Below are 72,089 nucleotides of genomic sequence, written 5' to 3'. Positions count from 1 at the left end.
TTGATCTGATCTTCTCGGCAATTGGTTCGATTCCATCCTTGTTTTCATCGGTCATTGTGGTTGATTTCTCGCCTGTTTTGGTCGAGAATTGTGTATAGTGGTTAGGGCCTGTTTTGATCGAGAATTGTGTATGGTGGCTAGGGCTATGATGATATTTTTCTGAGCCAAACCTGCTCGGATGCCATGTAGAAATCGATAATTTTATTGCTTACTTTCACTAATGTATTACACATCATATATAGACTAGGACCCTCACTATACATGGTAAGATATTCCCTCAATCAAATCTTTATAATTACATGGTAAAGATACTACGTAATCTCCTTATTTACTTCGTGATCTCCTCGTTGATCTTGCAGGATATTCCGGGCCGTTCTAACAACTTTAACGGCGCGACGGCAGCCATTTGGTTCTACAAAGGCTACGATTTATAATTAATGAATTCTCCTCCTACTATTGTTGTTTCATTCACAATTTATAGGGAATGTTTAATAGTCTGAAAATGTAGGCAACAATATAGAAGGGAGTTGATATTTGATGCATAATATAGTATACAATTCAATTAATAACGTGTGCAATTAATATTTTTTGCCTTCAACTATAAAATGGAAATAAATTAATATTATTAGGCCATCCACTACGCTGTCTCTATACCGTCCCTTAACCGTCTCTTAAACTACTATTTGAGGGTCCCACTGTACTTTTTTACTCCATCCCTTAACTAAGGGACGGAACCTGCAATCCTCCGTCCCTTAACCGTCCCTTAAACCGTCCTTAAATTACTATCCATTCAATTTCATTTTTTACTTTTATTTCCAACCCAATTCAATTAAAACAAACACACTTCATTAAAAAATACACAACATAAAAAAAATTACAACTTAAAATTTAAAAAAATAAAAAACACACACAATTAAAATCTTAAAAAATTAAATGTTGCATAATTTAAAATACAAATTTAAAGAAGCGGTGGAGGTGTAATAGGAGGCGGAAGGCCAAGTTGTGCTGCCATATACACAATTCCGTTCCACCAGGCTTGGTATTGAGAGGGCGAGAAGCGAGAAGTGTCCGCCATTGTGGCGGTCATGTACACCGCCATAAGGGAGTTCGAGCCTCCCCCGAGCCAGATCCTGAGGCCGCCTAGCTTGATTCGCTTCGGCCCTTCCTCGCTCTAGCCGCTTTCGCTGCCTTCGTCCTTGTGGCCGACGGCGCCCACAGCTGGATCCCCGTCATCGCCGGCCGTACCCGCAAACTCATGCGAGGCAACCTCTTATGCGTCGCTGCCATCACCGGTGTCACCAGACGAGTATTGGCCACTCGTCGTGTGCTTCGAGGTTGAGCCCGAGATGGAGCGGACACCGCCGTCCCACCGTTCCTCGTCCTTGACGACCTGCCAAACATCAACAAATTTGAATTGTTTGCCGGTGTCCTGGTTGTAGACGCGCAAAGCCGCCCTCAAAATGTCGGCTCCCGTGGCGCCGCTTCGGTCGAGTAGATGCCGCAGCATTTTTTGACCAGTCTGTCATCTCGGTCAAAGTGAGAGCGGAGCATTTTATATGTGCGCTTGTGGGACCCTTTCAGCTTGATCTGATGGTAGGTCTCGACGACCTTTTCCCAGAAGTTCCGGGGTTTTTGATTCCCGACGATGGGATCGTACGAGATGGAAATCCAGGCGTTGTAAACCGCCATCGTTTCGTTGTTGCTGTACGGATGCCGGCCTAGATCCCCATCCTCTTCCTCTTCCTCTTCCTCTTCCTCCTCCTCCTCCTCGCCCGCCTGGGCTTCCTCCACGTCAAAATTGGGTGGTTGGTACCCCCCGGCGTCGCCGAACCCTGGGTGCCAGGCGTCGACGAACCGGAACCACCCAGTGTGTTGTACATGGTCTCCCAATCACCAAACGCGTTGAGATCCCACCCGTCGGAGCCTCCACCGCCGGAGTTGCCATTGCCGGACATTTTGTGATGAGATGTTAGATGAAAATTGGAGAGGAAATTGAGATGATTTAGGAATAATAGATGTGTAGTTTTGTGTGAAATGAGGATGAATTATGAGTATTTATAGAGTAAAAAAAATAATTAAAAATAACGGATATAAACGGTAATATTACCGTTTACAATTTTTTTTTAAATTCGATTTTTTTTAAAAAAATTATTGCATCAGCGCGTGACGACGCCCACTCGCGGGTCGGCGAGTGGGCGTCGCGCATGGCGCAGGGGCGCGCCACGTCGCCATGGAGCGTGGCGAGACAGCCCGTCTCTTGTCTCGCAGGGACGAGTCGCGGGACGTGATCGTGACTGGCGCGGGACGGGCCGGTGTGCCGCAACGCGTCACGCGAGCGTTCTGTCCCTCCGCGACGGAACGCGGGACGGTGGCGCGCCGCGTAGGGGATGGCCTTAGTATTCGATGCCATTTCTACCTCAAATGCCAAATTGGGGAATCAATTACTAAGGCGTGATATTAGATGTCTCCATTTATTTATTTTGAAGATAATTAGAGAATGTACAATCGTATTATTTTATTTTGAAGATAACAAGTGAATGTATAATCATGTTATTGGTGGATGAGAGAATGTACAATCGTATTATTTTATTTTGAAGATAACAAGTGAATGTATAATCATGTTATTGGTGGATGAGAGCATGTTCTTTACTGTTTATGAGCTCAGACCCACTTTTATTTATATTTTATTCTTAGCTAAAACCCACTTTTATTTATAGTTTATTCTTAGCTTTTAGCTAAGGTACAACACTCGCAACTAGAGCATACTCTTCTCTATTCATGAATTCCACTATTTTATTATTCAATTGAAAAGTATAACTACTAGAAACATTTCATTAATAATAACATTAAAAAAATTTAAAATACCATTACAAATTTCTAAAGTAACATTTAGTTAAGAATATCATTATAAAAATTTGAAATACCATTACAAATTTCAAAAATATTAAAAATTATGTAAAATTCTAAAAATAAAGAAAACACAATTTAAATCCTAAAATTTAAACTAACATTAAAAATTATGTAATTTAAAATTATAGTTAAAAAATAAAAATTATTTTTCCGGCAACGACGACATATTCAAACGAGACATGGGGAGTGCAATTATTTGTTGATGTGTCGCTCGTTCTAATAGTGACATGCGGAAAATGTCAGTCGTTCTAGCTCTGAAAAACAATCCCATTAAAAGAATTGTGGAGGTTTGGGGTGTCACTTGATTTGGTCCGTCTCGTCCACTTCATTTTGCTTGGTTTGGTCTGTCTCGTCCACTTCCTTTAGACATACTTGAATTCAGAAAATTGAGTGAGAGATAGTTTGATTTGATGTATAAAATTGGGTGATAAATGAGGATATTTATAGACGATTTGGATGAATTGAAGATAAAAAAATAAAAAAAGATAAAAAGAATATGAAAAAACGGTCGTAATACAGCCATATTTTCGGAAGTAGATTTTTATTATTTTTTTTCAATTTTATAGTAATATTTTTTTCAAAATTATAAAATGGAGATAAAAACGATGTCCACTCATGAGGGGGCGAGTGGTGTGACGCCCAGCCCAGGGACGGATCCAGGAATATAAATGAACGGGGGCAAAATTATATGTATTGGAAATTTGAGAATTTGAGAAGGGGCAAATATAAAGAAATTTCAAAAAAAAAATTACAAAATTGACAAAATAGCATATAGTAAAAATATTTGAGGAGGGGCATTTGCCCCACCTTATATTAAGGTGGATCCGTCCCTGGCCCAGCCCACGGCACGCCACATGGGCTGGGCATGTGTCCTTTTAGCTATGGCAGTGTTGTGCATGTTCTAATACTCCCTCCATCCCAAAAGATAGGCTAAATTTCTTTTTCATCCGTATAATAAAAATAGTCTACATTCACTTATGAAAACTTTTTCTCCTTCTCTTTTACTTTATCATGTATGAGTCTCACCATCCATTATAGTATTTGGATGATTTTTTTCTCTTTCTATTTTACTTTATTATTTACGGATCCCATCATTCACTGCATTATTTCATTTATGCATTAAAATTTGTATCCTCCCTAATTAGCTTATTTCTAAGGGGCAAATGGAGTATAAGGAAAGTACTTCGTCCAATGGTAAATAGGAGCAGTTGTTTTGTTTATATTTTTTTCGTTCACTAAAACTAGGCTATCTAGTTTTAATAAAAAAAATCTAATGTTATAATTCTTATTTTTACTAGCAATATTTCAATTTTTTCCCCTCTCTTTTGGATTATAATTTGTAAAATCAACCATCAATATTATTTTCAGTGGACTACGGTGTACTAGTTTTTTTTCCTTTTTGTACCAAATACTGCGCGACGACGACAGATTCCATCATTTATTTAAATAAGTACAGATTACTTTTAAGATTTTAAATTCTTCCATAAAACTATCTCTTATCCATCGCTTAATCATTTTATCCCTACATTATTTATGGGTTCCATAACACTTTTTACTTCATCTCTTAATTAAAAAACTACATCTGCAACCCTACATCCCTTATCAATTTACTACACATGAATCTCGCTATTTCATTTTATTTTTTTAATACTTTTAACTAATTTAATTTAATTTAGATGAAACATTATTTAAATACTAAACTTCATAATTTTATTGAAAAACACAAATTGAAAATTTTGATTTAATTATATTAATTTAGCTATTATAAAACTTAATTAAATAAATTTCGATTATAAGATTCATTAAAAATAAAAAAGTAACTTACAAATTAAGTAAGAATCAAAGTCGCACTATTTAATTTGTATTAATTTTCAACTTCAATATATTTATTATGAACATAATTAAATTCACATTAAATCATAAACACAACATTATTCAAATTAATTAATCCATATTATTATAAAAACATAAACATGTTATTAGAAAAAAAAATGCATAAACAAAAAAGGAATCCAATAAAATGAGAAAAGTGTAATAAAAGTCAAAATTTTAAAACCGAAATGTTAAGTTTGGGGTTTGAACCACAACCTTTGTGATATTTCATGACACATTTATCACTAGACTAAGCCAAATTTGTACATAAAGCAATATAAACTGTCATTTAAGCGTGACACTAATTGTCCATATCGAAATCACAAAGAAACTTCGAGTTGAAAATCTATCTATAAAACAACCATCCCACATCGAAGACACAATGAAAGTTGGAGTTGAAAACTTATCTATAAAAGGTTTATAGTCAAGCAATGAAAAACTTACTCCTCTAGTGTGAATGATTATATTCTACTCTTACAAAATATAATCTTTTGCTAATTCACGTGGCGCGCCCCTCCCCAGTGAGCTGCACCGCAAGTAGGGATGTCAATGTAACCCGAACCCGCAGGCCGGCCCGAATAACCCGATAAAAATACAGGGTTAGGGTTGTAATTTCACGGCCCGAATTTAAAATCGGGCCATTCGGGCTGACCCGTTCGGGTTGTCGGGTTAGGCGGGCTGACCCGTTCGGGTTACGGGTCGGCCCGTCGGGTTGAAGGCTTCTGCACAACGAGCAGTTTTTGTAACGGTCATAACTTTCTCTACAAAGCTCCGATTGAGGCGTGCAATATATCCACGCGAAGCTCTTTCGAAGACGAAGAGAATGATATGTATTAGAGGTTTATCAGACTTCAAAATCGCGAGAAACATTGACTCAAACAAGGCTGCTGCACATCCACATATTTTGTGTACATTTTCTAATCAATTTTCTATCATTTCTCAACAAACATGTAAACATACCAAAAATATAGAAATATAATCAAAATCATCCAAGACAACCCTCTAAAACCATGCAAAATCCAAATACGTCAACCGCCTATATAAGATCACGAAAAAAATCACCATGTGGTTCATGGATTCATAAATACTCGTATATAAAAGCTTTCTTTTAATATATTTCCAATATAATAGTGCAAAGTGTTTTGACGCCGCTTCGTCATTGAATTATGCGTACTTTGATGATTCTTAAAACAAAGATAAATTATTATTTGACTTATTTCCAGCTGGAATAAATTAAATTTGACCAATCATAATTCAAGAAAACTTAGAGTTACTCCAATTAGCTAGCATCTTGATAATTCACTCTTTAACAATTCAAAATATTTTTGTTACATCTATGATGCACCTCTCACGTTATGAAAATTTTATTTAATTTTCCACGAATTGATTTATGTTTGAATTTTGAAACAAAGTGTTGATTTATGTTTTAAATACATAAACATAAACATACTATTGATAGATATTTTGTAAATAATTTAAATAACTTAATCTTTTTTAAAAATATTAAAGAAAATTAAAAATATGTATTTCATTGTTGAATGATTAATTAAAAATATGTATATAATTAAAGAAAATTTAAAATACGTATTATTTTTTGAAAATATTAAAAGAATTAAAAATACGCATTGGCCCGAATAACCCGGTGGGTTAGCCCGAAACCCGAAGGGTTAGGGTTAGGGTCGAACTTTTATAACCCGAAAAAATCATAACCCGAATAGCCCGTACCCGAATGGCCCGACAACCCGAACGGGTTGGCCCGAACCCGAACGGGTTGGCCCGATTGACATCCCTAACCGCAAGACAGGATGCTTGCAACGCTAGCTCGTCCCGGCGGGACGAGTTCGAGCCAATAAGGAGATGCGTTGTGGATACTCTAATAACGATATCATGGTTTACTAAATTGATTTTTGAAAATTTGTTGTGATTTATCATATTCTTAATCACACTTCGAAATTGATGTTTTAATTCAAACGCACTCACATGATTCGAAATTTATTGGTATATTATAACCCCGAAATTGAGCTAAAGCATATAGAACGAATCTATGTTTACCCAAAAATTTCTCTTTAACAATATTATTTTCTTTAAAGCCACTACAACATATTTACCCAAAAATTCTCTCTTTAACGATATTATTTTCTTTAAAGCCACTACAACATATTTACCCAAAAATTCCAATAAAAGCAATGTGTCGAAGCTGTGATGCGAAGTGGCAATGAAGAGCCAGAAATGGTGGAAGGAAGCCACGTGTATCAAGGGCTCTGCCATTTGGAATTAGGGTCTACGGGGTAAACCTTTAATTTATCTCTCAAAATAAATAAATCAAAACTTTAGGGAATAATATTCATCCATAGGTTGCCATTAATTAAAAAATGTTAGTCAAAAGTATCGAACTGTGTAAGCCTCGTGGGTGATTAATTTATGTGAGAATAAAGAGAAATATAATTTAAAATGTACATGTCCATGTCCATGTCCATGCATCGTGGTGGTTAATTTCTGTAAGAATAAAGAGAGATATAATTTAAAATGTACATGTACATAGCCTCGTGGGTAGTTAAAAAATAAAAGAGCCTCATGGGTGGTTAATTTCTGTGAGAATAAAGATAAATATAATTAAAATTGAGTTGGATTGAATTTTTATATTAATTTTATTATCAGTTACATTATTTATAGTAATAAAAATGAAATTATATAGAAATTATACGAAAAATTTTCCACCTAATTTTGAGCTTAATTTTAAATAAATATAGAATATCTTATAAAAAATTAATTTTTCTTAAAATATATAGATATTTAATTTAAAATTTTATTAAATTATTAAAAATAATTAGCATGTAGTTTATATTAAATTAATTAAACAAAACATTTAAAAGAACCTAAAGAAACAAAATATATATGTACAAAGACCTAATGAACGAAAAATTTATAGAAAGGCATAATGAAACAAAAATAAATCTAGAATATTCAATAAAAATTACTTTTTCTTAAAATATATAGATATTTAATTTAAAAGTTAAAATTGTAATATTTTAATAAATTATTTCAAAATAATTAATACGTAATATACATTAAATTAATTACGTTTATAAATTTATTTTCATGGTAAAATATCAAAAAAGTTCAATTTTGTTGGAAGAAGATCTTTAATATATTCAAAGTCATACTCATTCTTTAATGACAAAACACATCTCTAAGGTCCTTAACTCATTTGTTGTATTAGGTTATTCCACAAATATTTGGTTTTTGAAGTCCTTGTACCAATGTGTTTTGTTTTATTAGGTTTTTTACAATTTTTAGTTTTATTGGGTTCTTATACTAATACATTTTTCATTTAATACTAGAATTTTGTATTTTTTTAAAATATGGTTGTATCTTTATTTTACGGACTTTACAATATAATTAACTTTTCTTGAGTTAGTTAATTTTTATATTTTTTTATATTTTCTGATTTATTTTTAAATTAATTCAGTTGCAATAATATTGCTTAAGAATTATTGACAAATAGAAAATTTATTGATATGGCATATTATCAACTTTTTAGTTTTTTTCAATAATTTTTCAACTAATATTACGACTAAAATAATTTTAAAATAATATGTAATGCATATGAAGGAAAATGATATATTACATGTCTGTGAGCTCTCTACGTGAGCACATAAGAAGTTAAATGTGCATGTGCATCAAAGAAGAGGATGCTCACTTAAGATATGTAGCATGTGTCATTTAATGTAAGGTCGATTATAGTTTTATTAAGTAAAACGGCGTGTATTTAGCATGATAGTTTCCTCCTCCATTTATTCCTTAAATAAATTCACTTGGAAAGTTATGAATAGATTCATATTTCTAATTGATCGTTGTTAGTATGATAAATATCATATGTTAATTCATATTTCTAATTGATCGTTGTTAGTATGATAAATATCATATGTTAATGTAATTTTTTGACTAATTGATAGTATTTGGTTATTGTGAATTTTTATAATTTTTTTTATTTATTAAATTAACTACTATATAAGGGAGGAAATTACAATTGATGCCAAGAGGGCTCGAACTCGGCACGTCATGCAATAATGTCTAAGCTCTTTGCCGCTATGACAAAGGCTCTGGACTTGTGAATTTTTATAATATGGTTATATTATTATTTCGGTTTATATTCAATCATAATTTATAATTTAAATATCAATCAGCCGATTAACAAAATAACAGGGAATATCCCTTTTTGATCAGGTGTAATCGATCCCAAAATTAATTTTCTCCCATCAACCAACTTTTATGTAGTGCAGTTGGCAATGGAGGGCAGATCTTGCTGCAACAAATCACTACTTGAATGCGTTCATTCGCACTACCACTATATTTCCCTGGTATATCTTTCATCGTTATTTCGCATTTGTTTATAGAGTGAACTATCTCAAAAGTCCCTAACGTTTCCAGTTGTGATACTGCAGGCCCCTAACAAAAAAAATATCGCTAGACAACCCTAACCTTAAACATAATCGCATATCGTGTTTTTTGTGACTATATTGCCATTTATCCCTAAAAGGGCATTTAGGTTAGTTCAGTTAAATGTCTGACATGGGCCAGGCCTGCATGCTGTCACGTTTACTGTGACTGACACAAGTGATGGTTGGGTTGGCCGGCGATTTGACATAATTTGCGGCCATTACGTATTGTTCACATAAAAACTTGAGGCGGGTATTTTGAAACCATTTCAAAATATTCACAAGTTAACTCTAAACTTTCCTCTACACCACTTAACTCCCACATCCCTACTCAGTAACCTCCCTTTGTCATTGTTGGCTCTTGCATGAATGATGCCAAAACGGAAGCGGGCTGGGTCCTCTGGTGCTTCCTCCTCGCGAAATGGGTCTCGGCGTAAAACACATCCCGCACCACCGCCATCGCCACCACGACCACATAGACGTGTACCAGAGGTCATTGACTCAACTTTATTTTACCCAATTAATACCCGCAAGTGTACGGGGTTATGGTAGCATTTAGCAAGAAAGAGTATATCGTATCCCACAGAGACAATTAAGTGTAAACCTAAGTACCACGGAAAAATTTCAACTACTATCCATATAATCAGGAAATTTTGGGTTTTGAAACTAACAACTACTAAAAGCATATAAATTCAGAGATTAAATTGAAACGCTTAAACAAGAAAGCAATTAAGCAAGTTGTATAAGATGATGGAGGAATATACAGAATTCCGGGATCCGATGCGCAACTCATAGTCTAACCCAATTGAAATAGATTTACCATTTAAAGTCTCCAGAATTGTTGAATCAATCACGATCGTAGATTAAACCCCCTCACGAGGTGAGAAATCCATAGATTAGGTGTAATAATTGAAGTCCTCTTCTAATTCTTAGACCTAACTCCTAACAGTTTGATTAGATTAATGATCTCACTCAAAATCTCAACTCTCCCGAGTTCTATTGAATTAAGGTGTGAATTATTCCTCTTTCAAGATTAAATATTTCATCTCCCGATTACTCTAAGAAACTCTAACACTCCCAATTGGTGATCAAGCAATTGATAGGAAAAAGCACAAGAATAATTCAAACAATTGCAAGAGGAAGATAAACCGAAATCAATTGGATTAAAACTATGAATCAATGCATCTTCACCAAGAATTCTACATGAAAGGTGCTTAGCTACTCATGTTCATGGTAGAAAACAAATCAAAACTGAGAAAAATAATGGAATTCATGATACGAATTACAGTTGGCGGAGGAATTGAAGCTTGAATCTTCAATCGTCTTCCAAGAGTTCTTCGGAGAGAGAGAATGTGTGTTTGGCGGTAAGTGTAGAATAGAATGAACCCTAGGCTTTTTTTCTCCTTTTAATCCCCATCAAAAATCGCGTTTTTGGCATAAAAATACGTCAAAACAACGTACCTGGCCGGGTGGAATTATTCAACATGAAATCCACCCGGTCGGGTAGAAGTCTCTGGAGTCCTCCTGTTATAAAAGTGTCACCCGGCCGTGTGGAATTATAAAGGGTAAAAATTCACCCGGCCGCGTGAGATTTTCTAGACAGCGCAGTGCTTGTAAAACGGCCATAACTTCTTCTACAGAGCTCCGATTGAAGTGTTTAAGATACCCACGCGAATCTCTTTTGAAGACGAAGATAATGATATGCATTGGGGGTTGATTAAAATTCAAAATCTCCAGTAAAATTGTCTCAAACCAAGGCTGCTGCACATCCACCTATTTTGCACTTTTTTCTACATACCAACATAATAGAGAAGTCGATATAAACACGCCTAATGATAGACGATATATGATCAAATTCATACAAAACCACCCTCTAAAACCATGTAAAATCCAAGTATGTCAACTCCCCCAAACTTACCTAATTGCTAGTCCTCGAGCAATGAAGAAAAAGAACTAAAAGAAGACTTGGATTTAAAGGGGTTTTAGACATCATCATCATCTCAAAGAATACGGAATAAAAAAACATATCACAATACAAATCCCATCAAGTTAAGCTGTCGAATGCACTTTTACTACTAACTCGTATATCACCTTGTATTCATGCTTCACTCAGGATGTATATATGTGTGTATATTCACCTCACTAAATAGTGTATAAGATATCAAGTAGTCACTCAAATCAAGCAAAAATGCATGGTTTACCATAAGCTTGATCAATGTCTAACCTCTCCTCTATCTCGTGTGACAATAAATCAAGAGTCTGAAAGGTCTTTTATTTAGGTTATATGTAGGCTCTTTGGTAAGGTGATGAAATATTTGGCTAAAGTGACTGAAATTCCCAAAACGTAAAATCCCAAGAAATCACAACAATCAACTTTTAACTTCAATCATTCTCAAAACACTTCTCGATAATAACTAGACTTTGTCTAATTTCTTTCCAACTTCCAAAGACCTCAAATTATTCTCTATATACAATTTTTTTCTTTCTTTTTTTTTTTTTTTTTCTTTTTCTTTTTCTTTTTTTTCCGTTCACGCTTTTTTTTTAGTACAAACTCAACCAACTTTTTTTTTCAATTATACTCTCCCAACTCTTCTTTTCATATCTCAATAAATTTAGAGTCTAGGATTCCCAACCCATTTGACTTTCTTTGACGACTGCGACATTAACCACTTCGCGTTGATAGACTTGTCTAGTATGTTACTTAAGTTGAGGTATGACATGAAGACAATATACGAGGCCAAAGTAATAGGAGGCCCTTTGATGCCCATTGATGCCCACTTATTACTGTCATCCAAAGTATAGTCCTGGCTGTGAGGCCAAAGTAATAGGAGGCCCTTTGATGCCCATTGTGGAGGATGCACACCTAATTGAATTCCTCAAGTTTGCTGCTACTAGCACAAAGCTAGTTCACATATACGTGTTGGAGATTACCCGGGCGACCGCTATACTAAAAAAGATGAAAGATGAAGCGCAAGGGGTTCTCAAATTCTGGCCGGCGAAATCCGCAGGAGTGATTATTGAAGAGATTGAAGAAGCTCAACCAACTGTCCCAAAGCGTCCACCGAGAAGGAAGAGAATGCAGGAGCATGTGGTGGTGCAAAAGAAGCAGCCTTTGATGATTGTGTGGTATGTTAAAGATGTAAAGTTCGATGAATTTCTTATAAAAAGTCTAGAAGCTGACCGTGCTAAGAGGAAAAGGGACGACGAGGTTGCACGTCAAAATTTGGAGAAAGCCTTTGAAGAGGTATCATCCGAAGCAGTACCGGTCGAGTCCCCAGTCTTTGCGTCAGAAGCTATGGAAAAAGTATCAGATGATATACCATCATTGTATGAGGTCGAAGTTATGCCACAAGTTGAAGCAGTCCCAGAAGTTGTTGAAGCTATACCACAAGCAATACCAGACGTTGTTGAAGCTATGGCAGATGTTGGAAAAGTTGGAAGAGAAGGCTTCCATGCACACGTGCAAGAGGTAATTAATTGTGATTTGCAATAAATGAGTATGATATATTACCCCCACGTTTGTGAGTTGCGATTTACACGAATGATTTAGTACCCCATTTGTGATTTAGTTCTGTTCTGTTTATGTTCATTTGTGTTTACTTTTGTCAGTGTGTTGATTGAGTTTTGTTGTGCGTAGGATGTACTTGGTACGTCAAAATTTGGAGATGCAACTGTCGGTGTCAATGAACTAGAAGATGTGTACCAACAAATCATGGACGGTGGGTGTCAACCTTAAGCGGACATACGAGTTGACAGTTCATTCTTCCCGATTGTTGAGGACATTACCCATGAACAGTTCATGGCCGAAGTTGAGACCCTTGTGCAAGAGTCAGCTCCAACTACTGTAGTTACAGATGAAGCCAGACCAACTGCAGGAGAAGTACCCCAACAAGTTGCCCAAGATGATCCTGATTGCCCTAATTTCGAGTATGTTCCGGACGGATGCCATCTTCATAATGAGGGATCTCCGAGTGATGATGATGAGGATGTGGTCGGCAATTTTATCTCTTTGGCAAACATGTGTCGAGATGAGCAGCTATTTACATCCTATTATGAATCTCTATGTCAGCAACAACCGGAACAACAACGGAATGTGGATGCGGAGACCGAACAACAGGGGTCTGGACAACAGAATGGTGAGGACAGTGGAGGGTCCAAGAAACGGCAAAATTATTCCCATGTTGTAGAACAAAGGAACTCGATGGATGCAAACCCACTACGCGAGCAAGATACAGTGGATGAGCTACAAGATCTGCAAGATCTTGAATATTTGGAGGGGTTAAAGAAGAAGGGTATAAAGTACACCCCATTCAAGCTGACCAATGAGCTTCCAGTTTGGAAGCCTGGTGATATTTTTAAGGATCGAGATTTCTTCTACCAGGTCATTCGCCAGTACGCGATAATGACCAGACGAAATGTCCATGTATGCAAAAATGATGGAAACAGACTCTGTGCCATTTGTAGAGGCAAGGCATGTCAATGGTATGTGTATGCAAGGAAGATCGAAACCCACAACAATACCGATTATGTGGTAGTGAATATGCAGAGAGATCATGCTCACACGTGCTCGCAAGTGTTGGCTCGGAGATGGCTCACGGCCAAGTGGCTAGCTGAGCGTTACATGGAGAAAATCAAAGCGAATCCCCACATTCCATTGGCAGCTATACGGCAGTGTGTGGATGAGGAGTTCGGCCTGAAAGTTGGTAGGATGAAGGCATACCGCGCAAGAGACAGTGCCTTAGAAGGTATCTTTGGCAAGACGGGACTCCAATACCGGAGACTGTTCGACTACAAATCTGAATTGGAACGGACACATCCTGGTTCGAGTGTGCATATACACTAAGAAAACTTCAGGGATCCTGAAGCTGACGGCCCGAGATTCTTGACGTTTTGTTGTTGCCTCGGGCAGTTGAAAAATGGCTAGATGCGTTTTTGCCGTCCAATTATTTTCTTGGATTCCTGTTTCCTGAGAGGTATGTACCGAGGGCAACTTATGACAGCTATGGGAATTGATCCAAAAAACGGTTGGTGGCCTATTGCGTGGGCGGTGACTGAGGCTGAGAGCTATGATCAGTGGAAATGGTTCCTCGGCTACCTAGCAGAGGACCTTCACATACATGAGAATGCCCCAAGATTTGTCTTCAAGTCTGATCAGCAATGCCCCAAGATTTGTCTTCATGTCTGATCAGCAAAAGGTACGAGTAATGTGATTTCAGTTAAAAGTGTATACTACAATTGTGATTTCAGTTAAAAGTGTATACTTTAGCTGTGATTTAACCCTATAGATTAATAGTGCGCTTGTGATTATAGATTTTGTGTTGTGGCTTATACATGTCCTAATGGGTGTTGTGTTACATGAATTTGGTAGGGTCTTGCAAAAGCTATCGTTGAGGATTTCCCACAGAGCGAGCATCGCTTATGTGTTCAGCACATCTACAACAACTTCAAGAAGAGATTCATCGGGGAGAATTTTAAGGAAATACTATGGGAGCTTGCATCGAGTACAACCCACGAACAGTACGTGGAGATGATGGATGCGTTGCGGATTATATATCCCCAAGCACATCAATACCTACTCGGTGTTGCTCCAAAAGAAAAATGGGTGAAGGTATATTTCTCTTCACATGTTTGCTGTGATGTTATCCTCAACAATATCTGCGAGACCTTTAATTTGAAGATAGCAATTGCTCGTGAGTTGGCCATTATCACCATGTTAGAGGAGATCCGGACGAGTCAAATGGAGAGGATTCAGATCAGAGGCCAGTGGATCAAGACATACGATCACGCACTGCCGCCCGTTATCAAAGAGATCGTGGATAAGTTGTACGTGAGAGCTTCTTCCTGGAGATCAACACGAAACGGAGAGGATTCGTACCAAGTGTCGGGACCATCAGGCCAGTATGTAGTGAAAATGCGTGAATTTACTTGCTCGTGCAGATCATGGAAGCTGACTGGGATCCCGTGCACTCATGCCATCGCTACAATTAACAAGAATGTGAAGGATGTATCAGACTATGTCTCCCGCTATTATTTGCGGTCCATAATGTCGATTCTGTACGAGAATGTCCTGTACCCAATCAATGGGATGTATAATTGGCCCAAGACTTTTGACGTTGGATTTGAACTAGCACCCCCGAGAACAAAGCGACAGCGTGGACGGCCAAAGAAACTGAGGCCTGAAGAGCCTCAGGTTCGTCATCATGAGAATGGATCTGAGTCACTACGATGAACCTTTGTACTCAGATGTCGTCGGTGCGGACAAGCTGGTCATAACAGGAGGACATGCACCAATGATCCCCGTGTAGATACTCGAACCGAAGTTGGACAGAGTTCACAGCCCAGTGAGCTTAGTGAGCCACCCACGACGGATGGCGGTGACAGGGCTGAGTCGTCTACCATGTTTCAAAATCAAGAGGTACTCTTTCAGCACGATTATATGAATTCCCTACCCGTTGGCCTGTATTTTAATGGTTTGTTTGTTACAGACCAACCTATCTCGTTGGGGATGACCTAGCACACGTCGGTCTACGCGGCCAAACCAAGATGTAGTATTCGGTATCAATTTTTCACTTTTCATTTCCTAACCATTGGTAGTCAATTTGACCGGTTTGTTGTTTGTTGTAGACCAATCCCACTGGTACAAGGGCTAGCACACGTCGCACCAGGGCTCAACCGCAATGTTGTGGCCGTCGCGGGGATCAGGATTGAATAATCACGGTGATCAAGCTTGGGAACCTGAAAAGTCTAAAATGATATTGGTTTTTTGTTAGTGCTATTGTATGCGGTTAACTGCCTTTTGACAAACAATATTTCTTTTGACAAACATTATGCTTTATGGGAAGGCTCTTGTATGTATTTGTAGTTAACTGTATTTTTTGTCTGTATTTTTGTACTGTACTTTTGTGTATCCTTTATGGGAGAAGGCCCTTCTTTTGTGTTGATAACTACCTATACATATGTTATTAATTGAGTACTGCATATTTTAACTTTGTACGTAGGATGTTATTTCAAAAAAAGTCTTGTACGTCGGTTGTTATTAATTGAGTATTGCCTATTTTAACTTTGTACGTACGGTGGTATTTCACCAAAAGCTGGGTACTTAAGTCGTTATTATAAAACTTCATTTGTGACTGTAAGTGCAGTGAAACTTCAAACTTCATTCGGGAACTTCATGCGTGACTGTAAAACTTCATTCGTGTACTACAATTAAAGTGTCTCTTATTTACCTACCCCTTATAAATGCAGTGAAACTTTAAACGTTTAGTACTAAAAAAGCTCCTCTTATTGATTGGAGAAGAAAAGTGTTACCATTACATTAGGAAAATAATTACAACACATAACAACAATATTACAATCTTCATATTTCGACACATTTTGGTGGTTTTAACAATTTCTACATTAAGACGTACACACTCCTCGCTCTTCATGCTCAGTTTTAACTTCATCTCTTCACATTCGTCATTTTTCAAGCGCAATTTATCTTCAAGAACACACACCTCAGTATTCTTGCATCAGAGTTGTTCTTCAAACCTGTCTCGTTCGAGCTAGATTCTTTGAAAGTAAGTGTCTTGGCTTGGCGATAGACCCGCATCAAACCAACGAAAAAATCTGCAATCATCTTCCTTCCATATTGGACAACGATAGTAACGTCGACTAGAATTAGCAGTCGTCCTAGATATCACTAGCTCAGCCTCAAGATCATGCTTACAACTCACAATCTGTGGACGAGGCCAATCCCAATTGAAACTTGACCCAAAAGATTGAGAACTAGAAGAAGACATTGCAACAGGGACCTGAATTGAAAATTAAAACCAAAAATGTTTTCATAACTCATACGCTATTATTTGTCAAACGAATCCCCAAGAACTGGAATGACACAGCCTAAAATTGGAACGACAGACATAAACCCTAAACTGAACACAACCAAAGCAACCGCATGAACTCACAAAAAGCATCCTACAGTTAACCGGTCACAAAAAAACATCCTAAATTACCTAAATTGCGATGTGAAACTCATCGATAGGGATGAAATCACCCTAAATTGAACACAACCAAAATCAGCCGCAGGAACTCACAAAAAACATCCTACATTTTACCGGTCACAGTGGAAGAACTTACCTAAATTGCGATGTGAAACTCAGCGATAGGGATGAAAACACCCTAAATTGAACACAACCAAAATCAGCCGCGGGAACTCACAAAAACCATCCTACATTTTACCGGTCACGGTGGAAGAACTTACCTAAATTGCGATGTGAAACTCAACGATAGGGATGAATAAACCCTAAATTGCGAGTGTAGGAATGAGTGCAGGAATGAAAATGGGGAAATGAAAATTTGAGAATTTGTGACTTAAAATTTGTATATATTGTCGGGAAAGTTGAAGTGTGAGAAATGAAATGAGTTATGAACTGTGCGATGACAGAGGGTAGGGCTGCAACGTCAGTTGAGGTCTGCAGTGTAGGTCCCCAGGTTAAAGGTAAGTTGACTAAAATGCCCCTGAAGGCATTTGGGCATTTTGGTCCGAAAAATGGCTACAAATATACGATATGTGATTATGTTGTCTGACGATATTTTTTTTTGTTAGGGACCTTCAGTGTCACAACCGGAAATGTTAGGAACTTTTGAGGTAGTTCAGTCTTGTTTATATTAATAAACATGTACTAATAATATACAAGTGGTGGTTGAGTGGTTCCTATCATTCAAATTTCAAAAGGCCATGAATATCACCGGTAACAAAGTAGTCCAAATATTGAAACTAACACGATGGTTGTAGAGCACGTGTCAGTACTAATCTTTAATTTAGATAAATATGTATGTGACAAAACACAAAATATTATTATAATGTGAAAATATATGAACGTTGAAAGTTTTTTATCTAATACTACTGGTATTAAGATTTAAGAATATAAACTTATATGTCATGGACTAGTAAATTACTAGACTTTCTTTAAATGGAAAAATGATGATATTATATATTTAAAGTTTGCATGGAAATATACCTTTATTATAAAAACGAAATGCAAAGGATTGGTGAATTACTAGACTTTCTTTAAATAAAAAGGTGTGGATATTATATATATTAAAAGTTTGTACCAAAATATACCTTTATTATAATAACGAAATGCAAAGAATGATGTGATAATAATTAATAATTTGAATGTAACGATGACTAGACAAAAGCTCATATAAATTGATTTAAAAATCCTGCCTGCTTACATCGAACTTTATAGCTCTATTGACTCCAAAAGATGAACTTGAAATAAATCCTAATTCTTAGCTAGTTGATAAACTCAAAATAACAAATTATCTAAAGATTTGGATTCCCAAAAAAAATCGGTTGAAAACAAATTTGAAAGATGAGAACAAATATTAAAAAATCTTAAGATATCTATCTGTAGGGATCGGATCATTCGGGATTCACTAATTAACGGGACCTCATTTATTGATATTGATCTGAGATGGCTAATCTAGTCTTAAGTATACCACATAGCTTGAGACTCTATTTCTTCAAATGTCCTGCACACTAAGTAAAAGAGTTAGTAAGAGAGACGATCCCGAAGGATCTAAAACCAATCAGAACAAAATATATCAGAGAAACGGGCCACGGATGGCTCATGTCATAGTAGTGACTGCACTAGGCCTCATACCTTCCTAATCCTCACTGCAAGTTGCAAGTCACAAAGGAGAGCACCGTTGAACAAACCACACAACCAAAGATCTGTGAAACCCTAGATCTCACTGGTTTTCGCACACCACGGCCATCTCAACACACGGATCCACACAACACCTCTCAGAACACAGGCTTACACCAAAGAAACCCTCGCACACCACCTTCAAGCACAAAAGATCGGTCACAGAAGAAGACCGAACTCTAGATACCGAAGAAGTTGCCTAACACTCAAACTACACCGATAGATCTCTTAGAAACTGATAATCATCGGTAGAACCAAAAGCTTGAACGAAATCGCTGGCTAAAACCGCCGGAAACTTAGAGAGAAGGTAGAGAGAAGACAGACAAGTTCAGAGAGAGAGAGAGAGTTAGTAGAATCAACATAATAGGTGAAGTGAGGAGTCGGCTCCTCGCTTAACAAACACACCCTATATCCAACGGCTGAGGACCGGGATCCGCGTGGAGGTGCCTGGTGGAAACCATCCAGCGAGTCTTGTAAGTAACCGGGCCAACCTATGTTTGGGCCAAAATATAATTACATGGGCTCAATAAATTACTAACCCAATCAATTAATATTAGAAGCCCAAAGCAAGGAGTCAAATATTCAACATTCTCCACCTTTGGACTACTTAAGGAGAAACTGGGAGAGCTTTGGTCTACTGCTGCTTCATCATAGCCTACAAGGCATTCCCTATCACCAAAGAACACAAAGTTCATTAGATAAAGAATATCAGGTTGCCTAACAAAACATCAGATGGTAAACCAATTAGTTTTGTAGGACTTTAGGTGCCTTGTGACTTCAAAGAGCCTAGACTCCAAGAATCATCAAGGTCTTAATTTCCCCGGGACATGCACATGCTTAACCAAAATCAAAATGCAACTTTTTGATGCATGAGAGCAATTTATCCACAGAAAGACACATAGTACCCATATCAGCTGGGTTATTATCAGTATGCACCTTTTGTAAAAAAACTTCACCTTTTTCCACAACATCTCTAATGAAATGGAACCTAACATCTATATGCTTAGTTCTATCATGGAAAATAGGATTTTTATACAGTTGTATGGCAGACTGACTATCAGAATATAACACAGGAGCAGTTTTAATAAACTTGAGTTAAGAAAGAACTCTCTTTAACCAGATTGCCTCCTTCATAGCTTCAGTGATAGCTATATATTCTGACTCTGTTGTAGACAGGGCTACAATATGCTGGAGTTGGGATTTCCAACTAACACATGACCTGCAAACTGAAAACACATAGGAAATAGGAAGTGGTTGACTTCCTCTTATCCTTGTCTAGCATAGTTAGAATCCATAAAACCACACAACTCAACTCCTTGATCATGCTTAGAAAAACAAAGACCATACTTAGAAGTATTTTTCGAATATCTAAGCAACCATTTAAGAGCTTCCCAATGCACTGGACCTGGGTTAGACATGTATCTTCTCAAGCAAGAAACAGCATAGGCAATATCAGGCCTAGTACTAACCATAAAATACATCACATAACCAATAGCATTAGAATAAGAAATCTTGTTCATAGCTTTAATTTCAGACTCAGTCTTAGGACAAATGTCCTTACTCAGCATTAAATGGGCAGCTAAAGGAACAAAAGCAATTTTAGCACCAAGCATATTAAACTTTTCAAGAATTTTGCACAAAAGGTTCCTGGTGAAGAACCAGAGTAGAGGAATTCCTATCCCTATGGATATTGATCCCCAAAATCTTTTTAGCATCACCAAGATCTTTCATGTCAAAATTATCACATAAAGCAGATTGCACATGCTTAATAAACTTGATGCAAGGACACATGATGAGCATGTCATCAACATAAAGCAGCAAGAACACATGCACATTATCAAGATTTTTCACATACAAACAAGCATCAAAGGTACTTCTAACAAAGCCTAACTTCTGCATGCATGTATTAAACTTGATATTCCACTGCCTAGGGGACTGTTTTAAACCATATAAAGCCTTTTTTAGCAAACAAACATGATTGGGAAAATTTGGATCCACAAAACCCTCAGGCTGTTTCATATAGATAGGTTTATCCAAATCACCATGAAGGAAAGCAGTTGTGACATCCATTTGTTTCAATTTCCAATTAAAATGAGCACATAAGGCAAGCATCACTCTGACAGTAGTAAACTTAACCACAAGAGCAAAAATTTCAGTATAGTCTATTCCATCTTGTTGAGTAAAACCTTTTGCAACCAACCTTACCTTGTACCTAAGCCCCTCAATCTCATCTTTCAATTTAAACAACCATATGCAATCAACCACAGAGGCACCAGGAGGCAAAGGCACAAGGATCCAGGTTTTATTAACAAACAGAGAATGGATTTCCTCTTTCATAGCTTTGAACCACATATCCCAGAACTTGAACTTTTGAGCCTACTTATAAGACTGAGACTCATTTCCGTCAGATTCATACACATTAAAAGCTACAGCAATTAAATTCACAAATTGACCATATCTGTCAGGGGGATTGACCACCCTTCTACCTCTATCCCTAGTCAATTGATAGTTGTGTAAATCTGGATTATTATTGGATTGTGCCTCATTGTCAAAAATATTTTCAGGATCAGGGTCTTGGTTTTCCTGAGGCTCGGGGGGGGGATAGGATCTGGGTTTATAGGGGAGGAATTCCACACATGCTTCACCTCAGTGGGAGCATCACTGCCCTGGGACTCCACCTCACTTGAGGACCTCTCCTCAGATTGCTCCACCTAAGTAAGAGGTTCACCATCTAAGGATGGAGAAGCAGGGGACCTAGCAGGAATCAAACAAGGGAAATCTTCTTCATTGAAGATGATATCTCTACTGACAACAACCTTGAAACCAAGTTCATCCCTAACCCAGACCCTATAACCCTTAATACCTTCAGGATACCCAACAAAAACACCCTTCCTAGACCTTGGGTCTAACTTATTAGTTTTTGAATAAATAAAAGCACTACTCCCAAACACCTTACGGTGTGACATATTGGGTTTTCTTCCAGTAAAAACATGCCCACGGTACTTGCCCTTAAGAGGGACAGAAGTGGATCTAGTTATCAAATAACATCATGCAGCGTAAAGAGCTTCACCCCAAAACTTTTTAGACAAACCACTTTTGGACAGAAGACATCTAACATTTTCAAGTAAAGTCCTATTCATCCTCTCAGCTACTCCATTTTGCTGAGGGGTGTAAGGAGTAGTTTTATGTCTCCTAATCCCTTATTTTTGACACAAAGAGTTCATTTGAGCATTGCAAAATTCAAGGCCATTATCTGTCCTAATGGTCTTGATACTTTTCCCAATTTGATTTTCAATTAAAACCCTCCAATTTGAAAAGGTTTGAAAAACATCAAACTTGTGTTTTAAAAGAAAACACCAAACTTTTCTTGAGAAATCATCCACAATGGACAAGAAATAAAGTTTCCAGAGTGGGTAGTGACAGAGGAAGGGATCCAAACATCCATATAAAGGTACTCTAAGACAGGGTGACTGATATTTTCAGTCACTGGGGTAGGGAAAGAAACCCTATGTTGCTTTCCCATCACACAAGTTTCACAAAAGGGTAGCTCATTTTTGAAATCCAACTCACTCAAAATTTCAGAATCTTTCAAAAGTTTTAACCCCTTTTGACTCATATACCCAAATCTATTATGCCACAATAGAGTCTTATCCATTTTAACCAAATTTACACTGTGATCATAACAGGTCAGAGGCTTAGCAGTACACACATACAGATTACACTTTTTCACAGCTTTAAACAAGCACAACACACCTTTACAAATCTTCATAACACCATGCCCCCACTTACCCCCAAAACCCTCAGATTCAAGACAAGAGCAAGAAAGCAGGTTGTAACTAAGATCATGCACATATCTCACATTGTTCAAAGTCAGCAAGTAAACATTCTCAAACTTTAAAAGCACAGTACCAATGCCAAGAATTTTACACTTCTTGTCATTGGCCATAGATACAAAAGTATTTTCAACAGGTTTGAGTCTTGTAAAAGCATCTTTGAAATGACATATGTGAAAGGTGCATCCTGAATCAATTAGCCAATCATTTTTTGTAAAGAAACACTCAGAGGCAAAGTTTACAAAAAAAATATCATGGTTCATGAAGCACACACCATCTGAACCATCACCTTTGGCCAGATTAGCTACAGGTTCCAACTGGTTGTTATTATTGTAGTTCTTACCTTTCTTAGGTCTGGTACATTCAGCTTTGTAATGACCCACCTCACCACAATTAAAACATTTTCTTTTAAACTTAGGGTCTTTTATTTTAGACCTACACCTGCCTCTGCCTTGTTTTTTACCATTTCCAGAAGAATTGTTGTTGTCCCCTGTAGATTTAGACCTCCCTCTCACATTCAAAGCCTTAGTTTGAGAAGATTTAGGGTTATAGTTTTCTTTAATTTCCAATTCATTTGATTTTAAAGAACTTATTATGAGGTCTATAGGGGCACTGTCCCTGCCATACTTGATAGCTACCTTAACATCACTATAAGTATCAGGGATTGAATTCAAGAGGGCTATGCTGGTATACTCATCAATGGTTTTGTCACTAGACCTTTTAATGTCTTGGACAAGTTTTTGAAATCTATCAATATTATCATCTATGTCCTTTGAAAGATCCAGTTTGAATTTAAAAAGATTTTCAAGAAGATACACCCTGGATGACATAGAAGTTTCAGTAAATAGAGTATCCAGCTTAGTCCACATCTCAGATGCAGATTCGATGGAACCAACCTTTCTGATCACAGAATCAGAAAGGTTGAGAATTATAGTTGATCTAGCTAATTCATTCATTTCAGCCACTTTCTTAGCAGACTCAGTATCATGGATAGTCCCCTCTACAGCTTTGAAAACTTTTTGCTGAATTAAAATACATTTTACCTTTTGTTTCCAAATCACAAAATCATTTTTCCCAATGAAAGGGACAATACCAACAGGTTGAGTCATTTTTAAAAGAAGTTTTACACACACTAAAGAACCCAACACACAGAAGGCACAACAAACAACTCTACTTTCACAGATAGTGGACTTACACAAGAAACAATCAAAGAGTCCACCAGGAACAGATATGCTGAGATTTGTCCAGAGCCTTAGTCCTAGCGGCAAAGAGCTTAGACATTATTGCATGAGGTGCCGAGTTCGAGCCCTCTTTAGATCAGTTTTAATTTCCTCCTATCTATTGTATATGAGTTTATTTGTAATTTCCTCCCTTATATAGGAGTTAATTTTAAAATGTAAAAAAAGCAGATATGCTGAGATATTTCATGCACAAAACACACATAAGCAATTACAGCAGGCGCACACATAGAAGGACAACTCAAAGTGATCCCAGACACACTTTATCAAGTCTAGTAGAGTTCCTCCCTATCTGTCACGTGTACCTCGACAACAGGATTTCCCAGTTCACAATCACCCAATGAATGGGGGTGCAGGGGGTCACTCAAGGCGGTTAAGGCACAGAGTGGATAGGTAATTCACTCAAGACACATAGCAAGAGCTCTGAGATGCACACTTTGAGTATAAGAAAGAGATCAAAGCACACAACGGAAGCAGGAAAACTGTAAAAGCACCAAGAACATGAAAGCAATCAAAAAACACAGAACCTAGACCGCGGCCAGCGGTTACTACAAGCAGCAAAACCCAAACCTAGGATCTAAGAAAGCAGTAAAGGAGAGATTTCAGCCAAGTTAAGGAGAACCCGACTATACCTCAGAGCATATACCGGAGGCTTGAGCTTTACTCTGAAGAGCCCACCTCCTTAATTTTAGCGACCCGACGTGCCCGAATGATCCCCCTGTGGCTCTGATACCACTGTAGGGATCAGACCATTCTGGATTCACTAATTACCGGACCTCTTTTATTGATATTGATCTGAGATGGCTAATCTCAGAGGTACAAGCCAAGTACAATCGTGGTATCACTAATACGCACTAACTCAGTACAAGATTTACAATCAATAACCCTAGACTAGTCTCAAGTATACCACATAGCTTGAGACTCCATTTCTTCAGATGTCCTGCACACTAAGTAAAAGAGTAAGTAAGAGAGACACGATCCTGAAGGATCTAAAACCAATCAGAACAAAATATATCCGAGAAATGGGTCACGGATGGCTCAAGTCATAGCAGTGACTGCACTAGATCTTAGACCTCCCCAATCGTCACTGCAAGTCACAAAGGAGAGCACCGTTGAACGAACCACACAACCAAAGATCTGTGAAACCCTAGATCTCACTGGTTTTCGCACACCACAGTCATCTTAACACACATATCCACACAACACCTCTCAGAACACAGTCTTACACCAAAGAAACCCTCGCACAACACCTTCAAGCACAAAAGATAGGTCACAGAAGAAGACCGAACTCTAGGGTTTGAGAAGGAAATCGAAGAAGTTGCCTAACACTTAAACTACACCGATAGATCTCTTAGAAACTAAGAATCATCAGTAGAACCAAAATCAGTACGAGACTAATGCTAATCTCAGTTTTGAAATACGAATCATAACCTTGACAACCCGAACCAAATATGGAGTAGTTCCCCCATCTTTTTTGTTAATCTTGTTACTTGCTATTTTATTATTCAGCTTAAGTCAATTTCTTCAAACTACAAATGTAATGCGTTCTTATAGTTTTAAGGGCATGTTCATTTTCATTGGTATGGAAAACTAAGAAATAAAACTGAACAGTAATTCTGATTATTGGGCCCACATATTTCAATTCCATATCCTCCGTTCACATTGTACGATATAGACTTTGTTTTCTTCCAAGATTCTATTAACTTTTACGTCTCATGACGAAAATAGCCCCAAAAATTGAAGGTGTTGCGTAAGCCAGGAGAGAGAGAGCTTGAAGAAATGGAGGAACCTCGTCGTTGCCTAGAATCCTAGCCACTTGCGCCAGCGGAAGAAGAAACTATGGTGATTCAAATTCACCTGAATTTGATTTTTGGATTGTATAAAACCACCCTTCTTTTGGTGACTGGAATTGAAAGGTGGGTCTGAAATTGGGGGAAACGAAAATTGAAGGGAGTCCACCACATGCCGATGTTCCTACCACAACACATTTTTAAATAGTTAGTTATGTAATCAAGCTATTGCTAAATGGGGTCCTGCAAAGCACCTCAAATTCCCAAAGTGTAAACTACACATTTTCCGATTTGAAACTCGGAGATAATCGGAATCACAGTTTCTAAACGCCGCACCTCAAACCCACCAAAAAGTCATCGGTTCTCTGTTGCCCGACCTCTACGATCGTGTATTAATTTAAATATCGTTCTCCTTTTCGCACTCTACTGCCCTGTAGTTTCAGAGAAATCCGTCGCGGCGGCAACCAGTATGCATTGCCAGTCACCGGATATTATGTCCCCGCCGCTGCCGCTGTGAGAAACTACGCGAGGAGGATTTGAGGGATGAGGAGAGGAGGAAATGGAGGGGTAAATGAGTAACTAGGCTTCTATTTCTTGATGGTCTAGAATTAAAAACCACCTATTTCGAAAGATTTGTTTTTGAGTTTTTTTGAACAGAATAGTGCGGGCCTTGTTTATTTTTTAGGGCTTGACAGAAATTAATGTTGGATCATGAACACCCACTTACTCCCAGAATTGAACCTATTTCTAGCCATATGAAGGAACATGAACGAGCCCTAATAGCTTTTACAATTATTTTCCCTCATGTGGGATTGATACCTATTATACTACATTGCATATCTATTTTCTCGCCGATAGTAGCATTTTTAATGTCTTATTACTTGATTTTGTGAAACTAAATTCCAATATTTGCTACCTAAAAATCACAACACGTATTTATTGAAATGATAATACTCTAAAGTTAGGAACAAAACAAATATTATCATAATGGCATATAGTGTAAATAATACTCCCCAAGAATATGCACTCTTTCCTTTTTAGTCCGTCCCACAAGATTATGCATTCTTCCTTTTTAGTCCGTCCCACAAGAATATGCACTTTCTAATTTTAGAAAAAAATTTCTCTCTAATGAGGTGGGACCCATTCTCCACTAACAATACTTTAAGGTCATGTTTGGTTGCCAGGATTCTGCCTAGGAAAGTAATCTGATTCCTTAAATTTTAAATTCATGTGTTTGTTTCGATTTTTAATTAAACTGGGAAAGCAATCAGAATCCCAAGAACAAGGAAAGTTAGTACAACTTTTCAGGATTCTGAATCCTAACTTTTCTTAGGTATTCCTTTTCCCAGTTTTAGGATTCTTACATATTTAATTATTATTATTATTATTATTATTATTATTATTATTATTATTTATTAACTACAATGTTTTAAAAATAATTTTAAATTACAAATCATACTTAATTTCATAATAATAAATAACTATAATTAAAATTATCATAATTATAACTGTGTATTATAATATTTATATATAATTGTTATTATCATAATAATAATTAATAACTTATTAAATAATTAAAATACAATTATATAATATAAATTATATTGTAATAAATACTAATTTTTATTTTATAAATTAATAATTAATTAATAAAATCATAGTGAAATTCTAAATTATAAAATTTATTTAATTATAATATCCTTAAATATTATAATAGTAATAATAATAATAATTATTATTATTATTATAATCATTTATGATTATAATACTCCATGTAACTATAATTATACTTGTATTATTATATATTGTGATGGATGATTCATATTTAAACTATCCATCATAATAATAAATATATAATAATATAATTGTTAAAATAATATAATTGTTATCATATGTAATTAATAATTTATTAAAAATTTTATTATTATTCTTTTTTATAAATAAAATAATAATAAGTCTATTTTTAGTTTGGTGTTTAAATGAAATACAAAATTTAAAATCTTGATATTCTCCAAACACAGGAAAATAAAGTTATTAGGAATCATATTCTAGGGATTCATTTTCCTAAGAATCATATTCCTTGCCAACTTTACTTTCCCGCCAACCAAACATGGCCTAATTACTTTTTCTTTCTACCTCTTTCTTACTTTATCAATTTTACATTAAAATCCGTGCCGAACCCAAAGTGCATATTCTTTGAGAACGGATGGAGTAAGTTGTATTAGGATATGTGTGTGTTTGTCTAATAATAGAATGATTAATATCCAAGTCAAAAGGTTTTGGATTCGAATCAGCCTTAAGGTGTGTTGGCAATTGAAACATAAAATGAATGTAACAATATTCCACATCGGTGTACACAAAGAGCTTAATCCACTATATAAGTCTCATGGCCCCTCCTCCTATCACCAATTGGTTTTAGGATGGAACCCATGGATTTCTATCATGGTATCAGAGCGGGTCACCGATTGTGGGTCAAATTTTACTGACCCAGCAGTATATCTAGGCTTAAAATTTGGCCTAGTGGTCCAACCGATCGGAAAAAAATTGGGCCAGTTGTCCAACCGATTATAAAAACAAGTCCAACCCCTCCAAGGTTCACCTTGAAGGGTTTGAGGGAGGGTGTTGGCAATTAAAACATAAAATGAATGTAACAATATCCCACATCGGTGTACACAAAGAGCTTAATCCACTATATAAGTCTCACGGCCCCCTCCTCCTATCACTAATTGATTTTACGATGGAACTCATAGATTTCTATCAAGGTGGCCTTTAAACTTTGTTTATTTATTCATAAAACTTGTATTAAAATATTAGTTATATATTGATTTTCTATTTTAGATATTGGCCTATTGGAATAGAACGACTAAATAGTCTATGAAATCAGAGAAATGTAGTATATCATATAACATTATTATTCTCACATTAAAAAATGAATTGATTTAACAAAATTAGTTAGACATTTTATTGTACTAGTAACAAAATAGATTTAACCATCCAATAGTCAAATTACTTATCTAAACGAAGGTCAGCTAAATATTTGATTGACAATTGCCAAACACTATGTATTCTTTCTTGGGATTCCTAATTAACTATACATTTATTAGTTTAGGCATGCTTATTAGGTTGATAATCCTAGGATTCAGACTTATTAGGCTAAAAGTTCTTATATGAAATATGAAATAGAACATTATTACACTATATTTTTCAAGTGATCTTTCATTGTGAGTGATTAGGGTATCAATCATGACCATCACTACCAAAAACAATTTGGTGAGCGTTAAAAAATAAAATTAGCTAGATTGCTTGAATTTTTGTTAAAATAAAACTATATGAATGAATTAGTTTTTATAATTTTAATCATGGAAGAAGATAAATGTTGAAATTACCTAGAGATTGGCGTGGCCATAGCCACCATGTTTGTATGTTAACAACAAATGAGCTAATTATTTGATATGCAAAATTTTTTTATTGGTGCTTTTGTCGAAACTTTGACTACAAAATTGAATTTTTCCTAATATCAATGTTTTAAAAACCGGACCGGTAAACGAACTGGTGAAGCTATTGGTTCATGGTTCAACCGGTCGGACCGGTTTAATCACTGGTCGAACCGTTTTACTGTTACAAATATGTATAATTCAATTTATAATGTAAAATATAGTGTCCAATATAATAAATAATAAAATATGATCAATAATGTATCACAAAAACATTCAATCTTACAAATAATTAGTATATATACAAATATAAAACATTAAAATTTAGTGAATATAATAAAATATACAAATTGTTAGTTAGTGTGAATAAAAATTAAATATTTTATATATAAAAATAAACCAAATTTATATTAATTCAAAAAAAATGTATGTGGTGGAATAATCGAATACAAATGATTAGTTAGTTTAAACAAAATTATAGATAAAATTTAGAGGATGATAATTATATGTATCATAATAAATAATTACATAAAAAAATATAAAATAAATGAATTATTAATTGGTTTAAATAAAAATATTATTATTATATGTATAACATTGTTTAATGTTCTTATTTTTCCATGTGGGGCTTGAGGTGGAGTGGTTAAGCTCTTGTTAATTGGAATGGAGGTCATGAGTTCAAGCTCTTCCAACAACAAGTTTTTAAAATTTTGAACACAAAAAGTAAAAACCGATTTCCGGCCACACCTATCCAACCGGCCGGTTCAAACGGTTCTAAGTGGCTCAACCTCACACTGGTCTAAATAGGTAAACCGGACCGGACTACCTACTGGTTCGCGGTCGAACCGGCCGGTCTGGTCTGGTTTTTAAAACACTGCCTAATATCCTATGACTATGTGAAAGCTCATATTTAAGTACTGAATCTCAGAGTTCATATGCAAGTTAAAAACACGTAGAGTTGCGCAACTTGATCAAGTTAGACAATAGATGGTTCAAGTTGGCTAAGAACTACTGGTCGTTGGGTATGCGAACGAAGAGACTCAGGGCTTTCAAGACTATAACCCAGAATATTATAGACTAGTAAAGGGAAGTAAGGGTCGAATTCTTCAGGGACAGATGCGAGTGGAGTTGGGTTTGAGACATTTGGGAGGTTGGTTGCGGCCACGCTTTTTAGTGGGTTAAGTTTAAACTAAAAAAACAGGAACTGATCAACTAACTAAACTAAACTGATCAATCTAGGCTAGACGACTCATAACTTGGGGACATGTAACTTGATCAACTAAACTAAGAACGGAAAGGTAAAAGTAACTTGGGACCACTGACACAAAATAAGCGCATTACTAAAAAGATGTAAACAACGGAAAGGTGACAGAGACTCCTATTCTAACAAACTACGGCTTTCTTCTTTGCTAAGCAGCTAAATAAAAACATCTACAACAGATTTAAACAGAGCAACAAACATAAAAACGGAAATCACTCAAATCGAACATAGATCCATATGAAATCGACGTAAAGAAAACATATCTAAAGTATCTAACCTATTCTCATGCAAGTTGACGAACTGAAATGTAAATCTACCTACGAGAAAACATAAACAAGGCGGAACTAAAGCAATGAAAATAGAAAACATCAGATCCAACACAACTTGCATCAAAAACTCCATTTCATAAAGATATTCAATAAACGTAACTAAAACAGAATTCCGAACAAGGATTTAAAGATCAATCAACGACGGAAAGGTAACTAGAGTAGCAACTAGAAGAAAAACACTAAAAAACAACTAAGCTACGGAAAAGACGAACTGAAAACAGAATGGAAATTGTTTTGACCCCTCAGGGTGTAAGAAAAACGCAAACTACAAAGATTCCTAGGCAGATCTAGGTGCCTCCTTCCTTGACGAGGAAGAAGAGATGAAAGTAGAGGTGGAAACGGCGACTCCGACTGCTAACTTCTTACTCCATGCTATGAAAATGAGGTGAAAATAAGGTGACTGAAGGTGATGATGGTGTCGAACTCTTTCTTGTGTGCACTCTCTCTATATTTATAGGATGATGTTGAGTCCGAATCCCTAGGGTAAGCCCATCCTGTCTTGACATTTATGCCCTTGAGATGACATCTTTTCTTCTCTCTCCTATGACTCATCACTTAATGTGGTGAACTCCACTTGATCAACTTGTCGGCTAGGCGGGCTTCACTGCTTGTACGCAACTGATCAACTTAGCTTCACTTTTGGCCATTTTCCCCTTCTTTTTCCGAGTTGATCAAGTTGTTCCTGCACTTGCCACTTTTATACTTTATAGCTCCTGCACACTCAAATTTATCACTTCTTCGCACATTATCAACCATATTAGTGTAATAAACTCCTATAAAACCATGCTTGTAACGAGCCCTATCACTATGATCCTTTATAAGCAAAATGATGGTAGCAATTAGAGGCATACATCATAGAGAATAAATCGGGATACGAATATTATGATTGTGCTTATGGTTAATAATTATATAGTCCTTAATATAAAACACAATTATTAGACATAATGGCCGCGGATAAATTTGTGACATTGGGCCGCACGCGTGAGGTTGATTTCTTGGTTATTTCTTTCACAGAGCACTAAAATTCTAAAACCAACTTGCTCTAAAGTCTAAATTATGCAATTTGCTATATAACCTTTTGAATTAAATAATCATATTCCCCAAAACAGTAAATAAATAATCATCATAGTACAGTTAATAATTCGGCTATATGAAGTATGGACTAGACAGTCAATTTTTAACTAATTATAGATTTAAAAAAATGATAACTATTACATATACTACTTAGTATTAGAGTATTTCTTCACTCTTTTCATCAAAACTATTTAGAGGTAAACAGTAAACTAATTTTCATCTATATTCATAATTTATTACTAATAGTTTAAAATCATAACCTTTTTAAATTTTGTTTTACAAAATTAGAATAAAAAATAAAATTGGATGACAATTAAAAAACTTAAACTGAAAATGATAAATTATAGTGTGGTTTGAGATATGAGATCGTTGGGATTGCGGTCTAATAATATTTTAGGATTTGAGAGAATTGATCATGGAAGTAATTCTGGTGTATTAGGTTTGTAAAACTCCATTAAATTCAGTCTTTATAATTATTCGGACTTCAGATTGTCATAGTTCGACAGGATTAAGATTAATTTTTGTTATTCATCTATCATCCATGGCTAATGGTGATGACTACATCATCTCTATCTTCTGATGGTCACTGACTTTTTTCACATTGTTGAATCCATTACATTCTAGTTTTAGATCCGTCATTGTACTTGTCAGTATACATGATGTTACGTACTACTAATTAATGGCGGATCTAGAAATTAAATATTGTGGGGTCGAACGACATTATAAATATTTAAATAATATTTATATAATTATTTTATAACAATATATTTTAATATCAATAATTTATGTGAGTATGGATATTCTTAAAACAACATACTCCATTTGTCGCATCTTTTGAGTACCGAATTTAAGAAAATGATGATTAGAAAATTAAGTGAACGAAAAAATAAAATAGAAGATGAGATAAAGAAAGAAGCAAAAAGACAAAGTAAACGAATAATTATGTTATATTTTACCAAAGAAAAAATGACTTACGTTAGTTGGGACGTCAAAAAAAAAATACGAGTCGCTTATAGTGGGATGAAATGAGTATACTTTTTCTGTAACATTCTAAATTTTTAAAATTTAAAAATAATTTGAATATGAATAATAAGGTTGAAATTTTAAATTATAAAACTGAATTAGAAGACAATAAGAAATATTTACTTAACATAAGTAGGTGTTTATTTTAGATAAGTTTATTTAGTGATATAGAAAAAATTATATGTAATATTAATTAAAATTATTACAAATTAAGAAAGAAAATTTCAAAGGCCATTTTACAATTAGAGTACATAATTCAAGATCTCTAATCTTTAAAAATTAGTAAATTATGGGTGCATTTTTGTTGATGCAATTTAAGTCTTAGGTAAGTATTGGGAAGAAAAAACAATAATGACAACTCACTTCTCACTCCTCACCCACATCGCCAAACCCATTTTCTTTTCTCTCTCTTCAGCGAAGAGAATTGAAAGCCTCTTCTCGACATCTGCCGCCTCCGCCATGATGCCGCCGTCAGATTCCAGACTTCGTCCCGCCTCACTTCCTTTCTTTCTCTTTGCTCGGTCTCATCTCACACTGCGTGAAGTTGGGGCGAAGACGCGAACGCCGTAGGGTCTCATCTCACACTGCTTTCCGGCGGCAGGGTGGTGGGGTCGGCCGACCCCACTCGACCCCACCTGGATCCGCCGCTGCTACTAATATAGTATTAACCAAATAAAATAGAATAATGGAGAGAAGCCCTATAATATTGTATAGATTCATATTTCAAACCAATTTGCATTGCATCTCTCACTAATTTACGAAAGGTTAAAAGCTCTCCCCCTATGTAAAAGAAAAATAGATGGGAGAGGGTCGTTAATGCTTTCATTATGAGGTATATGTGATGTAATTAATACTAGTACTACTAGTAGTTACCCAAAAAGTGAGTATTTGTATTTATACAGAGACCACTCCAATCCATTAGTGATCACTATCCTTACCTAAGAGTAATATTTAGGTATTAATCTAATTTATCTGTCCAGATAACGTCTGCGTCATATAATATATACTTTAATACAATTATTTTGGTTCTAGTGGATAAAAAGCAAAGTGCAATGTCTAAAATGGCTGCAGAGTCATTTCTTTTTCTTAAGAAAATACAATTTGGACAAACACATGTCCCGACGAACCCTTCATTCCTTTTGCACATATATATATACTCGTGTTGAACAAATATTTAAATTACTAAATAAAATAAAATAAAATCCGCATTACTGGCCTCTTAAAACTAATCTATAAATAGAAACACCAAGCCCGAAATTGCGAAACATAGTACTAGTACCCAACCAATTTAACTCAAACCTTCTACAAAATCTTAATTTTATGAGAAATAGATAAACGAATAAAAAGATTTTTTATTTTTTCGACCCGTTTAATGTAATTATTCCATACTACAAATCTGATCTGTTTCGTGAATTAGTTACTTTTCGTTCTTTCAATTTACATTTGTAAAGTGTATATGTTCCATAATCATGAATAGTATTTGTAACCTTTAACGAAGAAATCAGGAAAAGGGAAATGAGAAAATGGAGTCGCAATGTTTTTGCTAAAAATCATAAGATGAAAAAAAGGCGCCAAACATGAAAAAGCAAAAAAGGGAGAAACAAAATAAAGGGGAAAAAGGAAAAGTAGAGAAAGCGATTTGAGAATGCAAACGCTTTCATGGTGGCGTGCTTTTGCTTTTCCTTTCAGACAGGAATCTCTGAAAATCGAAATATGCCCACGAACACAATCAAAACTGTTTTGCTGTTTTATTTTTGAACATGCAAAGAATAAAATTTAAATTATAGGAGTATGCAATTGATTATTTCAAGTAATTTAAATGGTAAAACGCTCATAATTTTTAATATTTCAGATTTTTCAGTGTACAGATCAAGAAGTGTAATGTGTAGCAAAGAAAAAAGAGCAAAATAAAAAGTAAAGTAGAAAGAAAATTGACTACTACTCCATCTAGCTTTCTCTCTCCTCTTTCTTTTAATTCCAATCTCCCTCTTCACAGGTCACACAATCACAGTGAATTATCACACACATTGTGCAAATGCCGGCGTAGGTTACTAACATGAGCGGAGGGTGCACAGCATTAATCACTCACTCCATATGAATACCACCACTTCTGCAGACCCAACTGCGCCCCCACCTCCGCAACCGCCGCGGTCATCTTTCAGCTGCGATCGCCACCCCATCGAGCAATTCACCGGATTCTGCCCCTCCTGCCTCTGCGAGCGCCTCACCAACCTCGACAACTCCTCCTCCAACACCCCTTCCTCCTCTCGCCGCCCCTCTTCCGTCGCCGCTGCCGCAATCAAATCCCTCTTCTCATCCACTTCCAAGCCCAAACCCTTGAAATCCACCACCTTAATCCCCGAACTCCGCCGCTCAAAATCATTCTCCGCATCCAAGAATGAAGCTTTATTAGTGCTATCCTTCGAGCCCCAGAGGAAATCCTGTGACGTTAGAGCCAGAAACTCTCTTTGCACGCTCTTCTCGCTTGACGAAGCCACTAAAAGCGGCATTACTCACCACAACCCATCCTCTGCTTCCACCCTTCCTTCTTTTTCATCCAATCAAGGCCATCAAATTAGCAAAAAAATTGAATCTTGCGTAGTCGGAGAAGTCGAAAATGGGGAAAGTTTCAGAGATTCTCAAAATGTAGAGGAGGGAAGAAGTATTGCATTTGTGGACGACGAAGGAGATGAAATTAGGCCTGTTCAAGATTCCCATTTGGAGGGTTTGAGAAAATCGGTGGAGTTGAGCTTAACTAGCGGCGAAATTGTAGAGGAAGTGTTTAGTTTGAGTAATCTAAAGGCCATGAAGGATCACATAGATCTCAATTCTCAGGAAAAGAAGAGCTCAGGAGGGAAAATCTGGGCTGCTGCATCTGTTTTCAGTAAGAAATGGAATAACTGGAGAAGGAAACACAAGGTGAAAAAACAGAGCAATGGCGAAAACCTTGCTACATTGCCTGTCGAAAGGCCGATTTCGAGGCAGTTTAGGGAGACTCAGTCTGAGATTGCTGATTATGGATTTGGGAGGAGATCTTGCGACACCGATCCTAGGTTTTCTCTTGATGCCGGGAGGATGAGCTTTGACGATGCACGATACTCGTTTGAGGAGCCTCGTGCATCTTGGGATGGCCATCTCATTGGGAGGAGTTTCCCGAGAATGGCGCCTATGGTCTCTGTGATGGAGGATGCACGCCCTGATATGCAGATTCCGGTGGAGGAGCTGACTAAGAAGTGTGGTGATGATGATGAAGGTGTGCCCGGGGGATCATCGCAGACAAGGGAGTACTATCTGGATTCTTCTTCCTCGAGGAGGAGGAAGAGTCTTGATCGGTCTAGTTCGATTAGGAAGGGTGTTGTTACTGAGATAGATGAGCATAAGATGGCTTATAATGCCAAGGTTTCACCAGCCACTGCTGATTCCTTCCATGTGGCAAAGGTGTTGGTGGATTCGAACTCAAACTCAAACTCGATGAGAGATGATCTGTCAGAGACATTTGAGCTGAGCAGTGGAGTGGGGGATATCAACTCTGTGGTTGAGGCAAAGGAGACGACGAACAAGTCTAGGAGGTGGAGTTGGAGGATATGGAGGTTTATGCAGGGACGCAGCGGTGGGAACAAGGACGGGGATGAGGAGGATGCCAAGTACACGAGGGTTAACGGGGTGGAGAGGTCGCTCTCTGAGTCTTGGCAGGAGACAAGGGGGGGCGGATTCAACAGGAATATGTATAGAAGCAATAGTAGTGTGAGCTGGAGAAACGGTGGAGCTCCTCCATTTGCTAGTGGTAGGAAATCGAGCGTGGAGATGTATGGGAACGGGAAGAAGAGGAAGGAGTTGGTGTTGGAGAAGAATCGGAGTGGTAGATATTCGCCCCAAAACGCTGACAACGGTCTCCTGCGGTTTTACTTGACGCCTCTGAGGGGCAGCCGGAGAGGGGGGACGGGAAAGATCAAGCCGACAAACTCACAGCCAGTTGCAAGAAGTGTGCTGCGCCTCTACTGAGATGCTTTGCATTCATTCTTCAAGGCAATTTGCAATTTGTTGTGTGATGATCACATAAGCCTACCCTACATACTTGTTTTTATTTGCAATGCATTGTGAATCTGTCATCACAATACTATGAGTTGTTTCAATAATAATTACTCTTGTTTGCAATTGTGGAAACAGATCTTGCCTACATATAATTGTCATTTGAGATCATATATATGGCTATTAATTTAGTTCCTAATTCTTGTTTTGATATTTAATGAGGGCCTGTAAAGTAAACATCACAATCTCTTGTCTTTCTTTGGAGTTGTCTGCTTTTGTTAGTAGATTTTGACAAAGGCTAAGGCCATACTTGTATAATAGAATGGAATGGCATTCCTACCTTCATTTCATTCTTTTACTTGGTAAATTTTTTTTTAGGAATCACTATTCCATTTGAAAGGCCATTCAATTCCCTATGGGAATAGTCATTCCATCCATTTAGCTAAGGGATGACCATTCCATTCCATTTCATTTCATTTTCCTTTCTTCTTATTTTTTAATTTTTAATAACTATAACACACACACAAGCACACTCACACATGCGCGCACACACACCACCACCACAAACACATACATGCACACTCACACATAGGGGTGACAAATCGTGCGTAGTGTGTCGTTATCGTGTGGACACGATAACGACACGACATGATAACAACAAACACGAACACGACCCGCTACCCTCAGATACGAACACGACCCGCTACCCTCAGATACGAGCACGACACGAACACGACACGAACCCATTAACGACACGAACCCATTAACGACACGAACCACTTCGGGTCAACACGACACGATAACAACATATATATGACACGACACAATAATGACACTATATTAATATTATTTCTTAACGTGTAACACGAACACGACACTATACTAATACTAAGTGCTCCATTAGACTAAACCTAATTTAAATTTTAAAATAAATAAAATAATATTAATATTATAATATATTAATATTATTTCTTAACGTGTAACACAAACACGACACGAATACGACACGAAATTTTCGTGTCGACACGATAAGGACACTAACCCAATAAGCTTTGACACATACCCATTAATTTCGTGCGGGTTCGTATCGCCGGTCCGCTCGCCGAACTATTGCAACCGGCGAGCGCCAAATCGGCAAGAATTTCGGCGAGCGCGTGCCGCCTCCGATGCGCTCGCCGATCGGCTCAGCGCTATTGCAGCCTCCCGATCAGCGAGCAACCGGCGAACGGATTTTTTTTTGTTTTATTTTCGAAACACTATATATACGAGATTTGCACGTCATTTTCATTCGCACCACTTGTTTTAACGAGAACTCTCTCTATCTTAATTTATGTACAAGATCAACAACGTGAAATGGAGAACAACAACGAAGGTACTCCAATGACGAGCGGGTCTCAAACTCCCCCGGTACCCGTGGGAGGTGGATGGGGTCCGATGCCGGGTACTACAACATGTACCCGTGGCAGTAGATGATGTCCGGGATGGCAGCCGGGGGGGGTTACCGGCGATGCCGGGGTGGGCACCCGGTATGCAGATGATGCCGGGGTGGGCACCCGGGATGCAGATGATGCCGGGGGGTACCGGCGACGCAGGGGACGCTGGGGGGGAACGTCTATCGCCCCAGTTTTGATTTTTCGACTGCTTCTTCGCACACATCGACCCCAACGGAGGCGCAGTTCACGTAATATGAGACTTTCTCCTTAGAGGAGTTGGGGTTTGATCTTCTCGGTGTTCCGGAAACTCTCGTTCAAACGAGGGGAGTAGGGCGGGGTCGGGCCCCCCAAAGAAGAAGGGCAAGGGGAAGGGCAAGAGGGTCAGCGAGTCGTCGCAGCCGGGTGAGGAAGACTGCTCGGTACGGAGGAAGTGGACGGATGCGGAGAACGTCGCGCTGTCAAAGGCGTGGGTGAGTGTTTGCGATGATCCCCTCACTTCGTACAATCAGAGGATCGTCAACATGTGGGCCAAAATAGCAGCAGCCTACAAGGCATTTTTTCCGGAGGGGAGGCCGCGGAACGGGGAGGAGTGCCGGAAGGCGTGGGACTGAATCAGGGCTGGTCTCCCGATTTTTGGGCTTGTACGCCAACGCCCTCCGCATGCAGAGCAGTGGCCAAACGGAGGATGACTACAGGAGGATAGCGGAGAAAGCCTTCCCCCAGCCCGGGTTGTATAAGGAGTTCACCTACTGGAACTGCTATGAGGTGCTGAACGACTCCGAAAAGTTCCGGGCAGGTGTCGACACTGGCTGGCCGAAGAAGCAACGACTGAACTATACGGGTGATTACAGCGGCAGCAGCGGCGGTCCCCACGACCTCCTCGATGGTGCTCAGGAGCTCCCGTCCCCTCCATCGTTCGCTCACCGAACTCGCCCGGTTGGTCAAAGGCGGGCGCAACGGGAGACGAGGTCCAGTCGGCATCCCCCCTTGGCCAGTCGACAGAGGATCTCAAATTCTTCGCGCGTCAACAAACGCGTGCTCAGATGGTCAAGATCTTAGCCGATTGGAAGGCGGCAGAGGACCCCGAGGAAAATAGTTTTCTTCATGCTTTGCTCGTGAGCATGCGTGACGATTTGAAGGCCACCGTGGCACGGGGGGTACCGGCGGCGGCGGAGGCGACGGCGATGGTGGCGACGGAGGTCGGGATTTTTTTTAAAATAATGTAAATTTTTTAAAATTAATGTAATTTTTTTAATGTACTTTTTTTTAATTTAAATAATATTATTGAATTTTCCCGTATATGTGTCGTAAATTTAATTCCGTATTTTGTGTGATTGTCAATTATTTATTTTATATAATTTTGAGTGATGTGGCTAGGTTATTGCTGGGCTATTTGCTTGTCCTGATGATGTGACAGGAGGATTTTTAGTGCTGATGATGTGGCAGAAGGAGTTTGTGGCTGAGTTATGGCTGGACTATTCTTATTGTGGATGCCCTAATCCCATATTTGATTTGACAAAAGTATGCAGGTCTTGGGCAGGTGTGCATAGTAGGTGTGCATGTGCTTGCACAATTTGACTAAATTGCCCTTCAAACCATTTGGACATTTTTGTCGAAAAGTGGCTAAAAAAATTGCATTTTTGATTATATTAAATATTAGGATCATCTCGGAATATTGTTTTTGTTAGAAGTCTTTGGTGTAACAAGTCTAAACTTTAGGGTCTAACGGAGCAGTTCGCTCAGTCAATTTGTTTTTATTTTATTCATCTCTCCTACTTCTTAACACAATTTCTTTGAGCATCCGCAATAGCGGATATCAACACGGACTAGCCATAGGCTAGCGGGGGACGTCTGCTATTACGTTAGGCCAACGCGACGAACGTCCCAAAGACGGACGAGATCTCATCCACGGACTAGCACAGTTAGTCGATCGCTCGTCCACTATTGCGCAGATAAGTGATCGGCTAGCTTATTTTTTAATTTTTTTAATTTTTTTTATTTTATACTCTATATTTACACCTCATTGCACTTCATTTTTTTTAAATATTTGATAAATATCAACAATTAAAATGAATTAATCGTATTTGTCAAATTATTTGCGAGGCTAGGACGTTGGCTAACCTATTGCTGAGTTGTGTCTTGATGATGTGGCCAGTGGCGGACACAGTAAGGCAAGGCAAGGCAAGGCAAGGGGCTTAAGCCCCTCCCAAGAAGCCTTTTTTTTTGGTTTTTTCTATCTCTGTATTTTTTAAAATTTTGACAACTAGGTACCAGCCCATGCCATTGGAATGTTGTTAAGGAGTAAATCATAGAAAGTTTAATGATCAAAAGGGCTGAACTATAACTAAAATAACCAAAAATTGCAGAAGGTAAAGAACAAAGCCGCTCCCATGCGAAGAAAATGAAGCAATTCAAAAAGGAAATAATATAAATATTATAAAATTACCGTTTAAGGTCGTGCATAAAAAATCGAGCCCAATTCACTTATAATTGTATAAATTTAACACGTCTTATATTAATTTTGATAAAAGCGCCATATTAATTTTGATAAAAGTGCCATGTTAACTTTTCATTTTGATTTACAAGACATAACCTGAATTCTAATTTCGTAGCTTAATTTTCTTCAAATTCTAAATCTTATAACATGGTTACTTCTTCATTGCAATTTTCATCTATATTATAATCCACAAACATTTCAATTTATATATTAATTTAGTTTTACACATAAAATGTTTATGCATTTTTATAGCTATTGTGTTTGTGAGATTTTTACTCTATAAACTCTATATTATCTCTATCCATATTTTCTATTTTGATTCGTTCATTAAAACTTTTTTCAATTTATTTATGGTAAGTTTTTCTCCATTATGAAGTAGAATATATTTTTATCAACACTATTTCGAACACTTTTTGTCTTTAATTCCCTCTTCCTTTATCAATTTTGTATCGAAACTTTTATTGGCCACCATCAAAATATTTTTCATAAACGAAGGTAATATACAATGCAGCCCTTGGTAAAATAAATTTCTGTGTCCGCCACCGGATGTGGCAGAAGGAGTTTTTGATTAGCCTACGGCTAGTCCGTGGCCTATTGTAAATGCTTTTAGTCTTCATGTCTAATATTTTGACTCAACTTAGCTTAGACGAAGCATGAAGTAATATTTATTCTAAAAAACAAAACAACAAAATTAAATCCGATTGCAATTGATTTTCTCTATTTCGCACTGATTCCCGCCTCTCTCTCTCCACATATACATACAAATCCATACAGAGTTTACTTCCACCGTTCTACTGTATTCTAGCTAGGGTTTCTCATGGCCAAATTCTACGAATGGACCTCCTGAGAGGTAGTATCCGTCGTTTGTTCCCGCAAAAAAAAAGTTTCCAGAGAGGAGAAAGACGCGAGAAGCTCACGCGTGTATCCATAGTAAACACGCGTTAGGCTCATGCGTGTTTCAATTAAACACGCGTTATGACCGTGCGTTCACTCTCGCCTCAATCGGTAAGGCAGTTAAGAACAAGATTGTTAATCTCATGCAACAAGCCTACGGCGTCTACTGGATCAAAACCGCGCGACAATTGAAATACACGGGCCAATGTCTCAGACTGTAACAAATAAAACGTGAATAGTTAATAACATAAATACTTTAAAAATGAAACAACAACTATAAAAATACAATACTTACTTTGAGTGTTGATGATGATGCAACAGTGTCCATCCCTACTTCTGGCAGCCTATCCGGCAGTGTGATATATGTGATAGTTATTTTAAAATACCACTCCATGTATAATCGAGTTCTAGACACCTGCACGTGGTCTTCAAGAGGCTCCAAGTAATGATCAGACACGAACTCCGACCTTCTCTCCCACTGTTGAATGTAAGCCTTGTTCTGCGTTGCCCAGTTCGTCTTAGCTTTTCCACGCCGATTTGTTTTGAAATGCGTTTCATTGAAACCCCAATCACGCAATTCCGAATGAACGGAGTGCCTCCAAATTGTCTCACAACGCGCTCAGGCTCATGTGCTTCGACAATAACCCAACAAACCATGTACGTCACAGATCTCTAACTGTTGTTTATCTCGAGGCAGGAGTCTGGCAATTGACGGTCCACATATGACATCCAAATAAACTACAATAACAAGTTTACATTCTACTAATACACAAATATATATAATATTACACAAATATATATCAAAACATTATTCACTATACCTGGCTATTTTGGAGTAATGATAACTGTTCACTATAATGTCGAACAGAATGTTTGTGGGCCTTGTTTATCATATATGAGCCAGTCCACCTACAATGAGATAAGTTTCCAATTTAATATGTTGTCATTAAATACACAAAAGAGAGAAAACAACAAACTTACATTAATGCACATGGAGTGTTGTTTGTATGTACACGCGTCATCACAAAATCAGGTCTCAAAGTGGGCATCCTCTCCCACACCCACAGCTGTAGGAGTACGGTCGGACCTCCAATGTCTATCCTTTTGCCCATGGACGCCTCACAAAGATTATGATATAGTGTAGCAAGTGCAGCACTCGCCCAACTAATCATAGAGGCAGCCTCTACATCTCGAAGTTGGGTCAACCACATCAGAGGTATCTTACACCCTGAGCCGTCGGGTAATATCAACCCTCCCAATAGCACAAGCACAATCATACGTGCCCGTTGAATGTAGGCCTCGTCTTCCAGACCATCTTCTAACGGTTCAATCGACATCCTATTAGAGCCGATGCCAAGATACCTTTTTCCTTCATCTCGTTTTGAAGGGGATAGAAGCCCAACAGTTCATCACATAAACTCCTCCACCCAGATTCACAATACCCATTTCCTGTAAAGGGTACTCCATCTACACGTAGAGCCCATAATACTTGAACGTCCTGTAAAGTAATAGTAGCTTCTCCTACGAGAAGATGGAATGTATATGTCTCTGGCCTCCAACGTTCAACCAAAGCTGTGATTAAAGTATGATCTACATCTAGCGTCTTCCCACAGTAAAAAAACCCCACCGAAACCAAATCTGCAGACATAATCAATCACGCGTCTGTGATGATTATCTATCTCCCAAAAATGGCCCTCAAAGCGCCGAATATTGAAAGGAGTTGTTTCCTCGCCTGCCCACGCCTTGCGAGATATATGACTGTGCTGATAATGCAATACAGAAGGATCTTCTGGTCCATATCGCGACATCCTAATATAATCAACAATTAACAACATTCGACACCAATTTCAATAATTAAACAAAAATTCGACCCCAATTTCAATAATTCACAAATTCATCACAATTCAACACAAACTTCATCACAAATTCATCCCAACACCCAACATTCGAAACCAATTTCAATAATTCGACAAAAATTCGACACCAATTTCAATAATTCCCAAATTCATCACAATTCCATCCAAAAATTCTTCACAAATTCATCCCAACACCCAACATTCGAAACCAATTTCAATAATTCAACAAAAATGGCAGACACCAATTTCAATAATTCACAAATTCATCACAATTCAACCGAAAATTTCAACTCTTGAACCCTAAATCTATAACCAACAAAAAACGAAATTAAGGGTAAAAACTTACCTAACAACACTTAAAAGAGATTCGGGAGCAGCTAAATGTCGGATTCACTTCGATTTTCGTCGATTTCTCTTCGTTTTCGCCGATTTCTCGCGTGCAGAGGGGGAGCGCTGGAGTGAAGAAAGAGGGCAGAAGCTTAGGTTTTCATCCAAGGCAAACACGCGTTAGCGTGATGCGTGTTTAAGGAAAACACGCGAGAGCGTGATGCGTGTTCAGTGGCGGATCCAGGAATTTATATTCGGGGGTGCGAGTCATATGATAAATCATTATATAATATACGCCCTCCTAAATGTATCTCGCTCATTTGGAGGATATTTCATTATATCGGTTCTTCTAATAGGATCATAATGAAGTTTTTCGATATCATAAATCAATTCTTCCTCAAGTAATGGCACACTAGCGTCTGAAGGAGATACAATACCAATTGAATTTGAAGCCGGAGAGCTTGAAGGTGGAGAGCTTGAAAGTGGAGTGCTTGAAGCCGGAGAGCTTGAAGGTAGAGAGCTTGAAGCCGGAGAGCTTGAAGGTGGAGAGCTTGAAAGTGGAGTGCTTGAACCCGGAGAGCTTGAAGGTAGAGAGCTTGAAGCCGGAGAGCTTGAACTATCATGAGTTTTTCTCCTTTTGGACATAAATTGTCGAAGATCGGATTGTTTTCTCATCACTTTTTATTTTATTTCCTGCACACGATGTCATTACAAAATTTTTCAAAATAAATATTGACCATTCAATTCTAATGTTGTGCATTCATGCTTAATAATCCAAACTAGGAGGAGACAGACCAAAGAAATTAGTTCTCCGCAAGATTTTATCTCAAACTCTATCTCAATTCATGTTAATCATCTCTGACATCATTTATTTCATCAATCAGGAACATCTAACCACAAAAACCATAATCCCTAAGATATATAAATTTTCAATATTAAAAAACAATTCAGTAAAGAAGAGTTACTTTGATAACCTTCCAATTTCATGATTACTTTTACAAACCGTGAAATCAGTGATGAACTTGAGAATTTAAAAGAAATAAGGTATAGAGGTTTTGAGGAGGTGTGGCTGTCGAACTTCAGGGAAAAAAAGGAATTGGAAAGAAAGAATGCATTTTCTTAACTTATAAAATTCCTATAATAAATTATTTTAAATATATAATATTACTAAAAAAAAAATTTTTTTTGGGTACACTCGTACCCCCATTGTCCCCTCTCCCTCCGCCATTGTGCGTGTTTACTAAACACGCAAGAGCCTCATGCGTGTTTAGTTAAAACACGCGATAGCCTGACGCGTCTTTCCCTTATCTGGAAACGTTTTTTTTCCGGGTACAAATGGCGGATAAGTTCCTCCATAACGTCCATCCGTGGAATTCTGCCGGTTTCTCATTGATTCAGCGCCGGACAACATGAAACGAGGCAGAAATCGAAGCAAACCAAATGCGCCTCAAAATGTTTGCATAAACCAATCCCCTCGGCACTATCTAATTTAAATTATTTGTTTAATTGCCAAATCATTTGAATGATTTGTTCTGACCCCCTTCTTTTGCAGCTGATTTTGGAGGAAGTAATTGGTGCTGTACGATGTAGTTTCAGGCACTCGATCACATTTAATTGCGCCAAATCGAGTTCCAAAACCATTGAGCTGCGTGGCTTTATCGAGCAATGCTTGCAGCCGGCGAGGTATAAGCTCTGTTTCTAGCCACATCCTTACTTGTTTTTTTCGCGTGCCCTATTTCTTCTACTTGGTAGCTCACTAGATTTTTTAACAACCGCGGATACCTTTTTAGGATAGTAATTTATTATAGAAACTTGAATATGATTGGAAACTGATGTTGGCTCAGTTAAGGCTTTATATAAAGTTACATATCAGCAAGTACATTCGATAGTATGTGCGTGGAGAAGCAATTTATTAATCATTGTTAAAAAACATATGACAATACTTATAATACTATTAGTCGTCTGTTCTGTTAAAGAAGTGAATTTGCACACGGAAAAAAGTTTTAGATGTTTTTGTTTTAATATATATATATATATATATATATATATATATATATATATAGGGATGTATTCATTTCCTTTTCCCATCTTTTCTACTATTTCCTTCTTGATCTCAGCCGTTGATTTCCTACATCCTACGGCCTAAATTATTGGCTTAAATCATTAAATTTAATTCTAATAAAAATCGAAAAGGGCAAAATTGAAATACAATATTTTGTTAGTTATGGAATCTTCCTTAATTTCTTAATTTACTCCATTAAGATCTTCACGGTTATCGTTTCTTTTCATAGATTGAACATATTGCTCAATTCCTTCCTGCCTCTGATTCCGATATCGCACTCCACTCCCACAATTGATCCGAATACGTTGCCGTCGGCTGTGAGCGCGGAAAATCTACGGCGATTTGAAGAAGGTGAAGCAACCGATTTCCCCCGGCGGCAAACTCGCCGAATTCCTGAACTCGTTCTTCGCCGGCGGAAACATGAAGAAGAGAACAATCGACGGTGACGTGTTGCCGTCGCTGAAATCCAGAAACTCATCGAAGTGCTCATCCGCTTCGTCGTTCTCCCGATCCTGCCTCAGCAAAACGCCGTCGTCAAGAGGAAACCACTCCACCGGCGCAAATAGATCCGTGAGATTCTCTCCGGTCAGCGTGATTGTCGTTAAGGATGGGTTGGTTAAACATGAACAGCATCAGAAGCGTGATCAACGAAGAGCACATGGCGCCCGTCATGGATCAAAACCGCCCCGTCGAGGAGGTGGCGAGGTATCTGCTGAGGAATTATCAGAGGAAAAATCAAAATCCTCACGTCTAACACAAGGTTTTCGATCGAGATTTCGATGAAGACGAAGACGACGATGCATTATATGTGATATACATAATCTACAAATTGTATAGTATAATGCATAGTTTAGTTTCTATAATGCATTATATGTGATATGCAATGAACATTTAGGGTGTAGTATAGTGTAAGCAACACAACCTCTACGAAAGACCGCGAGTATTAGTCCGTCCTTAAGGGTTTAGATTTTGGCGTGGCTAGGGTAGTAGTTTAAGCTGACACATATAATGCACCAATTGTTTATAGATAATGCATGTTATTAAATATATAATGCATGATATGTTAACTGCAATGTATTGATCTTTTAGTCATTTAGTCTGGTTTTGATTATTTGGGGTTTAGGGTTCATTCATTCCCCTGGGATTGCCCAATTTCGGGGGCTAGGGTGGAGTATATTGTAAGCAACACAACCTCTACGAAAGACCGCGAGTATTAGTCCGTCCTTAAGGGTTTAGATTTTGGCGAGGCTAGGGTAGTAGTTTAAGCCGACACACATAATGTACCAACTGTTTATAGATAATGCATGTTATTGAATATATGATGCATGATATGTTAACTATAATGTATTGATCTTCTTAGCCGTTTTGTCTGGTTTTGATTATTTAGGTTTTAGGGTTCATTCATTCCCCTAGGGTTGCCAAATTCCGGGGGCTAGGGTGTGGTATAGTGTAAGCAACACAACCTCTACGAAAGACCTCGAGTATTAGTCCGCCGTTAAAGGCTTAGATTTTGGCGTGGCTAGGGTAGTAGTTTAAGCCGACACACATAATGCACCAACTGTTTATAGATAATGCATGGTATTGAATATTTAATGCATGATATGTTAACTGCAATGTATTGATCTTCTTAGCCGTTTTGTCTGGTTTTGATTATTTGGAGTTTAGGGTTCATTCATACCCCTAGGGTTGCCCAATTCCGGGGGCTAGGGTGTGGTATAGTGTAAGCAAGACAACCTCTACGAAAGACCTCGAGTATTAGTCCGCCGTTAAGGGCTTAGATTTTGGCGTGGCTAGGGTAGTAGTTTAAGCCGATACACATAATGCACCAACTGTTAATAGATAATGCAAGTTATTAAATATATAATGCATGATATGTTAACTGCTAGGGTAGTAGTTTAAGCCGACACACATAATATACCAAAATACAAAAGTACGTAAGAAACTAAAAAATTACACGCCTGTTCAGGACTATAAAACCAATTCACCCATATACACATGATAAATCTCATAATGCATAATATATTGTAAATAATGCCTTTGTATGTATACGTAATGCTCTGCATAAATAAACGTACTGCACATAATACGTTTCTGAATAAGTGCATTATTTGGTTTATACATTGCATTATTTACTGTGTCATTTACATTACGTGAAATATGATAAGCATTAATGCAGAATAATGCCAACGTTTTTTGGCCAACGCAACTGGTATAATGTCGTCCACTGCGTCGTCTATCTCGTCTCTAAGCTGCTTCTCTGCTTTGGACCAAATACAATCAAAACATCAGAAAATTATCACCAAATTAAAGGACAACATGATATGAGCAGCACAAGGATTGACATATATCACAACAAATAATGCTCCAGTCAGAACAAATAATGCATAAAACTGTACCCATAATGCGTAGGACAAAGCAAATAATGCACTTATTACCATCACATAACATATTTATCAATTTAATCAACAAGTTGAATCTTAGTTTCTAATCTAAGGCTATTAACAAATACAATCAATACCTCTGCACAATGGCATGACAGATACTAATAATACCCTTTGATAATGCATAATATAATTCACATAATGTAAATTTCATAGGACACAATGCATTGTCTAAACCCAAAAATGCACATGTATTACACACAAAGACTAGTAACCAATATCAAGAATATAACTCATAATGAACCATAAACTCCAACATATGCATAATTACATATTCATACTGCACTTCCCACACTAAATAATAACCATATTGAATCTTGACTGAGTTGCTTAACCATCACAGACAATACCCGTACTAATTTCTACTATAGACATCATAATGCAAAAATCATGGTACATAATGCACAGTCCAAAATAAATAATGCACATATTTAATTTTGCATGAGTTTATTCAGTAAAAACACAACGCCCTACATAATGCATCCTTTGCTGCACATAATGACGCTTACATATATACATAATGCACTAATCAAACATACAAGTATCATTCCACAAAATTGACAGATACGATATTGAATTGCATAAGCAGCGTCGCAAATATATCTGCAGCTTGGAATGGTTGTGAGCGCGGACGTCCTCGCTTATGCATATTTTATCTGTCGGAAAAGAACCAAATCAGATACCAGAATCCATGCTTTCAAACCCAAAACATAAAAAACCCGGCGGATAAAGACAGATGTCAGAACAAACGATAAAACCCAGTCTGATACCAAATTCCATGCTTGTATACCCAAAACAATAAAAACCCGTCTGAATTTCATGAGCAACGACAATTTTGGATGTACCAATTTATAGTTTTCGTGCCTACCAAGTCATTAAAGCGAAGTCATGAACCTTGTCGCCGGTTGCGATTCGGTGTTAGCAACGGTGGAGGGTGGGTGTCGTAATCGTTGACGAATGCTGTTGAATATTTTGCTGCCTACCGAGCGGCATTCGGGATCTAGGGTTTACAGTGTGGAGAGGGTGGAGAGAGTGGAGAGAGGGGAGAGTAGTTTTACAGCGTTTAATGAGAGACAATGAAGAGACTGAAGTTTCAAATCCCAATAATTTCGGCCATTCCAAAATATGGCAATTCAATTTTGGTCGGATGACAATTTTACCCTTATAATGCATATACTCAGGTTCAATAATGCAACACGGATACAAATATGGAGCTTCAATCTGGACCGTTGTTGCATCAGATCTAACGGTTAATAATGAGAAGAACAAAGGATGTTAGAGTGGAAAAGGAGAATAATGCTCCCCTATATATATATATATATATATATATATATATTTATTTTTTCTCAAGTAGTGATTCATATTCAAGTTTGGCATCTAATTTTGTGTTCCAGTCAGGGCATCAACCTGCAGTACTGATATGGAATTGTGAGACCTTAGCCTTCAAATGCGAGTTCAAATGCCACACATACAGCGTGGCATGCATTGCTCTGTCTGCTGATGGTTAGTTGAATTTAATTATACTATATTTATGCTTGGAAAGTTTGATTCACTCGTGATTATTTGTTGATGGAACCATCTACCAATAATTACAGGCAAATATGTGGTCTCTGCTGGATTACCTCGTGATCGATATATATGTCTCTGGGATTGGCAAAATAAGGTTTTAGCTGCAAAAGTTAAATCATCTTCAGTTTCTTCTCCTATTGCATCCATTGAGTTTTCAACAGATAGCAAGTTCATTGTTGCTGCTGAGAAGAATCAACTAAAGTTCTGGAGAGTTCGGTGGTCACCAGTGTCTCGTATGACTACTAGATCTATGTCACTAACCTTTCTGAGGAAAGTTGATCTTGGTCCCAAGGAATTATCATTTGTAGCTGTTATATCTCACAGGTGTAAGAGCAGTAGTGCCAATTATAATCAGGTTGCTGAGCAAATTCCTTTCTATGCAGTTACCAATAAAGGCAAGAACAAACTTATAGTCAACGAGAAACTTTTTTCTGATAAATTCAACAATGAGCATCCACAACCGTGCTCTTGCCAGCGGCACGGTTGTGGGCCCGGGCGGTACTATTCATGCCTGCTCTCTGGCAAGAGCACAATACCCACAACTGTGCTCTTCCGCAAGGACGAGCACAATTAATATAAAATTCAATTAAACAAAAACATTTCCATAATATTAAAATTCATTTAAAAACCACAATAAATATTACAAATTACAAATAAAATTAAAAATTACATAATTAAAATCCTAAAAATTAAAAATTACATAATTAAACTCCTAAAAATTAAAAATTACATAATTAAACTCATAAAAATTGAGATTTAGAGAGTTGTTTAGTATAGTGTCATTTTTTGTGTTTGAAATGAGAGTATTTATAGATGAAAGTATGAATTTTGGGGTAAAAATAATGAAAAAAAATAAATTAAAAGTGTGGAAAAAATGGATATATTTTATTAGGAAGTGAGAAAATATTTTTTTTATTAATTTTGAATTTTTCAGATTTTTTCGATTTTATTAAAAAAATAATAATAAAAAATGATAAATCAACGGGCCAATCAGAAGCTGCCACGTCGCCACCTCGTGCTCTTGCCGCTGGCACGGACGTGCTCTTAGCTAAGAGCACCACCCTGCCAGCGGCAGGGCGCATCAACGGACGAGCTCCGTCCTTGCCAGCGGCAAGGACGGCGGTGAGCATGCTGCTCACCGCTGCGGATGGTCTTAAGTGATAAATTTTCTCCACTTGTATTTATCAACAGGGACTTTATACATGGTATGTCCTGGTGTAATAGCCGAGACTTAGATTTCTCGGGAGTTACGAAATAAAATACTAGAACTTTTATTAAAGTATGAATGAGTATTTTTATTTCTTGAAAAAGGGTACAGTTACAATATTTTTTTTCCCAGAATCTCAAACTAATAATTACCACCTCCGACGATGAGAATAAATGAATCGAGACCCGACAACTAGTATATATTACATGTGTTGAGATAAAAAGAAGGGTTTAAAACAAACTACTACAACCGAGAGTTCATAATGGACTTCCTCGGCCATCAACGAGAGTCTCGGCCACAGATTTTCAAACGAGCTGGAAGGGCGAGGACACGAGGGAAGACATGCCTCGTTGGCCAGCCGCAACTCCTACCAGAAACCACGAAAAAGGAGAGCAAAATGTATGGAATAGACTGCAAACTAATATCATGAATTGAAAGAGGAAAAAGAGACAATACCTTTCAGAAAAGTGGGTGAAGGTTGGGCCGAGAAGGGCAAGATCAGCCAGCCAAGTCCCCCTTCAAGCTGCAGCATTTCAAGGCTGCAGATGGCAGCTCGTATCTCTCCTATGGTCGAGGAAACAGCCACATACTCTGCCATATCCTGTGCGCACCTGCCATGGACCAACAGAGGCAATAAATAACCAAGTACTAGACCTACACATGAAGCCAAAAACGGTTAAAGTGCTGCAGATTCATGATAGAAACCCAGCAGCTCACATAACTCACGAGTACACCTCCATATGCCACCAAAATCAGTTAAAGAATGCTGCAGAGGTAACAGCCAAATCAGCTAAGCAAGGACTGCCCCCCAGCCAGAGATAACAGCCTTTCTCAGGCTTTCGGTTAGGCCACAAATAATAAATAAGGCCTCAGCCTCTGCCTTCCTCATCACAAAACCAATCACAAGATAGTGAAGTAAGGCAGAGAGGGACCGAGGCAGCAAGAGGAGTGAGGGAGACGAGGAACCGAGCTTGAGATAGCAGCCAAAATCAACACACATCAGGTAATCTCCCAACAACTCAGTTGCATCATATAGCACACAAATAGCTAAAGCATGAGAACTTAGGGGCAGAAACTCAAGAACATAGGAATATGTCCTGGAACCCCATATCATAACAAAAATCAGTAACATAGAAACAACTACCACATGCTCAGTCCCTCCACAAATAACTACTCCATAGCTACTGCCAAAGAGGGATAGCTGGAAGCGAGCTAGGATAGAAGGCTTAGCTTTATAGGAGTGACGGAGGCGGAAACGCTGGACGAGGGGCAGCGACCCGATGGCGGGGTGTCGGGAGCGGTGGCGAGCCGAGACCGCAGGCGATCCCCGGCGTGTAGCATCGGCAACTGACCACACCGTGTCCAGCCTAACCTCCTGCGAACAGCAACGGCGGAGCTCCGAAGACTGCTGTGCGGGCTCCACTGTGACTCCGAGGCGACGGAGCCCTACAGATAGGGTCGTTCAATCAGCGACGACGGCGAAAGCCGCTGACTCCGGCAGCGGCTGTGCGAGCGACGGAGGACGACGAGGCTGCCTCGCGGTGGGGGCAGCGACGAGAGGAGCCGGTGGAGGGAGTCCTGCGACAAGATCACCAGGATAGCGGCGACGGCCGCGGTGCCGTGCTGACTCCACCAGGCCATCGACGGCGCCTGCTAGGCTGCTTCGACCCACTGCAGTCGTCGGTGGTGGCGGCGGCTCGTTGTTGCCGGGATTTGACCAGGAGGGCTGTGGTGTCGACGAAGGAAGAGGGAGATTGAAGGAGCTAGGGTTGAGTTTTGATTTGGGGAATTTTGGTGAAGTTGAAAGGAGAGAGGCGACGGTGTTTAGGGAGTTTAACTCCAGATTGTGCCTCCCCAATTTTTTTTAAAACACTTGGGCCTGGAATTAATTAAGTTGGGCCAGATTCAACAGAAATTAAAATGGGCCACTGCCCCTATTTAATTAGTTTGGACCACAAAGCTTAATTTGGTTAGAACCATTATCTTAGATTATTTCCAAGAGTTAATGGAATTAATTCCTTAAGCCACGGAAGAAAAGAACTTATAAGCCGTGAGTGAAATAAAAGCCAATAAATAATTAAGCGGACTTTAATAGTCACAGAAAGTATTTTAAAAATACTTAAGATAATCCGGGAATATATATATTATACCCGAACAGATCGGCCAGTTTCAGAATAAATTAAATCGCAGATTTAATTAAAGATTTAAGACTTCTAAATTTTTAGAAGGCAGAAATTAAAAATAAAAGAGCACGCTTAGGCATGCATTCATGCAAGATCAATAATTACTTAAAGCCTAATTTAAGTACTTTATTTTTGAAAAGGGACGTCGTCGCTCGACGAGTAAATCTCAAAGTCAGACAGTACCCGTTTGAAAGAGTTAAGCAAACGAGGTGGGCTTTTCTATCCTACATTAATTGTGGGCTCTTTATATGAAAAAGCATGAATATTTTCAGTGAGTTGTCATGCCATGTTTTATTTTGTGATTGCCTATCTGTTAAATCGAATTCGGGTCCAGTAGGTCAGTAAATCCTACTCGGACTAGTGTACACGTACGGACCGTGAGCTAGCGCCAGGTTGGTCGGTCTAGGGGTCGTGAGCTAGCGCCAGGTTGGCCGGCCCTGTGGTCGTGGAATGTGGCCACATTCCCGATTCACACAGCTGATATGACATATCATCAGAAGTTTAAAAGACTGCAGTCTATTTCAGAAAGAAATAACAGATTTTAGTGACCGGGACTTGTTTTCAGAAAAACCCCGCGTTCACTCAGCTTGGCTGACAATTAAAAGAAAACAGTTTTCGGCATAAGCCACTGAGTATATCAAGTACTCAGCCCTGCATATTGTTTTCCTTAATGTGCAGGTTGATCGATCGAGGCAGAGGAGGTGTTGGGACAGAAGGCTAAATAAGTAGAAGGATAGCTGGTGTAGTATGTCTTCATACATATTATACTTGTCTTGGAACTCTTCCGTTGCGCAGACTTAGACTTGTTTTAGTAAAGACAATGTCCCAGAATTCACTCTGATTCAGTATTTTGTTATCTTTATAACATTCAGACAATGTTTTTCTTGAATTAAGTAACTTTTATGATGAGTTAAGACAGTTCAGTATGTTTAGTCGCGAAATAGCTACACTTTCTTTGACTAGGGAGATGTGGTCGTGACACCTGGCTTGCAGGTCAATAAGTCAGTGGAGTTAGAGGTAGATACATTATACATCTGTTACTCCTGTATATTCTTCATAAAATTTGAGTTGACCTATGTACCATTATCAAATGCTCAATGTATAGCGGGATCATGGATGCACAATGGTTATTTGAACTGGCTATATGTCTCATTTTGGAAACTTATTGCTGTGGTTAACTACTTCTGATGGATCGTCAAACTAAGCCTGTTTCAATATAAGCATGTGCTTTGCTATCACATAAAAAAATAAACTCACTTTCGCACGAGGGATTTGTTATATTTAATTAGCGAAACTGCATGCGTTGATGCATATACAATGTCAACTATGAAACTGAATGTCTGAATCTATCATTGCCACCACTTTTTTGGAACAGCTGGATTTCTGGATCAGATTTTAATTAATTTAGACCAATTTTGAAAAATAGTTACGAGATTGACAATCATTCGTGATATACCAATACTCCATTTTATGTTTCAATTCAGGTCGAGAAATGTTATGCAATATTGGCATCCTCAAATTTGGTTGCTTGTGCATGCAACAATGGAGTTGTAAAACTATTCGCCTCCCGCTCTCTTCAATATGCTGGTGGACTATGTTATGTTGAAACCAAAAGATGCAAAGAGTCCAGTTCTATAGATTGTGAAACAGGAAGTGGCCAAGTTGAATTTCAAACTTTGCCTGCATTTCCAGATGCCATTGCTTGTCAATTCTCGACTTCTGAAAAGCTTGGCAAGTTACTACGGTTCTTTATTGTTGAAAATTTTCAATGCAGTCTGCTAAGCAATATTTTTACTTTGCAGTGGTGGTTTATAATGACAATAGCCTTTACGTATGGAATATTAATGATGTACACAAGGTACTTATGATATATTTATTTTTCTCAATCTTATCTCCAATATTTGGTTCATTAATAATTTTGAATTTTGATCCCTGAAAATCTTGAACTTATTGCAGTAATGAAATCCTATCTTATCCAGGCTACCAGGTGTTGTGTGCTCGTCTCACATAGTGGATGCATATGGGATATTAAAAATGTTCCATGTGAAAATCTGCACGATCCATCTCTGTATTGTGTTGCTAAAGGCTGTTCTGGTGGATTATCTTTTGCAACATGTTCAGCTGATGGTATCATTCGGTTGTGGGATCTTACGGTTCAGTCTACCTCATCAGACAGTAGTTTGTTTCATCGTGGGAGTGATAGCTCTGGTAGAGCCATGTGTTTAGGTGGTTTCTAACTTCTTGGCCTTTTTAATCGAACAATCTAAGCTTCTCCTTTTGCTAATAAGAATTCGTCACGTCTGCTCTGTTTCCATGCTGCAGTGAGTGCTGGCATCTTTGAACGCGACTCTGTTGCAAAAGATGTTTCCCCTCATGGGTTTTGAGCAATGTCAGTTAGTTCAGATGGACAGCACCTGGCAGCAGGTGATTGCCAGGGAAACATCCATATCGTTAATCTACACACTTCTGAATATATGTTCATTCAGGTACATATATCGATTGCATTCATCTTCAAGAATCAAAATAACAGATGATATTACTAGAATATAATATCACCTTTTTTTTATTTAAAAAAATTTAGTCATCCTTCGCCTCTACCTTTCTCTGTGCGTGGGTACTTGTAGGATGCTCATAGTCTAGAAGTTCTTTCCTCGAGTTTCAACTTGGCAGGAAAGGATGATTTTCCTTCTAGTGAAGCTTTAGAAAATCGCCTCTTTCTTACCTCAGCAGGACGGGATGGACTTATCAATCTTTTTGATGTTTCCAGGTAAATTTTTTTAGTTTTTACATTATAAACTCTTTGCAAGTGGTAAAATAGCTGAACGCGAGTTTGTTAATACTATGAAACAGGAACTTTAATCTCCAAGGAAGTATTGATTGCCACTCATCTGGCATTACTGTAGTAAAGGTTGGCTGAAGTGGTCGTGAGATTCTCAGTTGCGGTGCTGATAGGTGAGTCATCTGAGTGATTTCGGACCTTTGATTGGCATAGGATATGGACTTTAAGTTACTTTGTGTTCCATGTAGGTTTGAATGTTTACACAAATAACACAAGGAATCTGGAGTCTACATCATTGTTTTGTTAACTGAAACTGGCTGCTGTTATGTTTATTAACTGTTGGATGGTAATGTTATGTAATATGCTGCATGTGGGTTGTGGCACACCTAAAGATAAACTTTAGGTTAATGCTCTGTTGTTGCATGTCCAACTGACATTGCTGTTTGTTTCCTGGTGTAGGTCCCTGGTTCTTCATAGTCTGGATGTCAGTGATGCAGGATGCAAGGCTTCTTGCCTTCATAGAATTGCAACTAATGGGATCATTTACGATGTGGCTGTTGATCATCCAATGAATGTAGCAGTTACAGTTGGCTATGTAAGAATGATGAAATCCCTTATCTTGTTTCTATTGAAATTTGAAACGATAAATGGAACGCGATTAGTTGGTGAGATTGTTCTATTATATTGGCCACGTCTTATTCTTGCAGGATAAGAAGATAAATGCATTTGATATTCGATCTGGAAAACTAATTAGATGGTTTCAGCACGATGGAGACGTTGGTGACCCAATAAAGGTATGCCTTCACAGTTTTAAGATGTTTCATCCAGATATCCTTATCTTACATGTTGACTACAGGTTGCGGTCGATGGAAGCGGAAGTTATCTAGCCTGCGCTTTGTCACGACCGCACTTCCTAAGGATAGGAAGCACGGGAAAATCGTGACTAGTGGGAGAACTAAGAAGCGGGGAAGAAGGGGGAATAATCAATTCAAGGCAATACAACTTAACAATCAAAGAGGAAATTCCATTTAAATCGATCAACGTTTCAAAACCCAAGTCTCATAATGAAAGATAACAGAGTTCAACCATAAAGGAAGTAACAGAGTTCAACAGTTCAAAGAAAATAACAGAAATTATGGAAACATTGAGTAGCGGAAGCAATTTTGAGAGTTTAGCTACTACTATGTATGAAGACATAATAGTAACCGGAACAGTGATTTAATATGTTCTTGGATCATCGCTCAACATCCTCCACCTCCCGACCCCGCTCAACCTGCACATAGGGAAAACATATGCAGGGGCTGAGTACTTGGTGCACCCAATGAACTCATGCCCAAAAACATTCACCGTTAAGATATGTCAAGCCATCTTCGTGTGAATCCCGGGTTTTACTTTAAAAAGGCCGAGAGACACTAAAGTTCATTTCCTTAAAAAGTGTCCGCGCGGACCAACATCATCCTCCATCATATACCATATCTGAACCATCATGTGAAACGAGACTGTGGCCACAATCTCGATCACTGGACCGGCCGACCTAGGTGACGGCTCACGATCCCCATCAGTGCACTAGTCTAAGTAGGGCGTAGACCCTAGTTAGACCCGAATTCGTTAACCATCAAAGTCTAGTAGAGTTTTATTCTAGTAGACAAACAGATAGGCAGTTTCAAAACATAAACACGGCATGACATACTTATAGAAACATCCTTATAACACCGTAAACATATTGATTTAAAATAAACGTTAAAGAATAAAGCCCACCTCAAAAGCTTATGATTTCCGTAAGAATTCCTCGTTCCGACTGTTAGAGTGCGTGCGGACCACCTTCTCGGAAAATACATAAAATTCATATCAATTCTCGGTAACGACGATATTTGGAATGCATGCACTCTAATTCAAATATTTTAATTCTCTTTCTCGATTTCCGTGCATTTTCGGTTATTCGGCGGCCGCCCAAGGCGTCGCGTGCGACGCCGGTCGGCCGCTTACGCTCGTTCTTTCCTTCGTTGGCTCATCGTATTTTCCATAACGTCGAAAATAATTTCTAAAAATTATTCAAGCGTATACTTTAAATTTTCATAATTATTTACCATTGAAAAAAGGTATCATCTCATACTTAGGTAAATTGTTCATTCTTTAAAAAGTCTTCCGGAAATTAATTAAATATTTTTTCCGATTAAATTTTAATTTCTTGCCCATAAGATTAAACTTAGCCCACCTTATTCCTCCAAAAATTTAATTAGGAAGCCCATCAAATTAAAAGAAGTACATGGCCCAAACTTAATAAAATGTTGGCCCAAAATCATCTCCCTCTCCAACACACACTCTCTCTCTACCCTCTTTCTCTCTCCCCGTCGTCCTCTCTCTCTCGGCAATCACACAGCAGCCGACCGTCACCACTGCCGTCGTCGTCGTTCTCCCTCCGGCTTGCCACCGTCGCGGCTGGAGCCGCCTGCCGCCGCAGCTGGAGCCGCCGAGGAAGCTGCTGTCTTCGCTGCTCGCCGGCGGGAGCTGCTGCCGCGGAGGAGAGTCCACGTCGCCGCTGCCGTGCGGCTGGGGCTGCTGCCTCGCCACGCCGGGGTTGCTGCCTCACCGTCGCGTCACCGGCCGCCGTCATCCGCACCGAGAACGTCGAGCGCGGCTGTCCGCCGCTGCCCGTCGCCGGCGGCGGCTTCTCCCCCTCCAAACCACTCCGAACCCGCCCGGAAACACTCCGCAAAGGCTCGCAACACGTGTTATGAACATAAAGCTAAGTTCTTTCTAAGTTTCGGTTACGCGCGGCGATTGTTCGGTTGATTCTTAGTTGGTTTCTTACTTGAATTGGTTATGGAGGATAATCAAAGCTATATGCATGTAAAGCTTAAAACAACACATGCTTTATGATAGGAATGGATTATACCTCCAAGAAGATTGAAAAAGATGGAAGAAAACACAAGATGGATGGCTCAAAGCTTCCTCCTTCTCCTCGGCACTTCCTCTCGCCGCCTCTCTCTTTCTCTTTTTTTTGTTGCGTAATATGAAGGTGGGGGTGGCTTTTGGGGTGTAGATATTGATGGGGAAGTGGGGAGGTGAAAACCGTGAACATCATGGGGGGGAAAGAAAGAACCGTCGGACGTGGTGGGGGGAAGAAGAATTAATTTGGGCTTAGCTAAAATAAATCCATACCTGGGCTCCCATGATTTAATTTCCAATTGGGCTAAAATCAACAATTAAATTACAAGCCCAAGCTAGAATGGATTTAAAGAGTTATTGAAATTCAAGTTATTTCATATTTAATTGGACTTCAAATTTATTTTTGGAAAGTCCAAAATAAATTCATACATTTATATATTTTTCGTATTTTCCTTCATCAATTAAAATTCACGGTCCCTTATTAAATTTTGTTATCTCGTTCTTCATAATCAAAAATTAAAGTACGAGAAATCGTACATAATTTATATTTGGTGTTGTTCCAAATATAATATTCATTCAACCGTTCCTTGCTTTACGCGCGCGTTATCCATAAAACATATATTTCTTTCCATTTAATTCATTCGTCTTGCTAAAGAATAGCAATTTCATCATCGACCTTTCAACGAGACCTTAAACGTGTCTCCCAACGTTCATTTTTAAAAAGAAAACACATTCCTTTTCCCATCAAACCCATAAACCATAATTTTTCCCATATCACATTTATCGAGAAGCATAGCATTTCGAAATAATTTTATCAATTATTCCGTTACATAAAAGTAAATTTCAAACTTAAGGTACGGGTGTTACATTCTACCCACCTTAACAGAAATTTCGTCCCGAAATTTACTCATTTCTAACGAACAGTTCCGGGTATTTCTCTTTCATTTTATCCTCGAGTTCCCAAGTAGCCTCCTCGTGGCCATGGTGTTTCCAAAGTACTTTCACGGACGCGATCGATTTGTTCCTCAACTCTTGCACTTTCCTGTCCAGAATAGCTTCGGGCTTCTCCTCGTAACTCAAGTCAGGATTCAGAATCATTTCCTCCTGATGAACCACGTGTTTAGGATCGAACACGTACTTTCATAATTGTGACACATGGAAAACATTGTGCACAGTCCCAAAACTTGGTGGTAGTGCCAACCTATACGCTACGGGTCCCACCTTCTCAAGGATTTCATAAGGCCCTACGTATCGTGGCTTCAACTTCCCCTTTACACCGAACCTCGTTATCCCCTTCGACGGAGACACTTTCAAGAACACCTTATCTCCCTTATTGAACTGTAAATCCGTACTCCGGACATCAGCATACGACTTCTGTCGGTCTTGAGCTTCTTTTATCCTTTGTCGAATTTGTCGCACGATCTCTATCATTTCTTCGACCGAATCTGGCCTGAGTATTCTTCTTTCACCAACCTCATCCCAGTGATCTACATTTCCTCCCATACAATGCTTCATATGGGGCCATATTTATTGTCGCCTGGAAACTATTGTTATAGGCGAACTCGATCAATGGTAGTACTACTTCCCAATTTTCTCCTCTGTCGAGCACCACGACTCTCAGCATGTCCTCAAGAGTTTGAATCGTTCTCTCGGACTGTCCATCGGTTTGTGGATGGAAAGCAGTACTAAAATTCAGTCGCGTACGAAGCTCTCGTTGCAAACTTATCCAAAATCTCGAAGTGAACCTGGTGTCTCGGTCCGACGTGATTGTCACTGGTACTCCATGTAGCCGAATGATTTCTTTCACATAAATCCGAGCTAGTTTGTCGGATCCATGTGTTATAGGGATAGGTATAAAATGCGCACTCTTGGTGAGGCGGTCTATGATTACCCAAATGGCCGTATTCCCTTGCCGGGTCTTTGGTAAGCCTGTCACAAAATCCATAGTGATATGTTCCCATTTCCACTCCGGGATCTCCAACGGTTGCAACTTCCAATAGGGTCGTTGATGTAAAGCTTTTACTTGTTGACATGCCAAACATCTCTCTACAAACGAAGCTATGTCCCTCTTCATTCCATCCCACCAAAATGATCCCTTCAAGTCCTGGTACATCTTTGTACTTCCAGGATGGGCGGTGTATGGAGTCTTGTGTGCTTCGGTCAAAATTTCATTGCGAAGTCCTTCGTCGCCTGGCACACATAGTCTCCCCTCGTAGGTGAGAGCATTATCAGCCTCTTCTCGAAACTTCTCTTGTTCGCCCTTCCTCACCTTCAGTCGAATTTTCTCCAAATTTTCATCGTTGCGTTGCCCTTCTATTATCCTTGTTCGTAGATCGAATGCAATTACCAATGTGGCAATCTTTCCCTTCACAGTTTCCGGAGCTCTCACCACCTCCAATCGCATCTTGCTAAATTCGCGAATCAACTCCGCTTCCTGAGTGAGAAATGCAGCCAATTGCGGTTGAGCTTTCCGGCTCAGAGCATCCGCCACCACGTTTGCTTTACCCGGATGATAGTTAATACCACAGTCATAATCCTTGACTAGCTCAAGCCATCTGCGTTGCCTCATGTTCAAATCTTTCTGCTCAAAGAAGTATTTCAGACTCTTGTGGTCGGTAAAAATCTCACACCGAACTCCATAGAGATGGTGCCTCCAAATCTTCAATGCGTGTACCACAGCCGCTAGTTCTAAGTCATGAGTAGGGTAGTTCAACTCGTGTGGTCTCAACTACCGCGAAGCGTAGGCAATCACCTTACCATTCTGCATCAGAACACACCCCAGTCCAATCTTCGATGCATCAGTGTAAACCACATAGTCTACTCCCGGTTCCGGCACGGCTAGAACAGGTGCGGTGGTCAATTTCTCTTTCAACAACTGGAAGCTAGCCTCACACTCCGGTGTCCAATTGACCTTGGTCCCCTTCTTCAATTGTTGAGTCATTGGCCTTGCGATTTTGGAAAATCCTTCAATAAATCTTCGGTAGTATCCCGCCAGACCAAGGAAACTCCGAATCTCGTTTGGTGTCTTTGGCGCCTTCCACTGTTGTACGGCCTCCACCTTTGCGGGGTCAACTCGAATCCCTTCGGCTGTCACAACATGCCCCAGAAAATTCACTTCCTTTAGCCAGAATTCACACTTACTGAACTTGGCGTATAACTTTTCTGTTCGGAGTGTTTCCAGTGTGATCCTTAGATGCTCCTCATGTTCCTTTTCATCCTTCGAGTAAACTAGCACATCATCTAAGAATACCAGGACGAACTTGTCCAAGTATGGATGGAATACTCGATTCATTAAGTCTATAAATACCGCCGATGCATTTGTCAGTCCAAACGGCATTACTACAAACTCATAATGCCCATACCTCGTTCGGAATGCCGTCTTGGGTATGTCCTCCCTTCGTACCCTCAGTTGATGATATCCCGACCTTAAATCCATCTTTGAAAATACTCCTGCTCCCCTGAGTTGATCGAACAGGTCGTCTATTCTCTGCAGAGGATACTTGTTCTTGAGAGTCAACTTGTTCAATTCCCGATAGTCTATGCACATTCTCAGCGTCCCGTCTTTCTTCTTTACAAACAACACATGTGCTCCCCATGGCGACACACTGGGTCGGATAAAACCCAAGTCCAGTAGTTCTTGTAGCTGGATTTTGAGTTCTTCCAACTCCTTCGGTGCCATCCTATATGGCGCTTTCGATACAGGTGCGGCTCCTGGTTCCAGATCGATAGTAAACTCCAACTGTCGGTCAGGCGGAGGGCCTGCCAACGCATCGGGAAATACGTCGGGAAACTCACGTACCACCGCCATATCTTCAACTTTCCTCTCCTTCTTGTCATGTCCCTGTAAATACACCAGATAGGCCGGACGCCCCTTTCTAATCATCGTGGTTGCTTGAAGTGCCGATATCACACAGGTTCGTTGATTCATTGAAATTCCGTGGAAGGTAGAGGGCTCCTTCCCCGGGGTTTGTAACGAGATTTGCCTCTCTTGGCATCGGATAGTGGCATAGTTTTCAGCTAGCCAGTCCATCCCCAGAATAATGTCTACATTATCCATCGGCATAACGTGCAAGTTGTACGCCACTAAACTAAGTTCTCCCACCGTGAGTTCTATATTCGAGCAAGATCGTGAGATTTCTACAAGGCCTCCTACCGGTGAGTTCACATTCATCTTATGTTCAAGTTCATCAACAGGCAGTCTTAAAGCATTCACGCAGGAGTGCGATATAAAAGAGTGCGACGCACCCGTATCAAACAGAACAGCAACAGGCATGTCAAATAATGTTCCCATACTTGCCAGATTTTCTTGTTTCGACTCCCCCTGTGGGGCTTTCGCTTGCTTGCGTCCCAAGGCATAAGCCCTAGCTTGAGTCGGGTATAACTGGCGACGCTGCTGCTGCTGTGGAGGTGGTGTAGGATTCCCTCGAGGTCCGTTCAGCGTTCCCCCACCTCCAGTATTGTTGTTGCTCGGGCACTCTTTGGCGAAGTGTCCAACCCCACCACACTTGTAGCACACGTTGGTCCCGACTCTGCACTCTCCCATGTGGTTCTTCTGACATTTGGCATAAGGAGGTGCTCTCTGACGGAAATCTCCACTTTGGAATGGAGCAGCTTGCTTTCCTTTTCCCTGAGAAGAGTTTGGGGTACTCTGGAACCTCTTGTTGTCGAAGGGTGCGCGGTTCCCGTCCCATTTCCTCTTATCCCGGAAATTCTGCTGTGAGGTCGGCGGTGTTGGAGTAGTGGGTGTAACCATCCTTTCCCGTGGCATCGCTTCCTCCACGTCCAATGCACGAGATAATGACTCGGCATACGAGAGTCTACCACGGCACGCCAACGCCATCCTGATTTCGTGCCTCAGGCCGGCACAAAACTTCTCCGCCATCTTCTCGTCGGTGTTTACTTGCTCGGGTGCATAACGAGACATGTCACATAGGGCACGGTCATATTCTGTCACAGTCATCCGCCCCTGTTTTAAATTGTAAAACTCGGCCTCCTTTGCCTTACGGTAGCTCCTTGGAATGTATTTGTCATACAGTTCCTCCTTAAAGTCTTCCCACGTCAGGGTGTCTAACTGTTTCTGCGTCATTGTCCGCTGCTTCGTCTCCCACCAGAATTCTGCGGACCAGGTGAGCTGATAAGTCACGCACGATAGGCGCTCCTGGTCAGTGCACCTCAAGAACTTAAAGATGCGTTCTATGGCCCGAATCCAGATCTCGGCCTTGGTTGGATCTCCCATTCCATCGAACACGGGAGGACGTTCCTTTCGGAACTCTTTCTCGATGTTCCGTTCCGGCTGTGGCGGTGGTGGTGGTTGTCCTTCGGGACCCACACTGCTTTGGGTCTCATTGCTTGCCCCATTCTCGTGGTGAACTGCGGCTCGTCGGGGAGGCATTCTGTTCAACACATGCATTAGTATAGAAACCAACTTTACCATCACCACACCACACAACCTTTCATAAGCGATAACACAACTTTCCATACACAGCATGGTAAAACGAACACAACGATAAAACAACGGAAACTTAATTATCTTAAAACCAACAAGTACGTGTTTCACAAGGTCTTTGAAACAGGGAAGGAAAAACAAACGTCAAAAGAAACTACCACATAGTTCGTCAAAACAAAACATTCGAAACTAACAAAACAGTAAAAGAACACTACTCCTCGGGAACTCTCTCATAATTCGCCCCTTCCTCGCTATCAACTTCAACCTCTCTCGCAAGGGGCTCTTCTTCGGGGTCTTCCTCATCCTCCATGGGATTCTCCTCGTCTTCAAGGGGATCTTCTTCCTCTTCCTCATCACTCTCCCGCACATCAGTAGCGACGTCGATATGCTCATCAACCACCAGGACTTCCGTCGCGGGAGGTGCGGAGGTGCGCATCCCAAGTCTTCTCCTCTTAGGGCAGTTTGGTTGGGGTGTCTCACTCTCGTACCGACCCCCGCTGTAGGGACTGCGGCTCGATGAGGACGCCTCCTTCCTAGGAGGAGCATAGGGTGGTGGTCCATCACGAGCATCGACCAGTGCTTCCAAGAGAACCTTCACAAAACCATGCATGTCTCCCTGCATGCTGTAGTCGGGAAGCTTATGCCAGACGTATGACCGTGAAGCCTCGTCGGCCCACCTATTCCAAGGTGCCGGTAGTCCATTAATCAATCTCTTGATTCCCTCATAGTGCCTCACTCCGCAGCCATGAGCATCCCGCCATAAGGTCAAGTAATCAGCGACATAAGATATCAAAGGGGCCCTCGCGTCCCTCTCGAACCCGCGGTACATTTCCACCGCCCGCAATCCATTCTTGACATACCTTCCCCTTAGCGGTGCGTGGATCGTGATCGCCATCTACACAAAAGTAAGTTCCCTTAGCAACCAATCGTAGAAAAAGAATAAGCGAGGTAGGAAAGATAAAACGCGTAGAGAACGTCATACGTGTTACCGTTCATATACCTGTCGATTTCCATAAGGAAAAAGTCATAGCAGTTCTTTTCTTGTTAAGTTATCATCTAAGGATAGATGTTTCGTATTTTATAAACGTGGTACTATTACAATTTCGTCTATCCTTCAATCTAACGCTAATCGCGCTTCACAAGGTTTTCCTCGTCTCGTCATTTCATCGTCCTTTGGAATTCGCGCCCTTTTCGCGCCCCATTCATTCTATCACTTCTATTATGCTTCGTTTCAACTTTTGCCTTCTTTCGTGTTGAGCGCGGTGAGACGGAGTGTTGAGTGTTAAGCGAATACTCTTTTAGTCTAGCGAAACGAGTCTAGACTAGATTGAATAAATGACTCTCGGTCCAGAGCGGAAGGAAAAAGCGGCTCTGATACCATTCTGTCACGACCGCACTTCCTAAGGATAGGAAGCACGGGAAAATCGTGACTAGTGGGGGAACTAAGAAGCGGGGAAGAAGGGGGAATAATCAATTCAAGGCAATACAACTTAACAATCAAAGAGGAAATTCCATTTAAATCGATCAACGTTTCAAAACCCAAGTCTCATAATGAAAGATAACAGAGTTCAACCATAAAGGAAGTAACAGAGTTCAACAGTTCAAAGAAAATAACAGAAATTCTGGAAACATTGAGTAGCGGAAGCAATTTTGAGAGTTTAGCTACTACTATGTATGAAGACATAATAGTAACCGGAACAGTGATTTAATACGTTCTTGGATCATCGCTCAACATCCTCCGCCTCCCGACCCCGCTCAACCTGCACATAGGGAAAACATATGCAGGGGCTGAGTACTTAGTGCACCCAGTGAACTTATGCCCAAAAACATTCACCGTTAAGATATGTCAAGCCATCATCGTGTGAATCCCGGGTTTTACTTTAAAAAGGCCGAGAGACACTAAAGTTCATTTCCTTAAAAAGTGTCCGCGCGGACGAACATCATCCTCCATCATATACCATATCTGAACCATCATGTGAAACGAGACTGTGGCCACAATCTCGATCACTGGACCGGCCAACCTAGGGGACGGCTCACGATCCCCATCAGTGCACTAGTCTAAGTAGGGAGTAGACCCTAGTTAGACCCAAATTCGTTAACCATCAAAGTCTAGTAGAGTTTTATTCTAGTAGACAAACAGATAGGCAGTTTCAAAACATAAACACGGCATGACATACTTATAGAAACATCCTTATAACACCGTAAACATATTGATTTAAAATAAACGTTAAAGAATAAAGCCCACCTCAAAAGCTTATGATTTCCGTAAGAATTCCTCGTTCCGACTGTTAGAGTGCGTGCGGACCACCTTCTCGGAAAATACATAAAATTCATATCAATTCTCGGTAACGACGATATTTGGAATGCATGCACTCTAATTCAAATCTTTTAGTTCTCTTTCTCGATTTCCGTGCATTTTCAGTTATTCGGCGGCCGCCCAAGGCGTCGCGTGCGACGCCGGTCGGCCGCTTACGCTCGTTCTTTCCTTCTTTGGCTCCTCGTATTTTCCATAACGTCGAAAATAATTTCTAAAAATTATTCAAGCGTATACTTTAAATTTTCATAATTATTTACCATTGAAAAAAGGTATCATCTCATACTTAGGTAAATTGTTCATTCTTTAAAAAGTCTTCCGGAAATTAATTAAATATTTTTTCCGATTAAATTTTAATTTCCGGCCCATAAGATTAAGCTTAGCCCACCTTATTCCTCCAAAAATTTAATTAGGAAGCCCATCAAATTAAAAGAAGTACATGGCCCAAACTTAATAAAATGTTGGCCCAAAATCATCTCCCTCTCCAACACACTCTCTCTCTCTCTACCCTCTTTCTCTCTCCCCGTCGTCCTCTCTCTCTCTCGGCAATCACACAGCAGTCGACCGCCACCACTGCCGTCGTCGTCGTTCTCCCTCCGGCTTGCCACCATCGCGGCTGGAGCCACCTGCCGCCGCAGCTGGAGCCGCCGAGGAAGCTGCTGTCTTCGCTGCTCGCCGGCGGGAGCTGCTGCCGCGGAGGAGATTCCACGTCACCGCTGCCGTGCGGCTGGGGCTGCTGCCTCGCCACGCCGGGGTTGCTGCCTCACCGTCGCGTCACCGGCCGCCGTCATCCGCACCGAGAACGTCGAGCGCGGCTGTCCGCCGCTGCCCGTCGCCGGCGGCGGCTTCTCCCCCACCAAACCACTCCGAACCCGCCCGGAAACACTCCGCAAAGGCTCGCAACACGTGTTATGAACATAAAGCTAAGTTCTTTCTAAGTTTCGGTTACGCGCGGCGATCGTTCGGTTGATTCTTAGTTGGTTTCTTACTTGAATTGGTTATGGAGGATAATCAAAGCTATATGCATGTAAAGCTTAAAACAACACATGCTTTATGATAGGAATGGATTATACCTCCAAGAAGATTGAAAAAGATGGAAGAAAACACAAGATGGATGGCTCAAAGCTTCCTCCTTCTCCTCGGCACTTCCTCTCGCCGCCTCTCTCTCTATCTTTTTTTTTTGTTGCGTAATATGAAGGTGGGGGTGGCTTTTGGGGTGTAGATATTGATGGGGAAGTGGGGAGGTGAAAACCGTGAACATCATGGGGGGAAAGAAAGAACCGTCGGACGTGGTGGGGGGAAGAAGAATTAATTTGGGCTTAGCTAAAATAAATCCATACCTGGGCTCGCATGATTTAATTTCCAATTGGGCTAAAATCAACAATTAAATTACTAGCCCAAGCTAGAATGGATTTAAAGAGTTATTAAAATTCAAGTTATTTCATATTTAATTGGACTTCAAATTTATTTTTGGAAAGTCCAAAATAAATTCATACATTTATATATTTTTCGTATTTTCCTTCATCAATTAAAATTCACGGTCCCTTATTAAATTTTGTTATCTCGTTCTTCATAACCAAAAATTAAAGTACGAGAAATCATACATAATTTATATTTGGTGTTGTTCCAAATATAATATTCATTCAACCGTTCCTTGCTTTACGCGCGTCGTTATCCATAAAAAATATATTTCTTTCCATTTAATTCATTCGTCTTGCTAAAGAATAGCAATTTCATCATCGACCTTTCAACAAGACCTTAAACGTGTCTCCCAACGTTCATTTTTAAAAAGAAAACACATTCCTTTTCCCATCAAACCCATAAACTATAATTTTTCCCATATCACATTTATCGAGAAGCATAGCATTTCGAAATAATTTTATCAATTATTCCGTTACATAAAAGTAAATTTCAAACTTAAGGTACGGGTGTTACACGCTTACTCTAATAGATGCATCTACATCGATGACTATGCAACTGGGGAGATGGCTGCACAAGCCACATGGCACAGTGGTCATGTTACAGGAGTCATCTTTTTATCTGATTGCTCGCATCTTGTCTCTGTAAGTCATTTTTACTTTAAACTTCGCAAAAGAAGCCTGTGTCTTCGGGCCTCTAGCCATTGCCGTTCATCGTGCAACCCGCCGTTTTCACTCATAATGTCACGCCTACACTTCCAAAGGATAGAAAGCACGGTGATCGCGACTAGGGGACGAGCTGAGAAGCGGGGATGAAAGGGGGATGATAATCAACTGATACACTTGGCCTCAACACCCACCATGATTATCACCACCTCGACCTACACATTTTAAAACACATACAGGGTTGAGTACTTGATATACTCAGTGAGCACATGCTGAAATAACATTGTATAAAAACAACTTTGTCAAGCCAATCAGTAAGTGAACTCACAGTTTTCCTTTTTAAATTGCCCAAGTACAGTAAAATATTTCCATTTTGTAAAAGTCGGTTGCAACCGTTTTCCAATAAAGTACCATATCTGAACCAATATGTGAATCGGGCATGTGGCCACATTCCACGAGTTCAATAGACCGGTCAACTTGAAAAGTAGCACACGGTCGCAAATATGTATGTGTACACTAGCTTGAGCAGGGTTTGCAGCCCTTGATAAGACCAGAATTCGATTTCCATTCTATATATTTCGGCAGAACTGATAAACTTGTAGTTTAGCAAGTGTTTTGGATGTTTAAAAGTGCGTATTTCAGTGTTTTGTAGTACACTACTTGAGTTTTTATCTATTATCCCCTATTTTAGTGTTTTGATGAGTTTGTCGAGTATTTGTAGTCATAACAGGTGGAAACGAACGAAAACGGCATCCAAAAGCCCCAAGTTGGGCGTTTGACTGAAGCAAAAGGCCAGAGATCAATTTCCCCTCCCCGACCCCGACAACACCTATGTCAACGGGCCAGATGAAAGGGCGAATTGGTTAATGAACAGTTCGGTGCGCTGCCGAATCACAGCAAGGAACCCGGGGAAGGTGAATGTGAGCCCGAGCTCAAGTGATGAAGAAGGAGAAGACGAGGATGAGGAGGAAGAAGAAGAGAATGAAGAAGCACCGACCCAGCAAGGAGGAGATGGGGTCGGGACGAGCATCTCAAGAAGAAGAAACCGCGGGGATAGACTTGAGGAGGATATCAACGCGATCAACAACAGGCTGGACAACGTGGAGCTGAATATGCGACAACTACGGGAGAACAATGACGTTCAATGGGCTCAGTGGCACCAACAGAGCAGTGATCAGTGGGCGAGCATCAATGCCTAATTTGGGAATTTTTATGCCCAGTACGATGAAAGATGAGCCACTTTTGTGCAGCAGCAGCAGGATTTCATGGCCAGCTGGAGACCGCCTCATCACCCGCCGCATCAGTAGAGGTTCGCCCCAATTTCACACTCTTTCAAACTTATCCTTGCCTTGACTTGGAATAAGTTTGGGGGAGTCTAGTGGAATTAGGTCTCTTTCTCCTCCCTTCTCCATATTTTGTTACTCCCCGTGATGTAATTCGTGGTGATTTGAGTGATTCTGGCATGTACTCTAAATTGATATGATGACGTTTCGTGTGAGAGTTAGTAGGATAGTTATTTATCTTGTTATTTTCGTTCTTATATTTTTGGTGTTTCTCTTTTGTGTGTTTTCGTTGTTTGTGTATTTCCTTGGGTGAAATTGAATGGGAATTGAGAAATATGGCAAGATGAACTAAGCATGTTTGTTGGATGAGTTGCCTATGATGATTTGTGGTTAAAAATGTTTGCGAAAACTAGTTAATTTAGCTAAGTGACTTGTGTTTCCTATTTGTGATTTGTCTAAAGTGAATTGCTCGTTGTCTTGTCTTTTGCCAAAAAAGTACCTTGTGAGGATTGGACCGTTTCTTTTCTAAAATAATATGTGTGATTTTTCATCAACTATGTCATATGTTTCTAGAACTTGCTCGCGGTCTGTTTGGATCTGCAATGTGGTTATAGTGATATAAGAGGACGTTAGACCATCCCTTCTATCCTTATTCTAATCTTGAACCAAATTGCGAATCATAATCCTTTGCTAGCTAATTTTGAGCTTAAGCCTTTTTTATAGCCAAAACCATGGTTGGGTCTCTGTTGGGTCACAAGAAAAGAAATTTTTGGGAAAGGATATTGTTGTAGCAAGAAGGTTTCGAAAAAAAAATGACATGCAATGCATGCCAAAATTTAAAAAAAAAAGAGAGAGAAAGAAAGAAAAGGGAAATTTTGTGTTCGATTGGGTAATGAGGTTGAGTTTGAGATTGAATAAGAGTTGTTAAAGTAAAAAAAATACATGAGGATTGGGAAGTTGAGAAGAGTTTAGGCAAAACCTAAATCTATTGAGATTTGTAATACACATGGGCGGAGACGGAGTAGTTGTAGTTTCATTTTGGGATTATAAGTCACTTTGGCAAAATGTTCCTCACCTAACCAAAAAGCCTTACATTACAACCTTTAGAAAAGATCTTTCGGATCTTAGATCTATAGTTACAGCATAGCAAAGGAGAGTCTAGACTTCGAGCAAGCCTATGGTAAACTATACCTTTTTGATTGACTTGAGAGTTCACATACTTGCCTATACACTTCGAGAGTGAGGGATTGTTGAAAAAAAATTACACTATATATATCCTGTGAGGGGAATTGACAAGGTGGAATACGTGCTAGTAGCTTGAAGCAATGTTCAATATGGTTCTACTTGTTTACGAAGCTATTGATACATGATGTCTTGTTTTCTTGTACTGAGGCAATGATGACAATCCAACATACTTGCAAGAGTTTATTTTCTTTGTTTTCTTCTTGTTTGAGGACAAATAAGAGCTTAAGTTTGGGGGAGTTGATAAACTCATAGTTTAACAAGTGTTTTGGATGTTTAAAAGTGCGTATTTCAGTGTTTTGTAGCACACTACTTGAGTTTTTATCTATTATCCCATATTTTAGTGTTTTGATGAGTTTGTCGAGTTTTTGTAGTCACAAGAGGTGGAAACGAACGAAAACGGCACCCAAAAACCCCCGGCCAGGTGTTTTGCTTGTACGTTAAGAACCCTACTGGTCAACTCGAAAAGTAGCACACGGTCGCAAATATGTATGTGTACACTAGCTTGAGCAGGGTTTGCAGCCCTTGGTGAGACCTGAATTCTATTTCCATTCTATATATTTCGGCAGAACTGATAAACCCATAGTTTAGCAAGTGTTTTGGATGTTTAAAAGTGCGTATTTCAGTGTTCTGTAGCACACTACTTGAGTTTTTAT

At 39.1% G+C, this 72,089-nt stretch overlaps 2 protein-coding genes and 2 long non-coding RNA genes across 4 annotated transcripts; 3 read left to right on the top strand and 1 right to left on the bottom strand.

Annotated features, from left to right (window-relative positions):
• The first annotated feature begins 34,752 nt into the window (after positions 1 to 34,752).
• Positions 34,753 to 37,062, top strand: LOC121747161 (protein OCTOPUS-like). Its single transcript, XM_042141159.1, has one exon. The coding sequence runs from the start codon at positions 34,993 to 34,995 to the stop codon at positions 36,898 to 36,900; it is 1,908 nt and encodes a 635-aa protein (XP_041997093.1). The 5' UTR covers positions 34,753 to 34,992; the 3' UTR covers positions 36,901 to 37,062.
• A 14,213-nt stretch (positions 37,063 to 51,275) lies between these two features.
• LOC121803486 lies at positions 51,276 to 53,024 on the bottom strand. Its single transcript, XR_006051022.1, has 2 exons — positions 51,670 to 53,024; positions 51,276 to 51,580 (listed from the first exon to the last, which is right to left on the bottom strand). It is a non-coding gene; the product is annotated as an uncharacterized LOC121803486 (long non-coding RNA).
• Positions 53,025 to 53,654: 630 nt separating this feature from the next.
• On the top strand, positions 53,655 to 56,126 carry LOC121771665 (mitogen-activated protein kinase-binding protein 1-like). The gene is made up of 7 exons (XM_042168536.1): positions 53,655 to 53,684; positions 54,360 to 54,413; positions 54,881 to 55,127; positions 55,199 to 55,254; positions 55,376 to 55,622; positions 55,719 to 55,882; positions 56,021 to 56,126. Exons 1-6 carry the CDS (start codon positions 53,655 to 53,657, stop codon positions 55,778 to 55,780), a joined length of 696 nt encoding a protein of 231 aa, XP_042024470.1. The 3' UTR covers positions 55,781 to 55,882; positions 56,021 to 56,126.
• A 298-nt stretch (positions 56,127 to 56,424) lies between these two features.
• Positions 56,425 to 57,183, top strand: LOC121803477. Its single transcript, XR_006051021.1, has 4 exons — positions 56,425 to 56,521; positions 56,635 to 56,770; positions 56,883 to 56,969; positions 57,032 to 57,183. It is a non-coding gene; the product is annotated as an uncharacterized LOC121803477 (long non-coding RNA).
• The last annotated feature ends 14,906 nt before the right edge of the window (positions 57,184 to 72,089 follow it).

Source organism: Salvia splendens, chromosome 1 (assembly GCF_004379255.2).
Source record: "Salvia splendens isolate huo1 chromosome 1, SspV2, whole genome shotgun sequence".
In the NCBI taxonomy this organism is placed as follows: Eukaryota; Viridiplantae; Streptophyta; class Magnoliopsida; order Lamiales; family Lamiaceae; genus Salvia; species Salvia splendens.
Note: the sequence above shows the minus strand (reverse complement) of the source record. Positions and strands in the feature narration are given on the sequence as shown.

Coding starts and splice junctions, on each gene's coding strand:
- LOC121747161 (XM_042141159.1), top strand. CDS start 34,993: ATGAATACCACCACTTCTGCAGACCCAACTGCGCCCCCACCTCCGCAA.
- LOC121771665 (XM_042168536.1), top strand. CDS start 53,655: ATGAATATTTTCAGTGAGTTGTCATGCCAT. Junction 54,414..54,880: donor ATAAGTCAGTGGAGTTAGAG/GTAGATACATTA, acceptor GTTTCAATTCAG/GTCGAGAAATGTTATGCAAT. Junction 55,128..55,198: donor CTCGACTTCTGAAAAGCTTG/GCAAGTTACTAC, acceptor TTTACTTTGCAG/TGGTGGTTTATAATGACAAT.